Raw genomic sequence first — 72089 nt, forward strand, 5'->3', positions numbered from 1 at the left:
ACAGCGGTCTCACGCTGTTCTTCACATTGTTTGCCTTGGTGAGAAGTCTTGGAAACAATGGCTGGTCAGGGCAATGGAGACGTTGCGCCTAAATCTCACGACCACATAAGCCCTGTGGGGGCTTGTTGGATTTCATCCTTTGTACTCACACACTGGGGTCCGGGACACCCAAAGGTTGTTTTAAATTTCAAATAAAAAAATGATGGCGCTGCTGGGCCTGGGCATTTCTAATTTTCTCAAAGGTAGCACCAGCTATCCAAAATATTTTTTTTAAATGTCTAAAATTGTGGTGTTTTTTTGGGGGTATTGTGAAGCCCTGGTGTGTACTCGTGCATCAGCCAACTCCAGGCTGTGTCATTCAGGCAATATATGGGTTACTTATGCCGCTGTGGGGCCTGGGTCTGGGAATTTCACATTTTCTCATAGGTAGCACCCGCTATCCAAAATCTTTTTCAAAAATTTCTAAAATTACTTAGTTTTTTGGGGGGGATTGTGAAGCCCCGGTGTATACTCGTGCATCAGCCAACTCCAGGCTGTGTCATTCAGGCAATATATGGGTTACTGATGCAGCTGTGGGGCCTGGGTCTGGGAATTTCACATTTTCTCATAGGTAGCACCCGCTATCCAAAATATTTTTGAAAAATTTCAAAAGTTGCGGTGTTTTTTGGGGGGAATTGTGAAGCCCTGGTGTGTACTCGTGCATCAGCCAACTCCAGGCTGTGTCATTCAGGCAATATATGGGTTACTGATGCCGCTATGGGGCCTGGGTCTGGGAATTTCACATTTTCTCATAGGTAGCAGCCGCTATCCAAAATCTTTTTCAAAAATTTCTAAAATTGTGGTGTTTTTTGGGGGGGATTGTGAAGCCCTGGTGTGTACTCGTGCATCAGCCAACTCCAGGCTGTGTCATTCAGGCAATGTATGGGTTACTTATGCCGCTGTGGGGCCTGGGTCTGGGGATTTCAAATTTTCTCATAGATAGCACCCACTATCCAAAATCTTTTTCAAAAATTTCTAAAATTCCGGTGTTTTTTTGGGGGGGAATTGTGAAGCCCTGGTGTGTACTCATGCATCAGCCAACTCCAGGCTGTGTCATTCAGGCAATATATGGGTTACTGATGCCGCTATGGGGCCCGGGTCTGGGAATTTCAAATTTTCTCATAGGTAGCACCCGCTATCCAAAATCTTCGGTTTAAATTTCTTAATTCATCTTTTAATCTTAGGGATTGTGAAGGCCTAGTGCCTACTCATGCTGCTGGCAACTCCGGGCTGTGCCATTCATCCACTACATGGTCTCCTCATGCTGCCAACACCTCCATGCTGTGTCATTCAGCCACTATATGGTCTCCTCATGCTGACAACATGTTCATGCTGTGTCATTCAGCCACTATATGGTGTCCTCATGCTGCCAACACCTCCACGCTGTGTCATTCAGCCACTATATGGTGTCCTCATGCTGTCAACACCTCCACGCTGTGCCATTCAGCCACTATATGGTCTCCTCATGCTGCCAACACCTCTGCGCTGTGTCATTCAGCTACTATATGGTCTCCTCATGCTGCCAACACCTCCACGCTGTGCCATTCAGCCACTTTATGGTCTCCTCATGCTGCTAACACCTCCACGCTGTGTCATTCAGCCACTATATGGTGTCCTCATGCTTCCAACACCTCCACGCTGTGCCATTCAGCCACTATATGTTCTCCTCATGCTGCCAACACCTCCACGCTGTGTCATTCAGCCACTATATGGTCTCCTCATGCTGCCAACACCTCCACGCTGTGTCATTCAGCCACTATATGGTGTCCTCATGCTTCAGCCTCATCCAAGCTGTGTCATTCAGCCACTATATGGTGTCCTCATGCTGCCAACACCTCCACACTGTGCCATTCAGCCACAACATGGTGTCATCATGCTGCCAACACCTCCACGCTGTGCCATTCAGCCACTATATGGTCTCCTCATGCAGCCAACACCTCCACGTTGTGTCATTCAGCCACTATATGGTGTCCTCATGCTTCAGCCTCATCCAAGCTGTGTCATGCTGCCAACACCTCCATGCTGTGCCATTCAGCCACTATATGGTCTCCTCATGCTGCCAACACCTCCACGCTATGTCATTCAGTCACTATATGGTCTCCTGGCACTGATGCCACCACCAGGCTCTGTCATTGTGCTGCTGTTCGGCAGTGATTCTAAAAGCAATGCCGGTTTTCTGCATGTTATTCTGAACAACAGTATTATTTCACTACCCCAGCACACTCCATATGCATTTTAGAACACAGCAAAGTGTTCTATACCCCTATAGAGGCTGTATGTAGGCTAGAAATAGCCTTTTTTAATATAGATTCACCGTGGAAAAATTTGGATCGAAACAAACTTTATCGTAAAATTTGGCGAATCGGCCGAAACGAATTTTTGAAAAGTTCGCTCATCTCTAGTGAAGATGTCTCAGAGAAGGAGTCCATTACTAAACCAGGGCTTAGCAGTAGCCCCAAAGACAGCAAATGCCAATCCCCAATTATTACCTCAGTGCCCACCACCATAGGGGTACAGGGAAAAGCTGGAACAAACAGGCCTGGAGCATTAAAAATGGTTCTTCTTGGCCTAGGCAGCAACAGGCTGGTGTTATTTAGCTGGGGAGGGCCAATAACAATGGTCCTTGCCTATCCTGGTAATGTCAGGCGGTTGCTGCTGATAATGAAAATTAAAATGAGGGGAAAATTGTGTTGGATTTCTTGTATTATCAGCTAGATACCAAGCAAGCACCTACAGCCTGACGTTATAAGGGTGGGCAAGGACCATTGTTATTTGCCCTCCCCTGACTAAATAATGCCAGCCTGTTACCGCCTTCTGTGTACCTCTGTGGCTGTGGGTACTGGGGTAGTAATTGGGGGTTAGTGCTAGCTGTTCTTGGGGCTAATGCTGATGCTCGACTTAGTAATGGCCTTTGTCTAGAAGACGTGTTCCACTACTAAGCCTGTAAAAAAGTTTAAAATAAAACAACACATGTTAAAAAGTTACAAAGAAACACTCTCCCACAGCTCTCGTTAAATAGTTTATAAAAAAAAATAAAAATAGTTGGTCACCCCTGTAGTCCCCTGAATCTGAAGTATTACATACGCATACACATATCTGAAAGGAGATGAAGAGAAAAACACGAAAATCTGTTGCCTGAAAAGTGCATAAAGCAGTGTTTCCCAAACAGGGAACCTTCAGCTATTGCTAAACTTCAACCCCACAGCCAAAGACTGCCTAGGCATCCTCAATCAGGAAGCTGGAAGCTTCCTGATTGAGAAACACTGGCATAAAGGCATGCTAAAACCAAAAGGCATTCTAAAACTGCAAGATTCAACAGAGCCTGACTTACCACCCTTGTTTATGTTTGTCATTTTTCTGTGTAGCTCCACCTCTAGTGACGTCAATAGATGTCAGGGCTACACAGGACTAGAGGCAGGACTATACAGGATGAAGCCAAACCAGGAACAAGGTTGGTAAGTAAACGTCTGATGACTGTATACAGTACTGTAGATGGAGGTATACTGTATTCCTCCTAGAAGAGGAAATGCTTTGCTTGCTGGGCCTATGCATAGCGCTCATCTCAACTAGGGAATACAGTAAAAAAAAGTTCTATACAGATTGCTGCTTTACAGTATGTTGATAAAAGAGTAAAGTTGTGTTTAACTTAAAGATTTCCATGCTTGGCTGGCACATACCGTTTAGCCAAACAAGAGGTTACAGTAAACCAGTGATCTATACAGATCACTGTTTAATTGTAGGTTCTTGCTGGACAGTAAAAAATATAGGGGGAGATTTATCAAAACCTGTGCAAAGGAAAAGTTGCTGAGTTGCCCCTAGCAACCAATCAGATCACTTCTTTAATTTTTCGCAGGCCTCTTTAAAAATGAAAGATCTGCTTGGTTGCTATGGACAACTCAGCAACTTTTCCTCTGGACAGGTTTTGATAGATCTCCCCTATAATGTGTATAGCCTGCCCAGCCTGAGCTGCACCTGCGACTGTATAGGTGCAGGTGCATTTCAGTCCCTCAAGGAGCAGGGACTATACGGAAAGGAATCTGGACTTTGGAACACTATACAGTGTTAAATGGCTATCTTTTTTAGCTGTTATTTGAGCCATAACATGATGGTTGTAAGAACAGTGTAAACACATAGCCTAAAAGTATTTTTACATGCTGCTCTCTTTTTAACTGTGTTTTTAGTAACTACAACACAATAAAAAGGTATGTGATCCAAAACATAAGGGCAGAATAATGGACAATTAATGTCTAGTGTGCCATATCAATATGCAAAAATATCAATCCAGCATCCTATCAGGGATCCGCTGATAAGCAAATGTACAGATTTCCACAGCATTAAAATGGAGCAGTGACAAGACTCTCACACATACCCATGCAGCACGACGACACTCCCTGAGGAAGCCTTAGTAGTGAAACCGCGTTGGGGTCTGTCATACTACATGGGTATTTGTGAGGGTCTTGTCACTGCTCCATTGTAATGCTCTGGATATCTGTACATTTGCTTATCAGCGGATCCCTGATAGGATGCTGGATGTGCTTATAGCTCTGCATCCCCCTGGATCCATTTACTCTCCCCACGTATCAATTGGATCGAGTGAACTATTTTCAGTCCCATCATACTGTATGATCTCGATATAATAATGTATTGATATAAGGATTTAACCCCTTAACGACGCAGGACGTATATTTACGTCCTGCGCCGGCTCCCGCGATATGAAGCGGGATCGCGCCGCGATCCCGCATCATATCGCGTCGGTCCCGGCGCTAATCAACGGCCGGGACCCGCGGCTAATACCACACATCGCCGATCGCGGCGATGTGCGGTATTAACCCTTTAGAAGCGGCGGTCAAAGCTGACCGCCGCTTCCAAAGTGAAAGTGAAAGTGACCCGGCTGCTCAGTCGGGCTGTTCGGGACCGCCGCGGTGAAATCGCGGCGTCCCGAACAGCTGATCGGACACCGGGAGGGCTCTTACCTGCCTCCTCGGTGTCCGATCGACGAATGACTGCTCCGTGCCTGAGATCCAGGCAGGAGCAGTCAAGCGCCGATAATGCTGATCACAGGCATGTTAATGCACGCCAGTGATCAGCATTAGAGATCAGTGTGTGCAGTGTTATAGGTCCCTATGGGACCTATAACACTGCAAAAAAAAATGTAAAAAAAAAGTGTTAATAAAGGTCATTTAACCCCTTCCCTAATAAAAGTTTGAATCACCCCCCTTTTCCCATAAAAAAAATAAAACAGTGTAAAAAAAATAAAAAATAAACATATGTGGTATCGCCGCGTGCGTAAATGTCCGAACTATAAAAATATATCATTAATTAAGCCGTACGGTCAATGGCGTACGCGCAAAAAAATTCCAATGTCCAAAAAAGCGTATTTTGGTCACTTTTTATATCATTAAAAAATGAATAAAAAGTGATCAAAAAGTCCGATCAAAACAAAAATCATACCGATAAAAACTTCAGATCACGGCGCAAAAAATGAGTCCTCATACCACCCCATACGTGGAAAAATAAAAAAGTTATAGGGGTCAGAAGATGACATTTTTAAACGTATAAATTTTCCTGCATGTAGTTATGATTTTTTCCAGAAGTGCGACAAAATCAAACCTATATAAGTAGGGTATCATTTTAACCGTATGGACCTACAGAATAATGATAAGGTGTAATTTATACCGAAATATGCACTGCGTAGAAACGAAAGCCCCCAAAAGTTACAAAATGGCGTTTTTTTTTCGATTTTGTCGCACAATGATTTTTTTTTCCGTTTCGCTGTGCATTTTTGGGTAAAATGACTAATGTCACTGCAAAGTAGAATTGGCGACGCAAAAAATAAGCCATAATATGGATTTTTAGGTGGAAAATTGAAAGGGTTATGATTTTTAAAAGGTAAGGAGGAAAAAACGAAAGTGCAAAAACGGAAAAACCCTGAGTCCTTAAGGGGTTAATCACCCCGACATTGAAATGCTTATTTTGCATTTATCTACCTTTTGCTGCCTGATAGTAGCTTTATAGATTGCACTTGTCACTTTAATGTATTTATGTTTACCTGATCATATCATTGCCGATTGCAGTGGTCAGAATTTTTCTGATTGTTGTTGTCCCTTTTAAATACTTTCATCTGTGTTTCTCAATAAAGATTTTAGATTTTTTTTTCATGAAAACTACTGTATATTCTGGTGTTTTCTGGTCTGGTCTTATCAATGTATAATTGCACAGATTCACTTTTCTGTATTCTGAATCCCTGTTGTATCCTTGAGACTCTAGCGACCATTTGTTAAGCAGTTATCTTGTGCTTTTGTTGGTTTTTTTATGCAGTTTCCTCATAGGTTTCTATTTACAGTGTTATTTAAAAATGTTAGCCAAACGGGGGAGAAGTTGGCTGGGACCCCTTAGGCTAAGTTTTAACTTGGTTATTTTTGGGAAAACACAGAGAAAAATGCCAAATCTGCAGCATTGTGTTTTTTTGGCAAAAAAACGCTGTGGCCAGATGGTAGCTGTTTACATTCATGTAAAATCAAAAAATTTAGTAGGGTACCTTAAGAAAAAAGAAAAAAGGGGGGAAATAAAGAAACAACATAGGTTGCTATATATATGTGTGTGTATGTATATATATATATATATATATATATACAGTTCAAATAAATAAACATAGGTAAATCTAAAAATTAAAAAGGATATACCTTCTCAAAGTCCGGTGCCAAACGGAAAAAGTGCCTTCATAAGACATCTGCCATGTAGAGGATGAACCCAGTATCTGTGTCTCCTACGAGAAATAGCCTACAAAACAACCATTGCACATAAAAACAAGTCAGTTTAACATTTTTTAGCATTTCCCACCCAAAAAAAAAAAAAAAAAAAAAAATATATATATATATATATATATATATATATATATATATATAAATAAATAAAACACAAACCTGACTTATCAACTGGATCCTGCGTGGCAACAGCAAACAATTTGCAGCAATCTTTGGGGGCCAATATTCCTTGGGGAGCAGAGATTCTGAATAAACAATGCCTTCCAAACCACAAAAAAGCCAAAAATGCATTCACCGGGGCGGGTTTAAAGGGGTACTCCAGTGAAAAACTTTTTTTTTTTTTAAATCAACTGGTGCCAGAAAGTTAAACAGATTTGTAAATTACTTCTATTAAAAAATCTTAATCCTTCCTGTACTTATTAGCTGCTGAATACTACAGCGGGAATTCTTTTCTTTTTGAAACACAGAGCTGTCTACTGACATCATGAGCACAGTGCTCTCTGCTGACATCTCTGTCCATTTTAGGAAGTGTCCAGGGCAGCATATGTTTGCTATGGAGATTTTCTCCTACTACTGGACAGTACCTAAAATGGACAGAGATGTCAGCAAAGAGCACTGTGCTCATGATGTCAGCAGACAGCTCTGTGTTTCAAATGGAAAATAATTTCCATTGTAGTATTCAGCAGCTAATAAGTACATGAAGGATTAAGATTTTTTTTAATAGAAGTAATTTACAAATCTGTTTAACTTTCTGGCACCAGTTGATTTAAGAAAAAAAAAAAAAAACGGTTTTCACCGGAGTACGCCTTTAAGTAGAACTCTACAAAGGAAATTACATCAGAAGGGGGCAGATATTTCTGATTAATTTTAATCTCTTTTAATGTTGATAATGCGTTTTAATGTTGATGATGAATAATACAATTCATAAAGATCTCTACAGCACTCTACTATAAGTATATGACTTGGCAGATTCTAGATGTTAATTCCATAGAGATTTCTTCTGTTCCTAAACATGCAAATGTAACATAGCAACATAAGAAGGCAATACCTGAAACAACACTTACCTTTCATCCTCCTATTTCCATTCAAATAATGTATTTTCCTCCTTCTACCAAGAAGCCTACCTGTGTTAGTGAAATACAGAAATGTTTGCTGTATATCTGCATGCAAGTATTGGGCAATTCTGTATGTAATATACAATGAATCACATTAGTTCCATGATTTAAATGAAAGAAATCACAGTCACTGTATAAGAGATAAATAGATAAAAAATATAATTTTGTTCTCAATCACGTTCACTAAAAGAAAGGTATACCCACATGGCACGGAACAAGATACAATAAAGTAGAATAAACAAGATATAATAAAGTAGACTATGTAACAGTACATTTCATAACTGTGCAATATTATGCGTATTATGAATCTCATTGCAATTTTTTTGTCATATAATTTATTTATATTTTATTACTATAAGTAGTTTATATGATAAAGTTAATTATGTTATTTTGAGTTATTATTCCAGCCATTGCAAGACCGCCACTCCCATCATGCCGGGGCAGCCGAAGGCTGTAGTTTTGCAACAGGTCACAGGTTATTTAACATACTATATACTGTATAGCTAGACATAGATCATCTACAGGTTACAGAGTCACTGAAGTGTGGAGCAGGTGTTCATCACTGGTAATTATTTAGGTGCAGTGGAGGAGAGATGGCTCGGCTGAGGGAGGACCCTGTGATCATCTCATGCAGTCCTATGTGACATTACTAGAAAGCAGAGAGTCTTTTAGAAACCAGGGAAACTGAATTTTACAGGAGCGCAGGATTGCACTATTTAAGGTAAAATGCACAGAACATATATTCTTCATGATAATGTTTATTAAAACTATAACTGAAATGTGTAACATGGAAAGATTAATATTTACAGATAAAAATATGTATCTATCCTTAAGTAGGATGCTTTACTGTAAGCTAAGGAATATTAATATATATATATATATATATATATATATATATATATATATTTATATTTATAATGAAATGTATTTAATACCCTTCATGCAGTAACAATATGATGTACAACTAACATAATCTTCGAGAGATTCAGTGGGACCTAGATATAAGTGGAAACTGTTACCTTTTTGGCATCAATATTAAATTGTATAAAATGGTTTGTTATCTGTCAGTATTTGATTTAGCCCCTTAAGGACTCAGGGTTTTTCCATTTTTGCATTTTCATTTTTTCCTCATCAGTCCAGGTCTGGGAGGACATCCCTTAGGAGACCATCCACCACCTAATCAGTAGCATGCCCAGGCGTTGTAGGGAGGTCATACGGGCACGTGGAGGCCACACATACTACTGAGCCTCATTTTGACTTGTTTTAAGGACATTACATCAAAGTTGGATCAGCCTGTAGTGTGGTTTTCCATTATGATTTTGAGTTTGACTCCATATCCAAACCTCCATGGGTTGATAAATTTGATTTCCATTGATAATCTTTGTGTGATTTTGTTGTTAGCACATTCAACTATGTAAAGACGAAAATATTTCATACTATTATTTCATTCATTCAGATCTAGGATGTGTTATCTTAGTGTTCCCTTTCTTTTTTTGAGCAGCGTATGTGAGTAAAATGTCACAAAAATGTCTCAGCTGCGACGTTTTTGTTTTGCTTATGTGCTCCAAATTTATCAACCCCTAGTTATAGTATGATAAATATGCAGTACATAAGCAAAACTAAAGCAAAAAATAAAATAAAAATGCCTTCAAAACTTGCTTACCAAAGCAATCAATGATAAATGTCCCCCATTGTCCTTTTGTAAGGTAAACCCGACGCTCAGTCTAGAGGTCCAGAGCACTCTGGATCCCTTTGTCATTAAAAATATCTCATTAAAAATATATTTTTCTCCATTCAGTTTTCCCTCAACCCAGTCTCCCTGTGCCTGCCACTGAAAAACCCTCCCACAGCATGATGCTGCCACCACCATGTTTACTGTAGGGATGGTTTACTTCACACATAAGGCTTAGAATTGAGTTAAAAAATGTCAGACTTGGTTTCATCAGACCAGATCTTTGTTTTTCACAGTCTGATAGTGTTGAGGTTCTTTTTTTGCAAACTCCAAGCAGCCTCTATGTGTATTACACTGCTAAGAGCCTTCTTTCTGGCCACTTTGCCATAAAGCCTAGATTGGTGGAGTGCTACAGTGATGACTGACTTTCTGGAAGTTTCTCTAATCTGGACACAGAGGGGGAGATTTATCAAAACCTGTCCAGAGGAAAAGTTGCTCAGTTGCCCATAGTAACCAATCAGATCACTTCTTTCATTTTTAACAAGGCTTCTGCAAAATGAAGGAAGCAATCTGATTGGCTGCTATGGGCAACTAGGCAATTTTTCCTTTGCACAGGCTTTGATAAATTTCCCCCAGAATTTTTGGTGCTCAGCAAAAGTGACATTGGGATCTTGGTCACTTCTCTTTCCAAGGCCCTTCTACCATGAGTACTTAAAGGGGTATTCCACTGGCCACACTGCGTGCGGTGCGGCGGTCGGGCACACCCTCTCATGAGTCAACGCCTCCCCCCATCAATGCAAGTCTTTGGGAGGGGGCGTGACGGCTGCCACGTCAACTCCCATAGACTTACTTTGAGGGGGTGTGGCATGATGTCCCAAGGGGGTGTGGCCAACTCCTGAGGCACGCACACAGTGTTCAGAACTAAATGTTCTGAATGCTGGCCATTGGGGTACCCCTTTAATGTGGTGGGGTGGCCAGCTCTAGGAAGAGCCCTGCTTGTTCCCAGCTTATTTAAGAATTATGAAGACAACTGCTGTGCACTTGGGAACTTTTAGTGCAGCAGGAAATTTTTGTACCCTTCTCCAGATATGTGTTTTCACATGTCTGGGGTCTTCCGGCAGTTCTTTCCTTCACATGACTTAGTGTTTATATGCTTTTTCAACTGTGAGACCTTATATAGACAGGGCTTTGTCTTTCCAAATCATGTCCACTCAAATTGTAAAATTACTCCACTCAAATTGTAAAAACATCTCAGAGATGACCAGGAGAAATGGGAGACCCCAAGAGGTAAATAAGAAGTATGCAAAAAAGAAAGGTTGCAGCAGCACTCTTGGTCAAAAAATGGAGGCTCTTAGCGCACTTTTTGATCAAAACGTGTCCCCCATCCACCACGCGGAGGTGGCCTCATTTCGGATGGGACCCAAACACTCATTTCATTCACCTCTGCTGGGCATATGGCCTCATATGGCCTTGCGGCAAACCTCCAACTCGATGCTCACCAGAATGGGTACTCAAAATATATATACACATTCAAATTAAATAAAAATTACATTAACAAAAAACGATTTACTCTCTTAAATTTTGATGCCATATGGACTCCTAGCTGCCACATTCAGACGCTCTGCACCAGTGATTCTAATAGCAAAGCCTGTAATCTGCATGTCATACTGAATAACAGTATTATTTCACTAACATAGCACACTCACCAATGCATGTTAGAACAAAGCAAACTGTCCTACACCACTATTGAGGCTCTCTGTAGGCCAGAAATAGCCATTTTTAATACAGATTCACTGCAGACAAATTTGGACATTTTTTGGGAAAATTCGGCAAATTGGCCGAATAGTTTTTTTTCCAAAAGTTTTCTCATCTCTATTGCTGCCCATTTCAATAGCTGCTTTTGTTACATCGTTTTCAGAAGACAGCTTTCATAGTTATGGTATGGTTGGGCATGACATTGCCTATAGTTGTAAGGGTTCAGATGCATTGGTTTCAAGTGGACTTTCCAATTTAGAAATGTAAGCAGATCAGAAGAAAAACAGGGTACATGGCAGGATATGGCTATCCATCATGACTCAGGCATACCCTTTTTTATTTTAATAGTCCTCACCACTATTCAGATATAAGCCTCTCTGTTAATATGTAAATTAGGCTCAAGTGCCCAGAGGGATTTTCTCAGAAAGAGTCCAGGTAAGTCTGCTTCATGTCCTCTTTATCTAGTGACTGTCAGTTAAACAGGATAGGAGGATGCAAGCAGGCCAGTGGGCACTAATAAAGAGGACATAGGCTGGACTGACATGGGCTTTTGTTCTGCTGGGAAATGCCCCCTGGGCACATTAACAAAAATGCTTACATTTTAGCGCTGGAAAGGACTATAGAAATGAAAAGGGAATCCTGGAATCATAATGACTACCTCGTATCTAGCCATATGCTTATTAGTGTTACTCGCGAATATTCGCAATACGAATTTTATTCGCGAATATCGCATATTCGCGAATTCGCGAATATTCGCGAATATAGCACTATATATTCGTAATTACGAATATTCTTTTTTTTTTTTTTTTTTCACAGTACACATCACAGTGATCATCCCTCTCTGCTTCCAGCTTGTGTGGTGTAAAGAAGGCTCTAATACTACTGTGTGAGACTGGTGTGCTAATTTTCGCATATGCGAAAATTAGCATATGCTACTTTTCGCATATGCGAATTTGTGCTTGTACAGGTCTTTGCATATGTAAATTTTCGCATATGTTACTTTTCGCATACGCGAATATTTGCATATGCGAAAATAAAACGCGAATATTCGCGAATATATGACGAATATTTGGCCATATATTCGCGAATATTCGCGAATTCGAATATGGCCTATGCCGCTCAACACTAATGCTTATCAAAACCTATGTTTTCCATCTGTCAGGTCCACTTTAAATAAGGCAATTGCTGAACCCTAAGGCTAGGTTATAACTACAGAATTTCTGTCCGAAATTCCACTTAGGAATTTTTGCTGAAAACTGCAGTGAAGCAGAATCCCATTGCTGGCACACTAGGGAATTGTAGCAACAGATATTCCGGAATACTTACTGCAGACATTACCATCTATGAGGAAGGCAATGTCTGTGTAGTCCTGGTGCTGACTGATTCAGTCCATGCTGGGTGCTCTCGAAATCTCGGGACGGAAATTTTCTGTCCTGAGCTTTCTCAGTGTGAACCTAGACTTACTGACTCTGTACAACAAATCCCTTATAACAGAGAAGTTTCTGTTGGTTGAAGAATTCATCCACAAGAAGAGCAGTAGGAAAGAAACTAGTACCTACAAACTAGTTAACTTGACTTCTTTATTAGTAAAAAAAAAAAATGGAAACTCTTCTAAAAGATAACAAAAATCTTGTTGAAAAAAAAATCTTGTTTGTGCATCACCATATACTACAAGCTGTATTTGTTTTTTATTCGTTTTTGCAGGATACATTTTTAATGGTATTATTTTTACTTTATGTGACATTTTGATGACTTTTCATTTTGTTTTTACAAAGGTGAGGTTAACAAAACAGTAATTTTGTCAATTTTTTTAAATTAATTTGACATTGTTTGCCGAGTGGGGTAAATTATATGATTATTTTATAGCCCAGGTGTTTATAGACACATTAATCCCAAAAATGTAAATATTTTCAATCTAAAAAACATCATGCACTGTATATTGGGTGAAAAGGAAATTGTTTATTTTTATTTATTTTATATATTTTTGTACCTGTCATAAACTAATCTATCCCTAAATAACTTCTGCTCTTCCTAATTTATTCTGAGCTACATCCTGACTTTTTTTTTTTGCTAAACCCCCCCCCCCCCCCCCTCCATGTGCTATTTTGCAGGCCTGTATGCCTGCCAGGGCTCACTTCTGCCCTTCCTCATCTCATCTATGCTGCACATTAGTAATACTTTTATAACATACTCATAACGCTTAGATGAGATTCTTCCCCGGTGCGCTGGCTGCAATGCCTCCCCTCTCTATCCCGTGCGCGCTACACAGAGAATCACACACGCTGCGGGCTCAGTGTGTTGGTAGGCAGAGGCAGGGGGTGCACGGAGCTCGCTTTCTACCTGTTTCATATACACTAATGAACCAAAAGAAACTCATGGTGTCACTCAAATCTTAATAAAATAAATATTTATTGGTATGCATGAAAACAACCATATACTGACATCACCAGACACACTGCATTGATATGATGATATTATGTGGGTAACAGTTATGCTTACATAATATCTTGATAAACACAGCACATTAATACATAACAATGCTAATAAGTAAAGTGCTGTGTGCAAAAGATGGCAGTAATGTCCAAAAGGTGACAGTAAACAGTGCATTAGCAGCATATACTACCCACTAAATCACGATGAGAGAGATACAATGCAGGGACCGGGATGATGCCACTCCAACATGCTTTTCTGCATGCTGACCTTCGTCCTGGAGTGGTTACATCCCAGACGTTCTATCCTTATATATACATGGTGACCCAATGAGAAGAAAACAATAATCAATTACCTAATTAGTGCCAGAGTATAGGTACATGGCTTCTCCATGGCATATCATGGCACATGAACGCTGCTGACGTCAGTGACCCCAGACACCCGAAAGAGCTGTGTCACATGACTACCGCACATGACCATGTACGTGACCGGCATCACGATGAGATGCGACTGTTTCATATACAGGCAGAGAGCAAGCTATGGGAGAATATGTCCAGACTGCATTTCCTGAGTTTGGATTTCTGCCCGGTTCAAAGTTAGTGGGGAAAATGCAGCCTGGACCAGTAGGGAGACCCCTAAAGGCCAGCTTTTCAAAGTAAAAAAAAACACATAGAAACAAATATATTAGAAACATTTGAATTTCCCCCAAAATTTGTTTCTGTCCGAATCGCTTTTAAAAACGGCTATATCTTTCCAACTGAGAGCCTCAATAGGGGTGTAGAACACTTTGACTTGCTATAACAAGCATAGCGTGTGTGCTGGGTTAGTGAAATAATAACTGTTATTCAGTATGACATGCAGATCAGAGGGGTCACTATTAGAATCACTGTCGCAAAGCGGCACAATGACAGAGCCTGCATCAGTATGAGGAGACCATATAGCGGCTGAATGACACAGTGTGGAGGTTGCGGCAGCTTGAGGAGAACATATATGTTAGGATTCGGCAGGCTGGAGGTGGATCCTCTGTGTCAGCAAGGGATTGGCGTGGACCGTGTCGGTGGACCGGTTCTAGGGTTGCTACTGGTTTTCACCAAAGCCCGCCGCAAAGCGTGATGGTATTGCTGCGGCGGTAGCAACCAGGTCGTATCCACTGGCAACGGCTCAACCTCGCTGACTGCTGAGAAGGCGTGGGACGGTAGGACTAGGCAGAAGCAAGGTCAGACGTAGCAGAAGGTCGGGGCAGGTGGCAAGGTTCGTAGTCAATAGCAATGGCAAGAGGTCAGGAACACTGGAAATGGCAAACACAGTGATAGCTTTCTCAAGGCACAATGGCAACAAGATCCGGCAAGGAAGTGCAGGGGAAGTGAGGTTATGAGTGCGGGTCTGACCGGGGTGCTGCAAACAGGAGAACGCTGCGAGCGCTCCGGGGAGAAGCGGGAACCCGGAGCGCTCGGCGTAACAGTACCCCCCCCCCTTGGGTCTCCCCCTCTTTTTGGAACCTGAAAATTTTTGAATTAGGTCCTTGTCGAGAATGTTATCCTTGGATACCCATGACCTCTCCTCAGGACCACAATTCTCCCAATCTACAAGAAAAATTCTTTTATCTCTGAGCGTCTTAGACGCGAGAATTTCTTTAACCGAGAAGACATCTGAGTACCCGGAGACAGGAGTGGGAGCAACAACCTTGGGAGAGAAGCGGTTAAGGATAAGCGGTTTAAGGAGAGAGACATGAAAAGCATTGGGAATACGGAGAGAAGGGGGAAGAAGGAGTTTGTAGGAGACAGGATTGATTTGGCACTTGATTTTAAAGGGTCCAAGATAACGTGGTCCCACTTTATAACTGGGGACACAGAAGCGGATATACTTGGCGGAGAGCCACACTTTGTCTCCAGGAACAAAGACAGGAGGAGTTCTTCTTTTTTTGTCGGCATGCTTCTTCATCCGGGATGAGGCCTGTATGAGGGATTTTTGAGTCTCTTTCCAGATGGTGGAGAAGTCCCGGGAAACCTCATCAACAGCAGGCAAACCAGAAGGCGTGGGAGTGGGGAGGGGGGAAAGAGGGTGAAGCTTGGCACGGGGCAGAGTGTTACCAGGACAGGGGCTATGAGGAGGAGACACAGCATAGTCCTGATAGGCCTTTGGGGGACCAAGTAAAGGAGGAGACACTGAGGTTTGACTGACGGGACTGGGAGCAGACGTGAGGCATTTTTTGTGGCAAGAAGCACCCCAGCTCTTGATCTCCCCGGTGGTCCAGTCAAAGGGTAGGAGAGTGGCGTTGGAGCCATGGCAGAACGAGGAGGACTTCAGAGGTGCAGTTGGGCAAAACAAAAAGTTCAATTTTTTCGAGATGCAGTCCAATGCTCATGAGCAGGGGTTCTGTGCGGTAACGTAAAGTGCAGTCCAATATTACTCCGTTGATTGAGGAAATGTAGAGCGGCTTGGCGAGACGGGTCACAGGGATGTTGAACTTATTAACAAAAGAGGCCAAAATAAAATTTCCCACAGAACCAGAGTCCAAGAAGGCCACAGCTGAGAAGAAGGAGTTCGCAGAAGGAGAAATCCGTACGGGCACAGTGAGACGTGGAGAAGCAGACCTCAGATCAAGAGACGCCACTCCCACGTGAGCTGGGTGCGTGCGTTTCCCAGACGTGGAGGACGAATAGGGCAATCCACCAAGAAATGTTCGGTACTAGCGCAGTACAGACATAAATTTTTATCTCTGCGGCGAGTCCTCTCTTCATGGGTCAGGCGAGACCGATCCACTTGCATAGCCTCCTCGGCGGGAGGCACAGGGGTAGATTGCAAAGGATACTGTGAGAGAGGTGCCCAGAGCGGTGTGGTCCATGACAGGGCCTTCCCAGACAGGAGACCACGGCAGAGTCTAGAGTCCCCATCAAATTTGTCCGGCAGGGACAAGTGGAGGTTAGGAGCGGCCGATCGCTGCGGAGGAGGTGCAGGAGCCGGAGGGGGAAATGGTTGTTGCTGTAGCAGCTGCTGTAGCTGTGACTGAAGTTGCTGTAGCATGGTGGTCAAGTTCGACAGCTGGTGACCTTGTTGGGCGAACAGTCGGGATTGCTGGGCGACCACCGTGAATATATCAGCGAGACTTGGCAGCGGCATCTCAGCGGGATCCATGGCCAGATCTTCTGTTAGGATTCGGCAGGCCGGAGGTGGATCCTCTGTGTCAGCGAGGGATTGGCGTGGACCGTGTCGGTGGACCGGTTCTAGGGTTGCTACTGGTTTTCACCAAAGCCCGCCGCAAAGCGGGATGGTCTTGCTGCGGCCGTAGCAACCAGGTCGTATCCACCGGCAACGGCTCAACCTCGCTGACTGCTGAGAAGGCGTGGGACAGTAGGACTAGGCAGAAGCAAGGTCAGATGTAGCAGAAGGTCGGGGCAGACGGCAAGGTTCGTAGTCAATAGCAACGGCAAGAGGTCAGGAACACTGGAAATGGCAAACACAGTGATAGCTTTCTCAAGGCACAATGGCAACAAGATCCGGCTAGGAAATGCAGGGGAAGTGAGGTTATATGAGCATGGAACAGGTGCAAGCTAATCAGACTGATTGGGCCAGGCACCAATCATTGGTGCACTGGCCCTTTAAATCTTAAGGAGCCGGCGCGCGCGCCCTAGGGATCGGGGCTGCGCGCGCCGAGACAGCACAAACGGGGAACGAGTCTGGTAAGCGGGCCGGGATGCGAATCGCGAGCAGGCGCGTCGCGCATCGCATCACGGTTAGGGACATTATCGCAGCGCTCCCGGTCAGCGGGTCTGACCGGGGCGCTGCGAACAGAAGAACGCTGCGAGTGCTCTGGGGAGGTGCGGGAACCCGGAGCGCTCGGCGTAACAATATAGTGGCTGAATGACACAGCGTGGAGGTGGTGGCAGCATGAGGAGACCATATAGTGGCTGAATGGCACAGCCTGGAGTTGGCGGCACCATGAGGAGACCATATAGTGGCTGAATGACCCAATGTGGAGGTGGTGGTAGCATAAGGATCCATATAGTGCCTGAATGACCCAGCGTGGAGGTGGCAGCAGCATGAGGAGACCATTTAGTGGTTGAATGACACAGCAGGCAGGTGGCAGCAGCATGAGGAGACCCTATAGTGGCTGAATGACACAGTGTGGAGGTGGTGGCAGCATATAGTGGCTGAATGACACAGCCTGGAGTTGGTGCCAGAATGAGGAGAACATATAGTGGCTGAATTACACAGCCTGGAGTTAGCGGCAGCATGAGGAGACCATATAGTGGCTGAATAACACTGCCTGGAGGTGGCAGCAGCATGAGGAGAACATATGGTGGCAGTATGAGACAGCTTGAAGCTAGCACCAGCATGAGGAGAATATATGGTGGCAGAATGGGACAGCCTAGAGGTGTGGTGCAGTGGGTGGCAATACCAGTACCCGGTGACGAAGGTGGGTGGGTGCGAGAGGATGGGATTGTGCAGATAGGCATCAGCCAACTGACTACGTAGGATGTCTTTGTAGTAGGTCAGTTTTTCCTCCCTCTCAGTGGGTGTTAAAAAGGGCCCCATTTTGTGGCAGTAGTGAGGGTCCAATAAGGTGGAGAGCCAGAAGTCATCCCCCTGCCGAATGGTGACAATTTGGCGGTCACTACGCAAGCAAGGGGGCATGCATCGTTCCATTTGTGCAATTGACTCAGAGGAACTCCCAGACTCCATCACCACTGCATACTGCCACAGTGTGTCTGTATCCTCTGTCTCACCTTCCTCATAACCCTCTAGCTTCTCTGGCTGATCCTGCTTCTCATCTCCTGTCATATGACTAGAAAAACTGCCCATCTCCCGAAACATAAACTGTGCTCAACTGTGCCCCTCCCCCTCCTCCAGTTCAGCCCCCACAGAGCTCATGTGGCCGTGAGATGTAGGTGCCACATCTCCAGTGCCCTGACCAGCCATCATTTCCAACACATGTTGTAGTAAATGAAGCAGTGGAATGATGTTGTTCAACCCCTAATCCTGGCGACTGACTAATAAGGTGGCTTCCTCATAGGGCCTGAGCAAACGGCAGGTGTCACGTATGAGCTGCCACTGGTTGACATTGAAGTTACATAGGGGAGTCCCCCTATCTGCTTGAATAATCAAGAAATCGGTGATGGCTTTTCTATGTTCGTATAGTCGGTCCAACATATGGAGGGTGGAATTCCAATGTGTGGAAACGTCGCAAATCAGACTATGTTAGTGGATACCGTTCTGATGAAGCAGCTCAAGGAGGGTGGGCTTTGCAGTGTACGAATGGCTGAAGTGCATGCAAAGTTTCCTTCCCATTGTTAGGAACACTTCAGGAACCGCTTGACAACCAAATTAAACACGTGTGCCATGCAGGGCGCATGTCTTAGACTTCCTCGTAGCACAGACAAGATGTTTTTCCCATTGTTGGTCACCATGATTCCCATCTCAAGTTTTCGGAGAGTAAGCCATGATTCTATTTCTTGATTATTTCCATTCGCCAAGGCAAACCATGTAAAGAACAGCGTGACACCGCCGTGCCCTGCACACATGGTATGCTGGAGGGGCACTGAGCCTTGTCTGTGCAGTAGAGGCTGAGGATAAGGTGGAGGATGAGGAGAAGGAGTCGCACACTGTCACAGGACCAAGTGTGCGTGACCTGTCCAAATTGCTGTTGTGGCTGTGCAGGAACCCCATTCACCCAGTGGGCTGTAAAGGACATGTATTGTCCCTGACCGTAGTTACAGCTCCACACATCGGGGCTGCTGTGCACTTTGATACTCACCGACAAGCTCAAGGACTGGCACACCTTCTGTTCCACAAAATTGTGCAGGGCTGGTACTGCCTTCTTCGCAAAGAAATGACGGCTTGGGACTCTCCAGTCAGCTCGGCACAAGCCATCAGTTCTCTGAAAGGTGCAGAGTTCACCCCTTGAAAAGGGAGGGACTGCAGCACCAGCCACTTGGACAGGTGCACATTCAGCTTCTGTGCCGTTGGATGAGTGGACGCATTGTTGCGGTTAATAACTAATTTATGAATTGTGAATTATTAATTACGGGCAACAAAAATATGAAAAATATTATGACCGTTATGAATTGCCAAAAATATACAAACAATGAAATTCACTATATCTGGGCCCAACTATTTTCCCAGATATGAGTTCTTTGAAGTAGGGGTAGAAGTAACTTTTGCAATATTATAAAATAATAATGCAGTTATTATAAAAATGATATGTACATTTATTGGTTACAATTAATTAACATTAAAGGAGAGTAATAAACACAGAATATAATATACATGAAATTATATAAAGAATATCAATGACAAGATCAGATATAAATCAATGATGTATTAGTATGTTATTTAACCATATTAAACTTAGTCACAGAAGTAGGTTAGTTCAGATATCAATAGATTACTTTGCATAGAGATCACCACATCAAATGATATCAAATGGGCATTTCATATATACAAAATGGGAGTGAATCCTGCCCAGTTCTAACCACAACTATTGTTAGGAATCACGGCAGGTCCACAGCAGGTGGTGGAGCCAGGGAGCCGTGCCAGGGTGCGGGGTCTAATGTGCCACTGATTTTCACCAGACCCCGCCACAAAGCAGGATGGTCTTGCTGCAGCGGGTGGCACCCAGGTGGCTACCCCTGGCAGGACTCATCCACACAGATAGCTGGTGGGTGACATGACACTGACAGGGACTGAAAGAATGTAGCAGAGATGATGTGTTGGGCAGGACTTGGCGGGCAGGCCAGAAGGACAAGGCAGGAACACAGGTACAGGACAGGCCGGAACTAGGAACAGGTACATAGACTTGGGAACAGGACTTGACTCCGGAACAGGACTTGACTCAGGAACAGGACTTGACTTAGGCATAGGACAATCACAGACAAAGACAGACAATGAAGATCCGGCCCAGGTAGCAGGGAGGAGCAGATACTTAAAGACCAGGGGACCGGTGAAAACACAAACTAATAGGGTACTGGCCCTTGAAGAAACAGAGTTCCGGCGCACGTGCGCCAAAAGGGCCAGAGGCACACACTGGTGCTGCGGGGACATAAGGGAGCAAGGGCACAGGACGGTGAGCGACGGGCTGAGAGTCGCATGCGGGTGCGTCTCGCACTGGGAATCTCAGCCCCGACTACAGCGGGGACAGAAAACGCTGGCGATTCCGACTGGAGCACAACTGTAACAACTATGTCTGGTAAGATGCAGTACTAAATATATCATTTATAGTACGCTACTATAGTACGCAAAAATGTCTTCATGTCTATAGGAAGGGGCGTTGTGGCCATTACACCCCCTCCCATAGAAATGAATGGAAGGGGCGTGGTGTGACGTCATGTCCCAGTCTCGGAAGCCCGGAGGTTTCCGAAACTTCAGATGTAGCTGCGCATAGAATGCAGGATGCTGCAGGGAGATCGGCGGGCCCCCCACGATCAGACATCTTATCCCCTATCCTTTCGAAAGGGGATAAGATGTTTTTGCCCAGAATATCCCTTTAAATTAAGTTTCCTTGTTGGAATTATTATCTTACTTGGGGGAGCAGAGGAAAATCCCATTTAGACTATGCTAATATGCAATATGATCCCCATAAGACATGCCCCGCTCATCTGCAGTAGAAGGGTGTGTGGCTTATAAACTAATATTACCATCTCATAATTGAGGTTATATATAAGCCAGGTCTGCTCCTCCCCATAAAATAATTCTGTCCACATTAAAATGAGGTAACTTAATCAAATAAGAAACCTGTGTATTTTACCGAGAGTACTTCTGGATGAAATAAAGATAGCTACCCGGCGTCCACGGGAACGTCTTTAGTCATAACAGGTTATCAGAGAAGAAATTACTTATGGACTAAAGTCTGGAGCTTCATGGCTCCGCCCTTTCAGGTAGCCTCTAGGAACTTTAGTAATGAGGATGGGGTCCCTCTTTCTGTGTTCCCTGTAGTTCCTCTCTAGTTCCTCCATGTCCTCCTTACACCTGCTTTTAGCTTGTTTTCTGACTTAAAGATCCACCCAAACAATATCAGATCATCCAATGATGACTGGTGGGTGTGTGTATGGAGATCAGGGCTAGTCACATGTCTAGTCACATGACATCACAGCTAATCATTAATTATAACCTGTATATTCTATCTTTATCATGTATCATGGCTACTATATTAGTCATTATGATATATTAACTTATCAGACAACACAATTGTGCAGCATTTAGCTACATAGCTGTATAACTAATAGTAATAATCGTTATAAGGCCACTATCTATCAGTTTTACATATATATATATATATATATATATATATATATATATATATATATATGTATATACATAAATATTGTTATATGGGCTAGATAGCATATTCATGCTACAGAGATCATATTATAAGATCAATATAGGAATGTTTTATAAAAAGACATTAACCTGTATGTCACCTTTGGCTGGCTGAATCTGCTCATGTTGCCTGACTCCTCTCAGGGACATCTTTACATGGAGCCTCCTAAGAATTCCTATAACATGGTGGACACTTCATGTTATTATTCTATTAAACATAGTGATTCATTTTTGGGCCTACAATAAGTAAGACAGCATACTGTTGCCTCTTAGACATGGCTTCGCCGATAGATTTCTGGCTGAATGACTGACTCAAAGTAGGAGGAGCAGGAGCATCTGGAGCGACAGATGATGGGTATGACACACAGCTCCCTTCGGCTGAGGTGGTGGAGCCTTGGTTGGCTGAAACAACGAGTGATGTGCCACCGGGTGATGCAGGAGGCTGGACCACCACATCGGAGCCAGGGTTCTCCCAGGCCGCTTTATGGTGACGCTGCATATGTTGACGCAGGGCTGGGGTGCCAACATTAGGACTTTGGCCACGCTTCACCTTCTGCCAACACATCTTGCATGTGGCCAGGTTAACATCCTCCAGATGTTTGATGAAAAACTGTCACACCTCCGAGTAGCTGATTTTCCTAACAACAGTCCGCACTGATTGACTGCTACTGCCACCGACTCCAGGAACACCTGTTCCACTACCTTCCCGGAAGGTAGGCTGCCACAAAGAAGGTGTTCTACCCCCGGTACGTTTGGCTCCAGACTTTCCACTTCTGCCACCATGCTGACTGCCAACCATGCTACCACCTTGCTGGCTCAGCTGCTGCCTCACGGGCAACCTCCAACCCTCTTCTCCTGATGAAGAACCTTGTGCAGCCTGCTCCCTATTGCGATCAACTTCATCATTATCGAGTTGTGTCTGCAATTCACTGATGTCCTCCTCAGGTTCCTCATCAGTGTCTACTGAAGGAGCCTGAACGTTCGCAACACCACCTCCCACGCCACTCTCCTCATCACTACTTGCCCGCCTTGCGGAGGAAGCGGCGGATGTCTCCTCCACTTCTTGGCTGGGCAGTAGCTGCTGACTGTGCTCTAGTATATAATCCTCACTAAATAGTGGAGCTGAACCCACAGCATAAGATAGTTCTGTGGGGGAGGGAACAGCAGAGGACAGAGGCAATAGAAGGACAGGGACTGCTCCCGGGCTATGCCAACTGAGGGTATGTCTGAGGAACCCACCCCCTGTTTCTGAGGGGTGTCAGATGTCATTTTGATGAAGTGGATGACCATGTTAACCAATCGATGATGGCAGATGGTTTGCTGGTCGAGACACGACCGCTAGCTGATACCGAGAGCTCAGGCCTCTCGCTGCGACTCCTGCTGCCACTCGCCCCTATTCTGCTGCGACCTCTGCCTGATGAATTTAGGCCTCTGCCACTCCTCTGTGCACGTCCTGGCACTTCTCTGCCTTACATACTATGCGTGCGTATATGAGGGGGAGTACAATATGCTCCACCACGCTTAAAACAGTATTTGTCTACAACACCAGCAGGTGTGTACTTTTGTCTGGCCTTTCACAGTATCTAGGCCCATAAGACTTTAACAGGAACAAAATGGTACACCACTTAGAACTATGCACAGGTTTCATAACATAACTATGCACAGGTTATATAACGGATGAATAAAACGATTATAACGGATGAATAGATTTCTAACGTCCGTTAATTAAACGGATAAATGTTTATCCGTTATTATCCTTTAATACCTTATTATTAACATCCGTTATATTCACCTTTGTTTGACCTCTCCCTACCTGCACACCTTGCAACAGCTGAAGCTCCTCCTCCTACCTGAAGGGGAGGGTATAAAAGGATACCACAATGTCGCAGAGTGCCACCACATGGTCAAAAATGTTCATACATGCTCCCCTAGCAATAGCATGCATGCCCCCATACAAAAAGCATGCATAAACAACCATGGACTGCAAAAGCGCAAGCACATGGCAGCGAGAAAAATGTTGCAGAGTGCCACCACACGGTCAGAAATGTTCATGCACGCTCCCCTAGCAATAGCATGCATGCCCCCTATGAAAATTAGCTTTATTAAAAAGCACACATATACACAAGCACATGTTCACCAATATAGTGATAAAGTCACAAAAAATATACACAAAAACAGCCATCCATGTACCCACCTGCTATACAAAGTTTTTGGTTCGCAGATTGCGGTGGATAGTGGCGGATGGCGGCGGATGAATACGGATACCCAGAACAGACTCCTACTGCTGCCTCCTGCTGTCTCACCAGGAAGTAGAGGGGGTGTGAGCACTACTCAACTTTCCCATGTGACTTCAGGAGTGTGAAGTCTCTACTGAGCATGCTCAGTAGCACTAATGGACATTAAATTAACGGACAATAACGGGTGTATTTTGTAACGTCCGTTACACCATAGGCTTCATTGTTAATAATTAACGGATGTTCAATGATCCGTTAATTATAAACGGAAAAAAAATATTGCATGTCCGTTCGTTAGTTTAACGGAACAAAAAAGGTACAAATGGAAGATTAAAAAATCCCATAGACTTTAATGGGATTTATTAACGGAAATTTAAGGATCCGTTATAAAAGACTTTAAGATAAGCAGTGGTGAGATAGGATTATAATACTAACGTCAAATAACATATCCAAGCAAAAACGACACTATAGCATCAGAGGAATGACTGGAAAGACCCCAAGGGTCTTAATAGGAGGGGGGATGGGGACCAGCCCCAACAACACAAAACAACAAAGACAATGACAGCACAACATAAAAGAAAAACAATAAGGGGAGATACATAGGGGAGGAGAGAGCAGGGGAGGGGGGGTAGGGAGAGAAGCTAGGGGGGGTTGCCTATCTACAAAGCTGTCCAATGGCTCCCACACCGACTGAAAGAGGGGCAATGCATTATTAAGAGAGGCTGTGAGAAATTCGAGGGAGCAAATCTCCCGAATCCTCGCAACCAAATCCAACTAAGAAGGGGGGAGAGTCCGCTTCCAAAATTTAGCAATAAGGGTTTTAGCTGCTAAGACAATATGCATAAACAATTTAAACGGGCACTTGGTCAGAGCCCTAGAGGACAGGAACAGTAAATATACCAGTGGGTTTAAGGGGACCTGAACACCCAACACATCCAGCACCACCCCCCTGGACCAAGTTCCAAAAGGGGACTATCAGAGGACAGGTCAAAAATATGTGATAAACCGTACCAAGCCCCACCCCACAACGCCAACATTGCGGTGGAATGTCAGGATTCAAACGGTTTAGCAGGGCAGGGGTGTGATACCAACCCATCAGCATCTTATATTGTGTCTCTTTATAAACTGTACAGATTGAGGCTTTGGAAGCCCTCTCCCAAATGATCCTCCACTGGGGCAGGGTAATTGTGGCGTTCAAAGCTTCCTCCCAGCCACTCATGTAGCGATGGGAAGGCCCATTCCCCGCCAAAGGCACGTTGAGAATGGAGTAGATATTAGACAGGAGACCTTTTGTCTGAGGCCCCGAGTGCCGTGGGGAGGGAGACCGTAGAGGTACCCAACGCCGGCAACATGAAAAGCCGGAGCTGAAGATAGTGGAGGCGCTCGGAGGAGGGAAGGCCATATCGGGAGACTAAATTATCAAAGGATAGCAAGTCATGGGAGAGGGGATCCACTAGGTCCACCCAACAAAAGAGGTCCCGACCCCCCCCACTCCCTAACTACACCCGTCGTAAGACCCGGGGAAAAGGCAGGGTTGTAGAGAAAAGATTGAAGTGGAGAGACACGGGAGAAAAGCTGAAACTTCCAGGAGCAGTACCCCCAGACGTACCTAGAAAAGGACATAGGTCCTAGTAGGGGGCCCGGGGAAACACTAGGGGAGGAGGGGCGATATGAGGGGCGATATGAAGCTAACCCCAACTTCTCAATCTCCATCCAGCGATTATAAGCCCGATAAGTAGCCCAGGCCACCAGATGGCGCAAGTGTGCCGCCCAGTAGCATTTAGTAACGTCCGGCACAGACAAACCCCTATAGACCTGCCCGCCATCATTACCAACATCGGCAGGTGATGCCTCTTACCGTCCCACATAAAGCGAAAAATAGCGGACTGGAACGCCTTTAAGGCCGAAACGGGACACGGACAGGTAGCGTTTCAAAAAAATAAAGCAACTTCGGGAGGATGGTCATCTTTACCGCCACAATTCTCCCGAAAAAAGAAATATATTGGGATCGCTACTTGTCCATAAGCGCCCGAAGGTGCTGAAAGAGGGGAGTGTAATTAGTGGAGTATAGAGAAGAGTTGCTTGGGGTGAGGCATACCCCCAGATAGGAAAGAGCAGAGGGAGACCAACCGGAAGAGTAGGAAGCACGCAGCTGGGCAGCCAGCGAAGGAGGGTGATTTAAAGGAAGGACTTCAGTCTTAGAGAGATTAATTGTATAGCCAGAAACAGTGTCATACTCATGAAGTACCCTGTAAAGCTTAGGGAGAAAAGTCAGTGGTTTAGTAAGAGTAAGAAGAACATCATCAGCAAAAAGGCAAATTTAAAATCTTGGAAAACAGCTTTCGGTATTAAGCAGGGCAATGGGCCTGTAGCTAGAGCAATCATGTGGATCCTTGCCCGGTTTAGGGATAAGGGTAAGCAGGGAATGTAGAAAGGACTGCGGAACCCCCTCTCCTCCTAGAAAATAATTAAACAGAGGAGCCAGATGGGGAAGAAAAAGAGCAGAAAAAGTTTTATAGTACAAGTAGGTGAAGCCGTCCAGACCCGGGGAATGGCCCCATCGAGAGACTTGAGAACCTCTGAGATCTCCTCCAGCGTGATCGGGGCATTCAAGGAAGCCATTTCATCAGCAGTGAGGGATGGCAGATGACAATCAGACAAAAAGGAGTCCAATTGAGCGCCCCGTGCCCGAGGGTCGGAGGGAAGCTGTGAAGGAAGAGAATACAGTTTCAAGTAGTAGTCCCTAAAGAGGCGAGAGGCCTCATTGGGATGGTAGTGCAGAGTACCAGAAGGATCCCTCAGGGCCGAGGGAGCCTGGGCCACAGCACGATCTTTAAGGCGTTTGGCCAACATAGAATGCACCTTATTACCTTTCTTACCTTTTGCTTAGCATAGAGAAGCTGTCGCTCCACTTTCTGAAGCGCAAGCTCGCCCAACTGAGCACGTGCTGCAACCAGGCGCCTCAGCACCCGAAGGGAGGGGTGGAGGAGCGAGTCCCTCTCCAGGGTACGGACAAGCGTTCGCAACTCCTGGGTTCAAACCAGAGCATCACGTTTCAAGCGATAACCTAAGGCTATACAATGCCCTCGAACCACCAATTAGGGGCTTCCCAGAGTACAGCCTGAGAAGAGACAGAACCCGATACGGAGAAACGATCAATAGACGGGGACAAAATAAGGTTAAAGTCACCTCCAAAAAGCCGGGCTGATGGGGAATATCTATTCAGCCGAGCGAGGACCCGACACAAAAAAGGAATCTGAGATGAGTTAGGCGTGTAGACATTACATAGAAGAAGAGGCTTACCCCCCATGGAACCCTCCACTATCACATATCAGCCTAGGGGTTCAGCATAGGAAGAAGAAACCTGAAAATGGCAGGAGCGAGAGAGTAAGATCACCACCCCAGCCATCTTCCTACCCGAAGAAGCTGAGAAGGCAACAGGGTAAAGATGGTGTAAGAATTGAAAAGAGCCAGAATGGTCTCCTGAAGGAACACTTTATCGGCTCTCTGCGAGATCAACTCCCATTGCAAGAGACGCCTCTTAGGGGGGGAGTTAAGGCCCTTTACATTCAAGGAGACACAGTTAGCCAAATGAAGGAGGGATAATGCCAAAGAGAGGATACACTCACCCGAGAGCAGGAGACAGAATCCAACCCCAAGGGGTCCACTCGAAGCCAGCAGGCATCACAGAATGGCAGGGTTCCTCCCAGCGAGCTGTAGGAAAATGGTAGAGGGGGGAGAGGGATGGGAGGGAGGGGAGGACACATCAGGAGATCGGGAGGGGGAACAGAAAATGGGACACAAGACAGGGACCATAAACAAATAGGAACAAACATGAATTGACCAATCAAAAATTGAACCCGTGACCCCAAGGTCAAGGAAGAGGCCCAAAATACAGGCATAAGTAAGATACAATAATACAAACAAAGCAGTGCCGTATTTGGGAAGACCTCAGCGGGGGAATGAGAGACCATTACAGAAGTCAGACTGACAGGTCCAAAAGGAGCCTACACACGAGGCCACCGGAAACCAAAGGTACAGAAACACATCCACCAGGATTGGACGGAAGCTCACAGGCACCACAGTCCCGTCTCACGGAGGCACTGGAGGGACAAGGGTGGTAGGAGATGACCTTTTGTGCCCTCCGGACCGCCGATTGCGGACCGGCTGCCACACTGGTGGGAGGGGAGGAGGAGGAGGGGAGAGGCCCCAGTCCAGCATTTGAGGAGCAGGAATATCCAGGGTCGAGCAGAAGGACAGGATATCAGAATAGACCGGTATAACTGCGGGCCTGTAAGGCAAAAAGAAAATTCCAGCGGTAGGGGATTTGGTGTTGTCGGAGGACAGCCAGCAGGGGCTGAAGCAAGCGTCTCTTCCTCAGGGTGATCCAGGAGAGATCTTGGTACAAATGAATAGGTGCCCCATCAAAATCAAAGTTCCGCCAGGACCACGCCTTTGCCATGATAGCTTCCTTGAGTTGGAAATCATTAACGCAGCAGATGACATCCCGAGGGGGTCCATTGGATGGTTTAGGGCGGAGAGCCCGATGAGCTCTATCCAGTTTAATCTGAATGGGTGGAGACTCGCCAAGGAGCATGTTAAAGATAGCCTCCAGGGTCACTGGCAAGTCCTCATCCCTGGTAGCTTCAGGGAGGCCCCACACTCTGATGTTATTCCGTCTCTCCCTATTGTCTAAGTCCTCCAGCTGATTATGCATGTCACAAAGAAATTCCGACTGAGAAGCAACCGTGGACTGGAGTTGAGCAAAATACCCCCTGGTGGAGTCGTGAGAGTCCTCCAGAGTGTCCACACGGTCAGAGACATGTTGTACATCCTTGCGCATGGAGGCAATTTCTGCTCTACAGGCCTCTTTGACTTCAGAAATCATGGAGCAAAAGTACTCTCTAGAGGGGAAGTGCGATAGAAGCTGGGAGAGATCAAAAGGGGTTGGTGAAGGGGCAGGGGCCCCCGAGCATGCTAGCTCCATGACTGAGGGACTGTCCCTAGGGGATGAACCCCCCACACCCGAGGGGTGCCTTGGGGGAGCACCAATGCAGCAGAGTTCCCCCGGGGGAGGGAAGCAGCCCTCCAGGCACACTGAGGGCCATGGCCATTATCCTGGGGGGTTTTCAGGGGAAGGGCAAGAAAGGTTCCAGCAGGGGGGGGGGACCAGGGGCTCTCCAGGGGATAGATGCACAGCGGAGGGGGGAAAGGAAGTCCAGTCCAGGACAGTGGGGTCAGAGTCCATCCGAGGGGCCAAGGGGTCCTGGGCAGCATAAGGCAAAGGTTGGTCTGGTAGGGGGGAGGGGGAGGTCAGGAGCCCCCTCACAACCGTAGCCCAGGGAGACTGAGGGGAAGCCAGACACCCTGTATTCTCAAGACCCCGAACTGCAGGGGGTCGCCCAGGGTCAGCGGGCAGTGCAGAGGCCTCAGGGCAGGAGAACCATGCTGGCAGGGAGACACCACCGCCACTTGTGTGCGGCGTCAGAGCAGACTCCCCCGGTAGCCCGTGCTCACCTGCAGGAAGTCGTTCAGCCCGGGGATGCACCGGAGCTCCGGAGGCGCAGACAGCAGCCGGGATACATGGGAGAAGAGCAGGAGCAGTCCACAGCAGATTTCGGAGGCCGAGGCAGCACAGGAGCAGGTAATCGGAGGGCAGCCGGAGTCCCCGTGCGCGAACGCAGGCCGGAGGCAGGACCAACAATGTCGGGCGAGTCAGGAGGCCCATGGACAGGACAGGGGTGCAGGAACCGCTGGATCCCTCTGTGGACCGGGGCGGAAGACGGGTTCCGAGTGGCTGGGGATCTACTGGGGACCTTCTGGGAGGGTTTCCCCATGTAGGTGCAGGTGGTCAGGGCTTAAGAGCACAGGCAGGACCCTCGTGGCGCCGGAGCTCTAACAGTGAGCTGCCATCTTCAACGGCGCATCACCACGCCCCCCTGGCTGGCTACTATTAGCTTTTCAGTTGTTATACACACCAGTGCTGCAGCACACAGTCGCTGTGTACTACACCCAAAATTGCACTCTCTCTCTTAATCTCACTCCCTTCCCTATCAGTGCTTCCAGGCTGGATTTGGGCTTAAGGTGAATTGATGCTGTAAAAAAGATTTTCTGTGCAAAACACTGCACTCTGTCCCTCTCTGCAATAGAATGCTGAGGTCACTGGGAGATGAGTCGCTGCTGTAAAAATGCTTTTCTGTGCAACACACACTGCTCTCTGTCCTCCCTCTCTCTCTGCAATAGAACGCTGATGTGACTGGGAGGTGAATAGCTGCTGTAAAAATGCTTTTCTGGGCAACACACATTGCTGTCTGTCCCTCTCCTTCTCTGTACTTGATGTTACTGGCCGCAAGATGGCTGACAATTATATGAGGCTGTGACATCACAGGGTTGGCTGGCTGCTGATAGGCTGCATGCTGCATGTGATTCAGGGTCATCCTGCTGACCCTTGTTCCCACCTTCCCATGATTCTTTGCCCCATGTCCTCAAATGTGGGTCCACCATTTTAGATGCCCTGGAGCCTGGACAGGACTAAATGGAGTTTAATGAAGCGATTTGCGCGATCGAATTTCGGCGATATTCGCATTCGTTGCAAATCGAATTTTTCCTGAAATTCGTAACAAATTCGGATTTTTCAGATTCGATTCACTCATCCCTAGTATTTACACATAAGGAGTGCCATATTAAAAGTTCATTTTAATGACAGTACCCTTTAACTCCTTGGGGACGGAGCCCATTATAACCCTAAGGACGGGAGCATTTTTTGCAATTCTGACCACTGTGACTTCAAGCATTAATAACTCTGGGATGCTTTTACCTTTCATTCTGATTCCGAGAATGTTTTTTCGTGACATATTCTACTTTATGTTAGTGGTAAATTTTTGTCGATACTTGCATCATTTCTTGGTGAAAAATTCCAAAATTTGATGAAAAAATTGAAAATATTGCATTTTTCTAACTTTGAAGCTCTCTGCTTGTAAGGAAAATAAACATTCTAAATAAATAATATTTTGATTCACATATACAATATGTCTACTTTATGTTTGCATCATAAAGTTGACATGTTTTTACTTTTGGAAAACATCAGAGGGATAGCAGCAAAGTGAAGGAGAAAATTCAAAATCTTAATTTTTTACACTCGCATGTTCTTGTAGACCCAGTTTTTGAAATTTTACAAGGGGTAAAAGGAGAAAAAGCACCCCAAAATTTTTAACCCAATTTCTCTCGAGTAAGGAAATACCTCATATGTGTATGTCAAGTGTTCGCCGGGCGCAGTAGAGGGCTCAGAAGGGAAGGAGCGACAATGGGATTTTGGAGAGTGAGTTTTGCTGACATTTTTTGGGGGGGCATGTTGCATTTAGGAAGCCCCTATGGTGCCAGAACAGCAAAAAAAAACACATGGCATACTATTTTGGAAACTACACCCCTCAAGGCACATAACAAGGGGTCCTCTGAGCCTTAACACCCCACAGGTGTTTGACGACTTTTCGTTAAATTCGGATGTGTAAACGAAAAATCCCCCCAAAATTTGTAACGCAATTTCTCCCGAGTACGAAGATACCCCATATGTGGCCCTAAACTGTTGCCTTGAAATACGAAAGGGCTCTGAGTGCCATGCGCATTTGAGGCCTGAATAAGGAATTTGCAGTAGGGGTGGACCCGGTTACAAGGATGGGGCTTGTCTCCACCAAAACCCTACAGCAGTGTCTCCCACAGGGTGCCTCCAGCTGTTGCAAGACTCCCAGCCTGCCAGGACAGTCTATGGCTGTCCGGCAACACTGGGAGTTGTGGTTTTGCCACAGCTGGAGGCGCCGTTTAGAAAACACTGCCGTATGAGACGTTTTTCATTTTTATTGGGGGGGCGACGTGTAAGGGGGTGTATGTGTAGTGTTTTACTTTTTATTATTTGTTAGTGTAGTGTAGTGTTTTTAGGGTACATTCACACAGGCAGGGGTTCACAGTAAGTTTCCTTGAAGGAAACCCATTGTAAACCCGCCCGTGTGAATGTACCCTGTACATTCACATGGGGGGGGGGGGCACCCCAAACCTTCAGCTGTGGCAAAATGACAACTCCCAGAATGCACTGACAGACCGTACATGCTGGGAGTTGTAGTTTTACTACAGCTGTAGACACACTGGTGGGGAACCACTGAGTTAGAAAACAGACTCTAGCTCAGTGATTCCAACCCATGTGCCTCCAGCTGTTGCAAGACTACAACTCCCAGCATGTACGGTCTGTCAGTGCACTCTGGGAGTTGTAGTTTTGCAACAGCTGGAGGCACATGGGTTGGAATCACTGAGTTAGTAAACAGACTCTAGTTCACTGTTTCCCAACCAGTGTGCCTACAGCTGTTGCAAAACTACAATTCCCAGCATGCCTGTACAGTCAGGGATGCTGGGCGTGTAGTTCTGCAATGTCTGGCCCTTCAGATGTTGCCGAACTACAACTCCCAGCATGCCTGGACAGTCTGGGCATGCTAGGAGTTGTAGTTATGCAACAACTGGGGAAGAACAGTGGTCTCCAAACTGTAGCCCTCCAGATGTTGCAAAACTACAACTCCAAGCATGCGCAGACTGTCCAGGCATGCTGGGAGTTGTAGTTCTGCAACATCTGGAGGGCTACAGTTTGGAGACCACCATATAGTGGTCTCCAAACTGTGCCACTTCAGATGTTGCAAAACTACAACTCCCAGCATGCCCAGACAGTCAGTGCATGCTGGGAGTTGTAGTTTTGTAACATCTGGAGGACCATAGTTTAGAGACCACTACACAGTGGTCTCCAAACTGTGACCCTCCAGATGTTGCAAAACTACAACTCCCAGCATGCCCAGACAGCCTTTGGCTGTGTGGGCATGCTGGGAGTTGTAGTTTTGCTGCTTTTAGAAGGCCACAGTGAAGATCACTTATCGCGATCTTCACTGCAGCCTTCTCCGCCGCACTTTCCGGCCGTCGCTCTTCCGCCTGCCGCCGCTGCTCCGAGATGCCGCCGCCTCCGCCGCCGCAGGTCCGGGTAAGCCGGGCCATGTCCCCCCACTCGCCGCCCGTGTTCCCCCCGCTCTGTTCCGACTTCGATCGTTGCGCAGAGCGGGGGGAAATAAACTGTAACCCCCCGCCCCCCTCATGCCATTGGTGGTCAGTCGGACGGACCAATGGCAGGGGATAGGAGGGGGTGGCAACATTGCCACCTCGTTCCTATGCTTTAGGCTGGTCGGAGCTGTCTCTGACAGCTCCGAGCAGTCTTATTTCCCGGGAGATCGGGTAACCAGTGACCCGATTTGCCCGGATCGCGGCAAATCGCAGGTCTGAATTGACCTGCGATTTGCTGAGATCGCCGATATGAGGGGGTCTCAGGACCCCCCTAGGCATTGCCACGGGATGCCTGCTGATAGATATCAGCAGGCATCCCGGTCCGATCACCGCCCGGCGAGCGGCAGTGATCGGAAATATGGAGGGTGTATGGATACTCCCTCCATCCTTAAGTGACGGGACGCGAGGACGTATGCATACGCCCTTCGTCCCCAAGGAGTTAATGTCGCTTATTTTGTCCCACTAGACTAAGCGATTGCACTTATAATACATTGCAGTACAGATTATAACTCTAAGTGCTGTGTTTAAAAGGTTGTTTGATTGTGTAAGAAAGCAGAAAACCTACAATTGTCTTTGAATAAAAAAAAAAACAGTAACCTCCTCTTTGATCCCAGCTCAGATTCACAGGCGGTCTTCAATCACAATTTTTCTAGGCTACCAAAAAGATGTGGCATACCAGCACATGCACGTGCCATATTTACTAGTATCAGTACTTTTTTAAATGATAATACAAAGACATGAACATTCCATCTCTCAGTGCTTCTGTGCTTTGATTTTTTGATAAATGATACATATATCAAAGGTAATCCAATCAGAAAAGAGTTTAACAGCCATGTAACCACATGGAAAATGATCTATTGTACCATTTAATTATTACATGTTTTACTAGTCATTTCGTCCCATGTGTTGAAAAGCTTCATGCATTCCATACCACAGATGTTGGCCAGAAGAATAGATATTCCCATGCATTGCATATGCAGTATCTGAGGAATGTCTATAGCCTCAACAATGTAGACTGAATTATCATTTCACATTTACCACTCAACAACAGATGCAAATAGTTAAAGAGCAAGTATGATTGATCTGATAACAATTTTCTCTTCTGTACTAGGAATTCCACTGAAAGTATCACTATGGTGGCTTTTAAAGGTGTATGGACACAATCATTCTGGAAAGCTGTTTCTGGAGAACTTTTAGCAACTCTCATTTTTGTCTTCCTTGGCCTTGGTTCAGCTATCAACTGGGGAACAGTAGACAGTTCCCAACAAATGGATCTAGTACAGATTTCTTTGTGCTTTGGACTTGGCATTACTACAATGGTGCACTGTTTTGGACACATCAGTGGTGCTCATATAAATCCAGCTGTAACTATTGCCCTTCTGTGCACAAGGAATATAACACTAGCCAAGGCATTATTTTACATCATCGCACAATGTCTTGGAGCAGTCTTGGGAGCTGGACTGCTATATCTTATAACACCACCCAGTCTCATTGGAAATTTAGGTGTGACAATGGTAAATACACATTATGATGATAAATATTGTATGTATTGTTTTGTTTAGATACAGATCTATTGTATTTCACATAAGTACACCCCTCTCACATTTTTTGAAAATATTTGATTACATCTTTTCATGTGACAACACTGAAGAAATGACACTCTACTGTGTAACAATGTTAAATGTTGTGTCCCCTCAATATAACTCAATACATAGCTATAAATGTATAAACCTTAGCAACAAAATTGACTGCACCCCTAAGTGGAAATGTACAAATTGGTCCCAAAGTGTCAATATTTTGTGTGGCCTCTATTATTTTGCAGCACTGTCGACACAGGTTGCTACTGGAGTCCTCTTTCACACTCCATGACAGCATCACGGAGCTGGTAGATGTTAGAGACCTTGTGCTCCCCCACCTTCCATTTTAGGATGCCCCACAGATGCTCAGTAGGCATTAGGTCTGGAGACATGCTTGGCCAGGCCATCATCATTACCCTCAGCTTCTTTTGTAAGGCAGTGGTGGTCTTGAAGGTGTGTTTGGGTTTTTTATTAAGTTGGAATACTGCACTGCAGCCCAATTTTCAAAGGGAGGGGATCAGACCATGACACTCCCACCACCATGCTTAACTGTAGGCAAGACACATTTGTCTTTGACTTCATCCGAACCAAATAAGTTTATCTTGGTCTCATTGGACCACAGGACATGGTTACAGTAATCTATGTCCTTAGCTTGTCTTCTGCAAACTTTTTACAGGCTTTCTTGTGCATCATCTTTATAAGAGGCATCCTTCTGGGACGAGAGCCATGCAGACCAATTTGATATAGTGTGTGGCATTTGGTCTGAGTACTGAAAAACTGACCCGCCTCCCCTTCAATTTCTACAGCAATGCTGGTAGCCCTCATATGTCTATTTCCTAAAGACAACCTCTGGATATGACACTAAGCATGTGCACTCAACCTCTTTGATGGACCGTGGCAAGGCCTGTGCTGAGTGGAACCTGTCCTGTGAAACCACTGTATGGCCTTGCCCACTGTGCTGCAGCTCAGTTTCTTGTCAATCTCCATATAAGCTATGCCATCTTTTTCCAGATCCCTTGAGAGTTATTTGCCATGAGTTGCTAGTATTAGAGAGTGTGAAAGCAATAACACTGAATTTAAGAGACCTGCTCCTCTCTGTTCACACCTGAGACCTTGTTTAGACATTAATGGCTGTGTGTTGAGCTATTTTGAGAGAACGCAACATTATGCACTGTTATACAGCCTGTGCACTCAGTACTATACATTGGAGCATAGTGTCATTTCTTCAGTGTTGTATGATGAAAAGATATAATAAAATATTTAAAAAAAAGTGAGGAGTGGAGTCACTTATGTGAGATACTGTCTGGCATACATAGTGGGTGAAATAAGTATTGAACATGTCACCATTTTTCTCACTGAATATATTTTCAAAGGTGTTATTGACAATTCAAGTAATCCATACATAGAAAGAAACAAATACATTCAGAAAGTAACTTATGTGTAATAATGTGAAATGATACATGGAAAAAGAATTGAATATACTTACTGATATTTATTTAATACTTTGTACATAAGCCTTTGTTGGTAATGACCGCTTCAGTATGAAGAGACTAGTGGCATACATTGTGATTTTGGTCGATTCTTACACACAAGTAATTTTCAAATCTTAAAGGTTCGTGGGCCTTTTCCATTAATCAAGATCTTTAGTCATTTTTATAGATTTTCTTTTCAATAGAATTTTTATTGAAAAAAGTAACAGACATGTCAGTAAATATCTTGAGGTTATATCAATATATGCTGTACAGGTTATATTGGATAACAGATAGAAAAGGAAGAACATGTGTTCCCAAAATCTCGTTAATGCAATGCATTCACAGTTCAAGTATGGATATACTTCTAGTGTCACAAATCATAAGTAAGACAGAGTCAGTTCTATACAGTGTTGCCTCAGAGTCAGTTCTATACAGTGTTGCCTCAGCACAGTTAAAAATATATTCAGAGCATCTATCTGAGTGGAAAACAAGAGTCGACCCTGGAGTTATGAGACATTTGGAGTATATCAAACGAAACATGAAGTTTCCAGATTGAGTTGAGGTGTGTAAATGAGGATGAACCAAAATAAATTAACATAAGTAAACATTGCCACTACGTGATAAATAAAACTTTTTAAAGATTTTCAATGTGATATAAGTCAGGTGATTGGCTGGGCCATTCGAGTGGCTTTATTTTCTTTCTTTGAAACCATTTGAGTTTCTTTGGCTGTGTGTTTGGGATCATTGTCTTGTTGAAATATCCATTCTCATTTCATCTTCATCATCCTGGTAGATGGCAGCAGATTTTTGTCAAGAAGGTCTCGGTCAATTTACCCATTTATCATTCCTTCAATTGAATGTGAAATTTCATATGGGATCATACACCTCCTGTCACACAGTTATAATGTGGGAGATGGCAGCTCAGCCTCCCAGATTGCATACTTAGGAGAATATATAGATGATGAGTATAACCGTGTTATTCTGGCGGGTAAAGATGGTACTTGATCTAGACGCTCAAGTGATTCTGTGCTGATGCATTATGGGATTTATAGCAAAATGCAGTGGAAGAGAAAACAGGATAAAATCAAGTGTCAAGATGGTGGCTGACAGGACTGGGGCAAGGATTTTTGCAACCCTAGACAAAATCTTATTTTGCCACCCCCTTGACCATGCCCATTTGCTCCACCCTTTGACATGCTCCACCTTACTGCTGGGGTGACACACTGTAACAAACTTCCTCCTCATGTAATCACCTTACTAGTGGGGTGACACACTGTAATAAACCCCATTCCCATTAAATCCCCTTACTACTGGGAGGACATAATGTTAGAAACCCCCTCCTCATGTAATGCCCCTACTACTGAAGTGGCACAAAGTAACAAACCTCCTCCCTATGTAATCTCCTTATACGTCACACAGTAAGAAACCTCCTCCCCATGTAATCTTCTTACTATTGGGGTGACACTGAAGTGCAGATTTTTTTCATGACAGCAGTGGCTGTACAGGAATCATGAGACCTCCACCTCCTCCACAGCATCACGAAAGGTCCTTCAACTACAATCTCTCTAATCCTGCATGGCTGACATCATCAAAGGTCCTTCACCATCTTGTCGGCCGGTTTGGGGAATTGGCGGAGAGAGGGGTAAGCACAATTCTGGGTTATTCCTGCAGGACCCCTGGATAATCGTGCCGAGAAGAAGCGTGCAGCCGCAGTGCTGCTCTTCTCTATCTGGCCGTCAGGAGCGCAGCACTGTCACATCACATTACATATGCGGTAATAATTACTATGTATGGAATGTGTCACAAGGTAAAAAAGGCCGGTATTCGTCAGGTGCAATCCATGGGAATAAACTTGCACAAAGCAAGGTGTTTAAAATACACGATTAATTTATTTCCAATGCCAGAATAAAACAAATGCGTTTCGGAGCTTGAGCGGCCCCTTTCTCAATGTTAAAAATGGCTTTTGTACATGCAGTAGAAATAACAGGGTATTTATAAGACACTAGGTGAGCGCCCACATCATCAATTAAGGCTAGTCTGACGTCATCACCTCCCTCGGCTGGAAATGCATGTTGATGACGTGTGAAAGTGAACAGTGTCATACAGAGTCGGACTGTTCTGACAGCTGACATAATAATAAAAGAAAACACATCACTTGTATGATAAAATAGAATAAAACAATCATATTTTGTCTCTGTTTATATATAAATGGTCAAGTAAGCTTGAGTTTATCTATTTTAATGCCTGCACAGTATAGCCCGTGTTGTCAGTCTGCCTCACATTTCATGCCGGCTATGTGGACGGGACTGCACCGGTTCTGTCCGATGAGCTTGGGATTGTCTCAGTACATCCGTGTGCTAGGACAGATAGAAAGAGTTTCCCGAGTGGAGATTATATGGGGCCAGTGCGCCTGTAGTATTCTCGGGTGCAGGTTGCTTTGAACGAGGGAACTCAGGGGTTATTGGAGTTCGCACATGCACGAACCCGAAATAAAAAGATTTCCGTGGACATGACAGCTAGCAAGATGCTGCACTCTTGTTCTTGCATGCCTGTAATTGTCGTGCAATTATCGAGTGGATAATTTGCTTCAAGGTGGTAAGGTAGTGCAAATGGTTCATATTATTAGTTTTATTTAATGTTGCCATCGTTGTGTGTTTGTCTTACATAAGTTTGTTCTTATATATTTTCGATGCCTTCATTTAAACCATACTGCTGGAGCAAATTCATTTTATAGATCCAATAGGACTCTCTCTTCCTGAGACTTGAAAAACGATCTTGTACTGTTAGTGGGATTTGTTCAATTATTGTTATCGTGTAGGTTGAAAAGTCACTGTTATGTGCTTCAGTAGCGTGCCGTGAGATACTGTGCTTGGTGAAGTTATGAATCCCATTGTGCCAGTGGTTGTTCCTCCGTGTGCGGAGTTGTTGCATCGTTCTGCCTATGTATTGGAGTTTGCACTCACATTCCATAAGATATATCACATAGGTGGAAGAGCAGTCTAGTGTGGATTTGATTTGGAATGTTTCACCGGTGATATGGCTGGTATAAGATGTTGCTCTATAATTCACACCTGTAACATCCCGGTGTTTTGTTCTTTTTTTTGGTTTTGTTGCGTTTAACGTCGCTGTCTTCTTGGATGTTTTCTTTATGGTGGCTAGGGGCTACAATATTTTTGATGGTTCTAGCTCTCCTATAGGTAAACTTGGTTTTAGACGGAATAAGTTTGCTCAAAATGGGGTCCATATGTAGAATACCCCAATGTGATTCCACAATTTTTTTTATTTTTGAGTGTCCTGCTGAGAAATTAGAAATGAAGTTATATTTATGATCAAGGACCATCCTGTTTTCTTTAGTCTTGTCCTCCTCTGTATGTCCTGTTATTTCCTTCTTGTTTTTCTTTTTTTGCTCTTTTTGCTCAGTGTTTGTGGTGTGTTCCAGTGTTCTCCTATATGCTGCCTCCACTATTGTTTTTGGATAACCTTTATCAGTGAGCCTCTTTTTAATGCAGGGATGTGGAATTTCTATCGTCCGACGCCCGCGACAAGCAGTTTTGGGCGCCGGGCAGGTGAATTTGTCCGGTCCTTAGCCCGGCTTCGGGCAAGCAGGGCCGGACCTGACAAGTGCGGTGGCGCTCTGCAGTCTGTATGGAGCGGGCTGCCGACTCCTGCCCGCTCCATACTCTGCAGCCTGTGTCCTCCGAAGCAGAGCAGGGGAGATGAGAAGCTGTGTACAGTATTTGTCTTCTCTCCCTTGCTCTGCAGACGTGCGGGGGGAGATGAGGGGGCGTGGCTTCTTGCTCCCCGTGCAGACCTGCGTCCTCTGCCTTCACTCCCCCCAGCTGTAGCTTCGGAGAGCTGAGGGGAGGAGGCTCGTCTGCACGGGGAGATGCTTGCGGCGCTCACAGGGGAGTATGGAGTGGGCTCCGGACTCGTGCCCCCTCCATACTCTGCAGCCCCCGGCTGTTCTCAGTAGCTGGGGGCCGCCGCTAATAGCCAGCATGCGGCGATCGCCGCGGCTGGCTATTAACCCTTTAGATCGCCGCTGTCAAAGCTGACAGCGGCGTCTTAAGGGACATGTGAATGCTCCCTGGTGGGCTAGTGGGGGTGGATCGCCCCCCCGCAGCGCGATCGCAGGGGGGCGATCCACTATGGAGGTAGCCGGAGGACTTACCTCTGCTTCCTCCTGTCCAGCTCTGTCATTGATAGATCCTGGCTGGACCAGGCTCTATCAATGGATCACAGAGCACACAGATTAATAGAGTTCAATAGAATCTATTCATCTGTCTGAGGAATCTAATGATTCCTCCTATAAGTGTAATAAAGTGTAAAAAAAATAAAATAAAATAAAATAAAAAAGTTTTAATAAAAGTTTGAAAGACACATTAACCTAGTGGTCTTCAAACTGTGCCCCTCCAGATGTTACAAAACTACAATTCCCAGCATGCCAGGACAGCTGTTGGCTGTCCGGGCATGCTGGGAGTTGTAGTTTTGCAACATCTGGAGGGCCACAGTTTGAAGACCGCTGCATTAACCCCTTCCATGTTAAAAGTTCAAATCACCCCCTTTTGCTATATAAAAACATGCAAACATAATAAGAATTAAACATATTTGCTATCGCTTCGTGCGTAATTGTACAACCTATTAAAATATAACATTATGTATCCCGTACGGTAAATGTAAAAAAATACCAAACCACAGATTTGCAATTTTTATTATATCCCAGAAAAAAAAGTTTAAAAGTGATTAAAAAGTCAGATCAATACCAAAATGGTACCGATACAAAAAACAGATTATGGCGCAAAACATGAGCCCTCATACAGCCTGGTATGCGGAAAAAAAAATAAAGCTACAGGGGTTAAAAAATGGCAATTAAAAAAATTTTAAAAAGTCCAGAATTAGTAAAACATGACGTAAACGATACAAATCTGGTATCGCTGTAATCAGGCGCCTAAAGTATAAAACTAACATGTTATCTCAACCACAAGGTAAATGGCGCAGAAAAGAACACCACCAAATCTGCTAAATTATCTTTTACTATTTCAATTTCACTTCACCGATTATTTCATATATATATATATATATATATATATATATATATATTTTTTTTTTTTTTATTTTATATTTTTTTTTTTTGGTTCGGAGAATAAGTTATTGAAAAATTAAAAGGTGTCATTATAGTAGGTAGTTATGGCTATTATAGGGCGAGGAGGAAAAAAACAAGAGCGTAAAAGCGAAAATTGGCCCGGACAAGTGGATCGTCATGAGGGACAAGTAGATTTTGCTCCATTTAAGTCCCGTGGACAAGTAGTTTTTTTTATAAAATTTCCACACCCCTGTTAATGTTTTTACTTTGTTGGATGAAATCCGATGTTCTTGTACAATTCCTCCTTATCCGATGGAACTGGCCGTAGGGGATGTTATGTTTCCACTTCTTATAGTGGCAGCTCCCATAGTCTAAAAGACTATTACAGTCAACACTTTTGAAGTGTGTTTTTGTGATAATGTTGTGGTCATCATTGGACAATTCAAGGTCCAAGTACTCCATTTTATCCGCATCACATTTTCCTGAAAATGTCAAATTCCAATCATTCCTGTTCATATGTGTGGTGAAATCTATGAAGTCCTTTTCGGTCCCACTCCATATAAACAGAAGGTCATCTATATATTGCTTATAGAGTTTTATGTATTTTTTCCAGGGGTGTTCAGCGAGGATGTAAATCTCCTCATACCCCCCCCCCCCATATAAAGACTAGCAAACGACGGGGCGAATACCTGTGGTCTGGAGATATAGTTGTGCCCTTCGGCCAGTTCCATTGGATAAGGAGGAATTGTACGAGAACATCGGATTTCATCCGACAAAGTAAAAACATTAAAAAGAGGCTCACTGGTAAAGGTTATCCAAAAACAATAGTGGAGGTAGCATATAGGAGAGCACTGGAACAGACCACAAACACTGAGCAAAAAGAGAAAAAAAGAAAAACATACAGAGGAGGACAAGACTAAAGAAAACATGATGTTCCTTGATCATAAATATAACTTCATTTCTAATTTCTCAGCAGGACACTCAAAAATCAAAAAAATTGTGGAATCTACATTCTACATTTGAGCAAACTACATTCTACATGTGCAAACTCCAATACATAGGCAGAACGATGCAACAACTCCGCACACGGATGAACAACCACCGGCACAATGTGATTCATAACTTCACCAAGCACAGTATCTCACGGAACGCTACTAAAGCACATAACAGTGACTTTTCAACCTACACGATAACAATAATCGAACAAATCCCACTAACAGTACAAGATCGTTTTTCAAGTCTCAAGAAGCGAGAGTCCTATTGGATCTATAAAATGAATTTGCTCCAGCCGTATGGTTTAAATGAAGGCATCGAAAATATATGAGAACAAAAACCATATGTTTTAACCATAGTCCCTGACATTCATCTGGATTAGCCTCTGACATCCCACAAAGAATTGTATAAGCATTTTTCTGCCACTCACCAAAATTGAGAGAATGGGCAGCGTTTATCAGTCATATCCCCTGTTCACTCACACTAGGTGACTATTGATCTGGATGAATATATAGTATTTTTGGTTCTATTCTAACATCGTGGATTAGTTGATTTACTATACAAACAGAACATACCCCTTTGTGATGTACATAAATACAAACATCGATAACCTGTTCTCCATAACCATCGGGAATAACAATGAGACAAACACACAACGATGGCAACATTAAATAAAACTAATAATATGAACCATTTGCGCTACCTTACTACCTTGAAGCAAATTATCCACTCGATAATTGCACGACAATTACAGGCATGCAAGAACATGAGTGCCCCATCTTGCTGCCTGTCATGTCCATGGAAATCTTTTTATTCCGAGTTTGCGCAAGCGCGAACTCCAATGACCCCTGAGTTCGCTCGTTCAAAGCAACCTGCGCCCGAGAATACTAGAGGCGCACTGGCCCCATATAATCTCCACTCGGGAAACCCATTCTATCTGTCCTAGCACACGGATGTACTGGGACAATCCCAAGCTCATCGGAAAGAACCGGTGAAGTCCCGTCCACATAGCCGGCATGGTATATGAGGCGGACACAGACTGACAACACAGGCTTTACTGTGCAGGCATTAAAACAGATAAACTCACACTCACTTGACCATTTATATATATAAACAGAGACAAAATATGATTGTTTTATTCTATTTTATCATACAAGTGATGTGTTTTCTTTTATTATTATGTCAGCTGTCAGAACAGTCCGACTCTGTATGACACTGTTCACTTTCACACGTCATCAACATGCGTTTCCACCCGAGGGAGGTGATGATGTCAGACTAGCCTTAATTGATGATGTGGGCGCTCACCTAGTGTCTTAGAAATACCCTGTTATTTCTACTGCAAGTACAAAAGCCATTTTTAACATTGAGAAAGGGGCCGCTCAAGCTCCAAAACGCATTTGTTTTATTCTGGCATTGGAAATAAATGAATCTTTTATTTTAAACACCTTGCTTTGTGCAAGTTTATTCACACTGATTGCGCCGACGAATCCCGGCCTTTTTTACCTTGTGACACATCCTCGTTTGGCAGAAGATTTTCTACTGCTGGAAATCCGAGTGACTGCACCGTGATATCATCAAGGCTAAAATAGGTGGTTGTGTCTGACACACAACCCCATAAGGTGAGCAGTTCTGCTGTTATTTTAGAAGCATTTACTGTTCCCACCACGAGATATCGCCCCATGAGAAGCTCTGCTGGGTTTTTTCAGATTTATTTGCCTATGTATGGAATGTGACAGTGCTGCGTTCTTGACAGCTGAATAGAGGAGCCAGCACAACACCACAAGTAGGGACTACTATGAACTAAGTGCCGTATACAAAGAAGAGGTCCAGAATGTGACAAACAATGGGGGGAGGTAAAGTAATGGAAAAATTTGTCTACGTTGTACTGCTTCTTCAGTAAGAAAATGCTGAACTAATAATATGCTGTATAAAACTACATTCAAGTGACAGAGCTGCCTCATTATTAGCATATTCTTTGTTGAGTCTTTTTTATTATAACAAAATATTTTTGCTAAAAGTATTTGCAATGTTTTCATTTTGTTCTCTTTTGTCATTAGATAAATGAAAAGCTCTCCATTGGTCATGGACTCCTAATTGAAATTATACTTACATTCCAGTTAGTTTTCACTATATGTGCAAGCTGTGATCCAAAGAACAAGGACAAATCTTCAGCACTTGCAATTGGAATCTCTGTTGTAATTGGGCACTTATTTGCAGTAAGTATCAGTATATCTGAAATAGGATTACATGTATTTCATTGATCCACACAAGAGAACTGAATAAGTCAGAATATCATCTGTATTCCAATGATCATAACGTACACTAATGACCTGTTAGTTTAATAAATTTGCCTTAGATCAAGGTGCATGTTGTGGATGTTTGACCATATCTTTTTTCTCTATTTGAATTCACATTGTGTTATAATTATACTGCGATGTTTTTATGTCTGATCCCAAGAACAGGAGGTTTCAACCCCCATTCATGTATATAAAAGTTATTGATGGTTTAACATTGAAAATGTTTTATTACCGCCAGGGGTTAAGTCCTGGGGAAAAAAGTGTGGGAACTCCAAGATTTCCACTCAAGGGCTGGTCTTGCTAATGGGAACGGTGTTCCTGCTGTGGAAAAAGTGCAGGACTTGAGCCCTGATTCCCGCACAAAAAGTTTATGTTTGAAAAATTGTTCAAACATTGTCCATTTGGCAATGGTAGGCAAAAACAACATGTAAAATCAGCCTAGTCCAGACGCTTGTGCAAAGCACATATATGATGCACATTTTTATCTTTTTTATCTATTTGTGTGCCTTTTTAATGTTGTCTATTTTTTCAGATAAACTACACTGGAGCGAGCATGAACCCAGCAAGATCTCTTGGCCCCGCTGTTATTATATGGAAGTGGGACAACCATTGGGTAACTGTTTAAACCCCCACAACATAAATAGTCAGAATGTAAATTTGGTTATGATCTAGTATAGATTAAAAGAAAAAGTATAACAGGTGCATTGAAAGTAGAGGTTTTATAGGATGCACTTATAAACATTGGATCTGAATCTTCTAATATAATCAATTTGTTATATAAATCTATGTGAAAAGAAGGAAGAACATCTATTAAATCAGTACACTTTAATCTAATGTGGTGTCCCGGCACTGGATTTCATCCGTTGCCTTGTGGTGAGGTCCCCAAAGTCAGAGTCCCTATGTGTAGGTGGGGTCCTCATCCTTAGCTAGTCCCTTGTCACCCCTTTTGTAATTAAAATTATTAAAATTTAATGTGTATATATTTATATAGTAAGTGTACTTACCTAGTTAGGGTCGCAGGACCTGCGGGTCACTTGATACGTTCCAAAGACTCTATGGTTTGTAGTTCAAGGACCTTTGGAGGAAGTCAGGTGTTTACCCATCAGGCTATGTAACGGTGAGTGACAGCTGACTTGCACCAATCCAAAACAGCCCTGCCCCTGCCCATATAAGGGAACGGCAGCCATTACTCTCTCTCTCTTTCCTCGTGGGCTGTTGACAGGGAAGGATCTGCGCTGCTGTCATCAGTGAGTTAGGCCCGAGCCTTGCGGCGACGGCTGATCTTTACAAAATTGTGAGTGTAATCAATCTCTAAGCACTCTGCAAGATCGCCGGACCATATCTAACCCCTAAATCCGGACGGATCTTTGCACATTACCTAAATTCTGAGACTTATATCAAAAGTCAAGGTCCGCAACAACTGTCAGTCACTGAAGTGTATGGAGACTGTATTAATGAGACTGTTACTGTTCATTGGATGTACCGCAAGTCTTTAAGTAAAGTTTATCCAAGTTCAACTACCTTGTGGACCTTCAGTCATTTTATGCATGCACCTATCATTACTGGGAAGGGAGAATTACCTCAGCATACTAGCCCTCAGCCTGGCGTCACAAACAACAGGGTTAACCTTAACCCTTGATATACTGAAACAACACCCTGACTACACTACCACTACCCCTGAGGCCTACCACAAAGCCTTTTTGGCGTTGCACTAACAGGATTCGGGTGTGTGCCCACTACAGTTGCCCGGAAACCAACAAAGAGAGATAGTCCAAGGCGCAGAGTGCGACAGCGGGTTGGAAGTTGTAAGGAGCCGGAACAGTACGGGACTCTGAGACACCAGATTGAATTGAAGTCATATATAGAGTTACTTCAGCTAACGATCAACACACTCAAATTTCAACTAAAAGCGTTTCAAGTCGCCGCTCTCAAATTTGAAATCTATGCTCTCAAGTTCCAGATTAGAGAACAACTGCATATCTCCTCAGGACCTAAGAATTCAAGATTTATTTAAAGGGCCAGCATACCAAATACAAAGATGTCAGAACCTGCAGCGCCACAGTCCCCATCTGAACAGCAAGGGGGCGATGCTCCAGTGACCCCACCAATGGGGTCTCCACCCCGAGTCAGAAGGGTATTGCCACCTTCACCAACACTTTCTGCCTCACAAAGACGGGCTCTTCCTGTGATCCCAGCAAGACCTCCATCACAGGTGGAGCAGAATCCAGCAAGTCCACCTCCAGTCTCTCCCTACGTATTGGGAGCCCCTGTTGCTGCACCTGTCTTCTTGGGGAATCCTGTTCTTCCCACCTACAATGGTGACCCTTTTACATTGAGAGACTTTAAAGAAAAGTTACAGCTACAGCCTCTTTGGATTTTATGCATTACCCCCTCATCAACAGATACAGCTGCTTCTGGGACAGCTCCAGGGACCCGCCTTGGAGCTACTTCGCACCTGGCCGGCGGCTGATAAAGCCACAGTGGGACAGATTTTTGAAGGACTTTCTCAAGTGTTTGAATCTCATTCTCCTTCAGAGGTACGCCTCAGACTATATGAACATTGTCAGAAGCCAGGTGAGACTCTCAGAGCATATGCAGTAGCTTTACAGAGCGCATTAGAGGTGGTACAGAAGGTGGACGGCATCACGCACGATCAGGGTAACCGAGTACTGATGGACCGTTTTATAGAAGGGGCACTGAACAAATGGAACAAGGCCCAACTTAGGATGCTGGCCGTGCAAAATCCTGACATGGCTTTCCAAGCTTTTAAGAGACTAGCGGTTAAAGTGATCGAATCAGGACCCCAGACGGAGGAGGCTAGTGTTCCTGCTACAGAATCTCCGGGGCTCTCGCCCCAACCACCTTTCCCTTCTCAGCCTGCCCTGCCAACACCTTCTTCTAGCCCTTGGACAGCTGACTTACAAGACATTAAACAGGACATTGAGCAGTTAGCCAAGGCCTTTAAAGAAATGGCTGTACAGCCCAATCCATCTAGATCTGCAACACCACCACCTAAGAAACCTGACCCCTGCTCTGCTGATCCACCTAATACCCTTCCTGTGAGACCACCTGGGAGTCAGACACCTGTCTGTAGTTACTGTAACAAGAATGGACACTGGAAGAGTCAATGCTGGGCTTTAAACGGGCATCCCTTGGGGTCGAGGACCGCACCCCAGGAGTAGATGCCGAAGGTCCAGAACCAACCAGCGACAAGAAAGGACTGTCTATGTATGTAGCTTCTTGTCCTTATGTACAGGTGATAGTTGAAGGTATCCGGTTACAAGCTCTGATAGATACAGGGTCTCAGGTGTCCACTATTCCACAGGGGGTTTTCTATAAGTATTGGGGCCCAGAGAGGTTGTGTGAACCTAAGGGGTTTAGAGTAATTTCAGGGAACGGAAACCAGTACCCAGGCATGGCTACTGGGAGCCCACGGTGAAGGTGGGAAAGCATGTGTTAGAAAGGCAGGGTGTGATTGTCACCAATGTTAGGGATGAAGGGGCAGCTGACTTCATCTTAGGAATGAATATTATGAGACACTGTTTTGATGATATTGTCTGTGCGCTGCATGCATCTCTCCCTCACTTGTCAGCCCCAGGCCGGGGAGCTGCCCAACACCACCTCAAAATCCTCCAAGCAGAACAGAAGTGTGTGAATCATCAAGGAGAAATCTGTCGAGTAAGGATTCAAGATATACGAGCCGTTAGTCCACAGCCACAGACGGAGAGTTATTTGGTGTTGTGCCCTACCTGGTGTGAATAATCAAGATTATCAAGCGCTCTTTGAACCCATCCTACTGGAAGATTGTCCCTTGGTGCGAGCCGCTAGAAAACTGGTAACAGTACGTAATGGGAAAATTCCGGTGATACTTATTAATCTCTCTCAAGTTGCCGTCCGACTACCCAAGTATACCCCGGTGGCTACCCTGCACCATTTAGACGTCAGAGATGTGGTCTCGAAGTCACAAGTGGCTCAACGAGGACCTGACCAGAATCCTGCAGAACCTTGGTGGAGCCAAGTACAAATAGGAGGCGAAGATACCCCCAAGGAACAGGTGGAAAGAGTCATCCAGGTAGCTAAGAAATATCAAGAAGCTTTCAGCAAGTTCCCCACAGACTTTGGCAGGACCACCATGATCAAACATAGGATTCTCACTGGGTCACTGGGGACAGTCCACCTATTAAGGAGAGACATCGCCCTGTGGCTCCCGGGATGTATCAGACTATAAAGAAGATGCTCGTGGAGATGAAAGAGGCCGATGTCATCCTAGAAAGCCAGAGTCCTTGGGCTGCACCTTTGGTCCTGGTGAAGAAAAAAGATGGGACTATCCGCTTTTGCGTAGATTACCGGAAGTTGAACGGCATAACTCATAAAGATGCCTATCCTCTTCCCCTTATTGAAGAATCCTTGACTGCATTGGGGTCTGCCGCATACTTTTCCACACTGGATTTGACGAGCGGTTAGTGGCAGGTGCCAATGGCGAAAGAGGATAGAGAGAAGACCGCATTTGGGACCCCTATGGGACTCTTCGAGTTCAAAAGTATGCCCTTTGGACTGTGCAATGCACCGGCTACTTTCCAACGCTTAATGGAGTGATGCTTGGGGCATCTTAACTTCCAGAGTGTTCTGTTGTATTTAGATGACGTCATCGTCTATTCCCGGACATATCAGGAACACCTGGACCACCTGAAAGAAGTTTTCCAAGTCCTTATCCAACATGGACTCAAGGTTAAACCTTCCAAATGTCACTTGCTAAAGCCACAAGTACACTATCTGGGACATGTCGTCAGTGCTCAAGGAGTCCAGCCTGATCCGGACAAAGTGAGTGCTGTGAAAGAGTGGCCTACACCCAGGACGGTGCGAGATGTCTGAAGTTTCCTGGGATTTGCTGGTTATCATCCCCCATTTTGCTCAAATTGCTGTGCCCTTAACCAAGTTACTGAGAGGGACTGCCCGGGAGAATTATAATGGGAGGCTACCAATACAGTGGGCTGAAGAACAAGAAGATGCCTTTCGAGCCCTGAAGTACCTCCTCACGGAACCCCCCATTTTGGCGTATCCTGACTACAGCCTGCCGTTCCGTTTATATACAGACGCTAGCTTCGAAGGTCTGGGAGTAGTCTTATCTCAGGCGCAAGATGGCAAAGAGAGGGTGATTGCCTATGCCAGCCGACATCTCTGAGCTGCCGAAAAGAATGACGCCAACTATAGCTCCTTCAAACTGAAGCTCCTGGCCCTGGTCTGGGCCATTACTGAGAAGTTTAAGGACTATCTGGCTGCTACTCCCTTCAAGGTCTACACTGATAACAACCCCTTGGCCCATTTGAACACTGCTAAGTTGGGAGCTCTTGAACAGCGCTGGGCCTCTCGGTTGGCCAACTATGATTTCAACATTAAGTACCGCAGCGGAAAAACCAATGTTAATGCGGATGTACTTTCTCGCATGGCCCTGGGAGTTGCACCTCCTGCTGAAGATGTGTGGGAAGATGTGGAAATGCCTCCCTTCTACCGAAGGTTTGTGAGCCAGAGTGCTCTAACTGCCCAGGCGGGTGACGGACCTGAATCTCCCAAAGTCCCTGAGGATTTGTCTACATGGAAGACACTTCAGGATGAAAGCCGGGTTATCAGGGACCTCTTAGACTATTGCCTCCACAAGAAAGTGCCCACTCGGGTGCACAAGACACAAGGGGACTTTGAATTGAAGCGGCTATGGCAGCATAGGAATCGCCTGTTCCTGGTCTACCGAAATTCCCTGGACCCAGTCCAGCGGGGAGACATCGAGAAATGGTGTGCCGAGTGCTCCGTGTGCAATGGGATCAAGAATCCCCGAAGGGATGCAAAAGCCCCTTTACGTCCCATCTGTACGGAGAGGCCGAACCAGATTGTTGCTTTGGATCATGTGAAGCTGGCCCCCACTCGATCTGGCTACTGTCATGCTCTAACCGTGATGGATCATTATTCCAAGTGGGTAGTCGTGGTCCCTGTCAAGGATCTTACCGCCAAAACTGCTGCTCAGCTCTTCTTTCGTCAGTGGATCCAACCTCTGGGGTGTCCCGAATCGGTCCTCACGGATCGGGGAACCGCCTTTGAAGCCCAGTTGTTCCAAGAACTTTGCCGGTTGCATGACTGCAAGAAGCTCCGGACGGCGGCCTACCATCCCCAAGATAATGGTCTCTGCGAGAGGACCAATCAAGTGTTCATCCAAATGCTCAGAGCTGCCTCTGTCTCAAAGCACGAAGAGTGGCCTCAGCTGTTGCCGGAACTCCTAGAAATTTACAACAACACTGTCCACTGCTCTACAAGGTATACGCCTTTTTTCCTGATGATGGGCCAACACGGCCAATTGCCAAAGGATCGGACCTTCGGGCTGCAGGCACCTTTCAACAATTCCCCTCATGTTTCCCAAGGTTGGGTGTCAGAACATCAACGAAGAATTGAGGAAGCCAAAAACACTTTAGGGATTGTAGCCAATTGTAATGCAATTCCTGCCATTGTTAGGTACACTTCTTCTCTTTCTTTGCATGTGTGAGATGTTCTACCTGGCCAGTAGGTGCTCTTGCGAGCTAACAAATGAAACACGTAATTCTTAAAGTAACCTAGGTAGGTTATGTGAAGTGCTCTAGGGGTAGGTAGCGTGTAGCCAATAGACCCTAACAGCCAATCTTACTGTGACCTAGCTTCCGGCTAGCCAGTATACCTTATGGGGGGGATTCATCAAACTATATAGAGTCATTTTAGGTGTATTTTCTTGCACAAAATCTTGCGCAAGGATATTTCCTGCATTCTTTTTGTGCGTATTTTTTGGTGGAACTTTTTCTAAAGATGTCCCCCTTCAGGTGTACCGTAGAACCGTTATTCCTGTAGACATGTATTTATTATCTGCGTTTTTGCACAAAAAAAGGACGCAAGTGTCATTTTCTTGCGCAAATATACACCAGCTCCGAGCACACGTACAAGTCTACCTTATATTTTTTTCAAAAGCTGAGATGGGCGGATTCTATTACTGCACATGATTCACAGAGACCCGTGCGCAAGTTTAGTAAATTTTGCGCAGGTAAATGACAAATACACACAACAGAAAGGGGTAAAAAAAAGCTCTACCATACACTGATGTTGATGAATCCCCCCTATGTGTACTAACAGGAAACTCATTGTTGGCGAATAAAATGTGTGAGATAATCAAATTGTTTAGTCAGCTTGAAACTAAAGGTATAAAGAGCTGTGCTAATGTTTAGTTAGCCTCATAAAGATGTGTAGACAGCTAATAAAATGTCTCAGGAGCTAGAAACAAAATGTTAGATAGCTGCCTAATTGTTTAGTAAGCTTTAAAATGTATAGTAAGCTTAATAAAATGTCTTAGAAGCTAGAAACTAAAGGTCTAGATAGCTTCATAATTATTCAGATAGCTTCATAATTGCTTAGTTAACTTCATAAATGTCTTAGAAGCCTTCTTAGATGTCTAGTAAGATTACTAGTCTACAAAATGTTTAAAATGCCAAGCAAATGTATAGTAGGTTTAAAAATACTTAATGTGTATAAAAGTTTGTCAGTATATAGATTCTGTCTAGTTAGAGACCCTGCTTAAGTCTGTCTTAGTTCCTCTGCCTTAGGGGACAGACGGCGGGGTCAACTTATTTTAAGTAAGGGGCTTTGTGGTGTCCCGATACCGGATTGCATCCGTTGCCTTGTGATGAGGTCCCCAAAGTCAGATTCCCTAGGTGTAGGTGGGGTCCTCATCCTTAGCTAGCCCATTGTCACCCCTTTAGTAATTAAAATTATTCAAATTTAATGTGTATATATTTATACAGTAAGTGTACTTACCTAGTTAGCGTCGCAGGACCTGCGGGTCACGTGATGCGTTCCAAAGACACTATGGTTTGTAGTTCAAGGACCTTTGGAGGAAGTCAGGTGTTTACCCATCAGGCTATGTAACGGTGAGTGACAGCTGACTTGGACCAATCCAAAACGGCCCTGCCCCTGCCCATATAAGGGAGCGGCGGCCATTACTCTCTCTCTTTCCTCGTGGGCTGTTGACAGGGAAAGATCTGCGCTGCTGTCCTCAGTGAGTTAGGCCCAAGCCTTGCGGCGACGGCTGATCTTTACAAAACTGTGAGTGTAATCAATCCCTAAGCGCTCTGCAAGATCACCGGACCGTATCTAACCCCTAAATCTGGACGGATCTTTGCACGTTACCCTAAATTCTGAGACTTATATCAAAAGTCAAGGTCCGCAACAACTGTCAGCCACTGAAGTGTATGGAGACTGTATTAATTAGACTGTTACTGTTCATTGGATGTACCGCAAGTCTTAAAGTAAAGTTTATCCTAGTTCAAGTTCAACTACCTTGTGGACCTTCAGTCATTTTATGCATGCACCTATCGTTACTGGGAAGGGCGGCGATAGGCCGGAGAATTACCTCAGCATACTAGCCCTCAGCCTGGTGTCACGAACAACAGGGTTGACCTTAACCCTTGATATACTGAAACAACACCCTGACTACACTACCCATACCCCTGAGGCCTACCACACTAATAAATGAGGTTCATGTAAGCCTTGGGAGCACTTTTCTGTTGCCTAGACTCTTCAAAAATCTTTCTTCTGTGGATCAACTTCTGGAGTCTTATTTTGTGAGCCTTTGTAGCTTTATCATTTTTTAGGGTGGAAAAATCAGCATGCAATAGGATTTACATTGATGTTTGAGGCCTGTGTTGCCCTGTTATTGATGTTGTGTCGTACTGTAGGAATTCTATTGTAGATAATGTAAGTGAATGAGGTTGATTTGTGACTCATAAGTGGCCATTCCTGTGACCCAACAGTCTTAAAGAGGTACTCTGGCTCTAAGAGATCTTATCCCCTATCCAAAGGATAGGGGCTAAAATGTCTGATGACGGGAGTCCCGCCACTGGGGACCCCCCCAGAATCTCTCATGCAGCACCCACCTGTGTGTGCTACACGCAGCGATTGATGCTCCGTGTCTGAAGCCTCATGACCATGGGGCCGGAGTGTCATGATATCACAACTCCGCCCCGTATGACATGTTGTCCCACCCCCTCAATGCAAGTTTATGGGAGGGGGCTTGATGTGAGGCTTCAGACTCTGAGCCTCTAGCCCTGCATGCAGTTAACACAGGTGGGTGCTGCACGACGGGACCCCCGCTATCAGACATCTTATCCCCTATCCTTTGGATAGGGCATAAGATGTCTTAGGGCCGGAGTACCACTTTAAGGTATCAATGCAAGATGGATTTCCTGTGACTGTTCCATTGCGGTTAAGGCCACCTACAGATTACACAACATGACCCCGTTCACATACTTAGCTGCTATGAAGCATGATTCCTGCAGTGCGATGATGTTTGGTCAAGTAGCTACTGTTCATTTTGTACACTCAGAACAGAAAAATATTGGTACAGTTTGGTCCTCTTCAGTGCGTAAAGTGTCCCTTTATTCTCACTAACCGAAGAGAGTAACAATTGTCTGCTGTGTTAGGCATTGTTCACACATTTGTGGTGTATGGTATACATTGTAAAATACTCCTGGGGCATTTCTACTATGGAAGCCTCTAATGTACTATATTGGACACACTTCATGTATATGTCATGTCAATAAGGCCCTATAGATACCTTTAGTACCTACCTAAACCATAGGTTTACATACTGTTACTATAAGACCAAGTGTATAAATGTACTTTCTATGAATATTGAGGCCATGACCTATTGGAGCTCCTGGGGAGCTTTGTAAAATATTCTCGATAAATGCCTCAATGGTAAATACCAGTATTACTTTAGAGCCTGCAGAAATAGAGAATATACAGTTAATATGGTGTTATTAGAATGAATGAGGGTCTTTTTAGTAATTTCCTTTCCTTGTTATTTGTAGATTTACTGGATCGGACCTATTATTGGAGCAATCTGTGCCAGTGCTGCCTATAATTATATCTATTGTCCTGATATTGAACTCAAGCAACATTTGCAGGAAACTCTTCAGAAAGCTAAACAGAAGACAAAAGGAAACTACATTGAGGTGGATGATAATAGAAGCCATAATGACAATGAAGACTTGATCCTTAAGACGGGAAATATCCATGTTATTGACATTGACCAGCTAGAAAGCAGGAAGGGAAAAGACTCTGCTAGTGAAATACTATCTACTGTATGAAGTATGTAGCATCTTTGGGATTATTTTTTTACCGGAAGGCAAAAGGGAAATATCACATATGTACCTTAAATGAAGAGAAGAATCTCCACTCACAGTGGATACAGTGAAGTCAGGGAATGCATTCACCCATGTTTTAGCTTCTACATGGAGTTGTTTTCAGAATGGAGCAATGTTTAAAACAATGAAATACCCCATCCATCAATTCATTATTGAGTCATATAGTTCACATACAATATATATAAAGCTGTAAACACACCTATTATAAGAAATAAAGTGTCTAACACATAATCATTATTAATGTGTCAAAATGAATATGATAAAAGTTCCCAAATCCATGTCTTGTATATAACAATCTGCATAATAAATCAGGGGTAAGCACTCCCCATACACAGGAACCTAAGAACCGTATAGCTATCAGTAGTAATGCATACAATATATCCAATAAGGAGTACCTGTAATCATTTTTTTTATATGTTATAGATCCAGTGGCGTACCAAGGGGGGGGGGGGGTGTTTGCAGCCCACCCCGGGTGCCACACACAAGGAGGGTGCCATGACGGAGTCACTCCCCCCCCCCCCCAATCCAGTGCTGTAGCTGCTGGGGTGTGGAACATGCCGCGTAGTAACCGGGGTGTCCCCCTTGTCTTCAGCTTCGCTCCCGTCAGTTAGCACCCCATTACCTCGCTCCGCCGACCCCCATTTGAAGCTGTGCTGGCGACCGGCCCGGGTCTGATGAGGGACGACGCGAATGTGACGTCCCTCCGCAGACCCGCGCAGGAGGACGTCACTCGTGTGTGTGTGTCTATCTATGTGTGTGTGTGTGTGTGTGTGTGTGTCTGTCTGTGTGTGTGTGTCTGTCTATGTATGTGTGTCTGTCTATGTGTGTGTGTGTCTGTCTATGTGTGTGTGTCTGTCTATGTGTGTGTGTGTCTGTCTATGTGTGTGTGTCTGTCTATGTGTGTGTGTCTGTGTGTGTCTATGTGTGTGTCTGTCTGTGTGCGTCTGTCTATGTGTGTCTGTGTCTATGTGTGTGTGTCTGTCTATGTGTGTGTGTGTCTGTCTATGTGTGTGTGTGTCTGTCTGTCTATGTGTCTTTGTCTATGTGTGTGTCTATGTGTGTGTGTCTGTCTATGTGTATGTGTCTGTCTATGTGTGTGTGTCTGTCTATGTGTGTGTCTGTCTGTGTGTGTCTGTCTATGTGTGTGTGTCTGTCTGTGTGCGTCTGTCTATGTGTGTGTGTCTGTCCATGTGTGTGTGTCTGTCTATGTGTTTGTGTCTGTCTATATGTGTGTGTGTCTGTCTATGTGTGTTTGTCTATGTGTCTGTCTAAGTGTGTGTGTCTGTGTGTGTCTATGTGTATGTGTCTGTCTATGTGTGTGTGTCTGTCTATGTGTGTGTCTGTCTGTGTGTGTCTGTCTATGTGTGTGTGTGTGTATTTGTTGGGGGGGGGGACAACTATGCTACCTAATGTGGGGAAACTGCGCTTCCCTAATAATATGGGGAATCTATGCTACCAAAGGTGGGGAGACTGTGCTTCCTAATGAGGGGAGTCTATGCTACCTAATGTGGAAAACTATGCTACCTAATGTGGGGAATCTATGCTACCTAATGTGGGGAATCAATGCTTCCTAATGGGGGTAATCTATGCTACCTAATGTGGGGAATCTATGCTACCTAATGTGGGGAAACTGCACTTCCTAATGTGGGGAATCTATTCTACCTAATGTGGGGAATCTATGCTTCCTAATGTGGGGAATCTATGCTACCTAATGTGGGGAATCTACAGGGTGGGCCATTTATATGGATACACCTTAATAAAATGGGAATGGTTGGGGATTTTAACTTACTGTTTGTGGCACATTAGTGTATGTGAGGGGGGAAACTTTTCAAGATGGGTAGTGACCGTGGCGGTCATTTTGAAGTCGGCCATTTTGAATCCAACTTTTGTTTTTTCAATGGGAAGAGGGTCATGTGACACATGCAACTCATTGGGAATTTCATAAGAAAATCAATGATGTGCTTGGTTTTGATGTAACTTTATTCTTTCATGAGTTATTTACAAGTTTCTGACCACTTATAAAATGTGTTCAATGTGCTGCCCATTGTGTTGGATTGTCAATGCAACCCTCTTCTCCCACTCTTCACACACTGATAGCAACACCGCAGGAGAAATGCTAGCACACTCTTTCAGTATCCGTTGTTTCAGGTGCTGCACATCTCGTATCTTCACAGCATAGACAATTGCCTTCAGATGACCCCAAAAATAAAGGTCTAAGGGGGTCAGATCGGGAGACTATGGGCAGACCGTGCATGTTGGGAGCTGTAGTTAAGCAACAGCTGAAGGCACACAGGTTGGAAAATACTGAGTTAAGTAATAAACTCGTAGTGTTTTGCAACCAGTGTGCCTCCAGCTGTTGCAAAAATTACAACTCTCAGCATGCAGTGACAGCCGAAAGGCATGCTGGGAATTGTAGTTATATAACGGCTGGAGGCAGTCTGTGCATGCTGGGGGTTGACGTTATGCAACAGCTCTCACAAAAATTTAGGCCAAATATGGAAAACGTGTTCATCTTTATAAGAAAACATATGAAGATGTATACATTAAAATCAGAGATACAAATGAATAGATGGTCAGACAACACATACTGAAAAAAGAGGTGAGTATATCCCAGATTAATCTAAAGGGGCTATATTGGATGTCAATAGTTACAGATGGAGGGTACAATTCTATCATCCAGACCTTATGTATAAATACATATCACAAAATGCTTTCCAATACAATGCATAAGCCAATGAAGGCAGGACAAAATGCATTGTATTGGAAAGCATTTTGTGATATTTATTTTTACATAAGGTCTGGATGATAGAATTGTACCCTCCATCTGTAACCATTGACATCCAATATAGCCCCTTTAGATTCATCTGGGATATAATCACCTCTTTTTTCAGTATGTGTTGTCTGACCATCTATTCATTTGTATCTGTGATTATAACCTCTTAAGGACGCAGGGCATATGGATACGCCCTGCATTCCAAGTCCTTAAGGACGCAGGGCGTATCCATACGCCTGTGGGAATTCCGGTCCCCACCGCTAGACGGTTGGGGACGGGAGCCGGATGCCTGCTGAATGATTTATGCCCCCCCATGTCATTATGCCCCCCCATGTCGGCGATGGCCGCAGATCGCTGGACAATTCAGTCCAGCGATCTGCGGTGATTCCGGGTCAATCGGGTCTCCAGTGACCCGGTGACCCGGAATTACTGGCTGATCGGGGCCGTCTCTGACGGCCCCGAACAGCCAGAGCCTGCAGGGGTGAGGTGGCACTGGTGCCACCTCACGATCGCCCTGATTAGTCGGCCGGATTACCGGCTGACCAATCAGGGCGCCTGCTGCGGGTGTCACTCCCGCACCCGCTCCGCCCCTCTTCTGGAGGACGTGAGCGGGTGCGGGAAGAAGACCCCGGGTGCTGGGGACCCCGATCCCCGGCGTCCCTGTTGGGATCGGGGCCCCAGGAGCGACGGCGGTGGCGAGGGACTTTCCTGCGACGGAGCAGCAGCAGGAGGTGAGTGACAGCCTCCTGCTGTTGCTTAGCAACAGCTCCCAGCATGCAAAAAGGGCATGCTGGGAGCCGTAGTTATGCAACAGCAGGAGGCAGACCACCACAACTCCCAGCATTCCCTTATGGGCATGCTGGGACTTATGGTTTTGCAACAGCTGGAGGCACATTTTTTCTATGGAAAAGTGTACCTTCAGCTGTTGTATAACCACAACTCCCAGCATGCACAAACAGCTAAAGTACATGCTGGGAGTTGAAGTGGTGCATCTGCTGGTTGCATAACTACAACTCCCAGCATGCCCATTGGCTGTCGGTGACTGCTGAGGGTTGTAGTTTTGCAACAGCTGAAGGCACACTGGTTGTGAAACTCAGTTTTTTTTTTACCTAACTTAGTGTTTCACGACCGGTGTGCCTCCAGCTGTGGCAAACTACAACTCCCAGCAGTCACCTTACACCATGCACTGTACATGCTGGGAGTTGTAGTTTTGCAACAGCTGGAGGCACACTGGTTTTGAAACACTGAGTAAGGTCACAAACTCAGTGATACATAGCCAGTGTGCCTACAGCTGTTGCAAAACTAAAACTCTCAGCATGTACAGTCTGTCAGCGCATGCTGGATGTCCCCCCCCCCCCCAATGTGAATGTACAGGGTACACTCACATGGGCGGAGGTTTACAGTAAGTATCGGGCTGCAAGTTTGAGCTGTGGCAAATTTTCTGCAACAGCTCAAACTGCCAGCGAGAAACTACTGTGAACCCCCGCCTGTGTGACTGTACCCTAAAAACACTAAACTACACTAACAAAAAATAAAATAAAAAGTAAAAAACACTACATATACACTTACGCCTACACAGCCCCCCTCCCCAATAAAAATGAAAAACGTCTGGTACGCCACGGTTTCCAAAACGGAGCCTCCAGCTGTTGCAAAACAACTACTCCCAGTATTGCCAGATAGTCACTGACTGTCCAGGCATGCTGGGAGTTTTACAACAGCTGGAGGCACCCTGTTTGGGAATCACTGGCGTAGAATTCCCCTATGTCCACCCCTATGCAATCCCTAATTTAGGCCTCAAATGCGCATGGCGCTCTCACTTTGGAGCCCTGTCGTATTTCAAGGCAACAGTTTAGGATCACATATGGGGTATCGCCGTACTCGGGAGAAATTGTGTTACAAATTTTCTGCTTTTACCCTTTTTAAAAATGTAAAATTTTTGGGAAAAGAAGCATTTTAGGTAAAAATTTTTTTTTTTTTTACATATGCAATAGTCGTGAAACGCCTGTAGGGTATTAAGGTTCACCTAACCCCTTGTTACATTCCCCAAGGGCTCTAGTTTCCAAAATGGTATGCCATGTGTTTTTTTTTTGCTGTCCTGGCACCATAGGGGCTTCCTAAATGCGGCATGCCCCCAGAGCAAAATTTGCTTTCAAAAAGCCAAATGTGACTCCTTCTCTTCTGAGACCTGTAGTGCGCCAGCAGAGCACTTTTCACCCCCATTTGGGGTGTTTTCTGAATCGGGAGAAATTGGGCTTCAAATTTTGGGGGTATTTTCTGCTTTAACCCTTTGTAAAAATGTAAATTTTTTGGGAAACCAAGCATTTTAGGTAAAATTTTTTATTTTTTTTTACATATGCAAAAGTCGTGAAACACCTGTAGGGTATTAAGGTTCATTTTACCCCTTGTTACGTTCCCCGAGGGGTCTAGTTTCCAAAATGGTATGCCATGTGTTTTTTTTTTTTGCTGTCCTGGCACCATAGGGGCTTCCTAAATGCAGCATGCCCCCAGAGCAAAATTTCCTCCAAAAAAGCCAAATGTGACTACTCCTCTTCTGAGACCTGTAGTGCGCCAGCAGAGCACTTTTCACCCCCATATGGGGTGTTTTCTGAATCGGGAGAAATTGGGCTTCAAATTTTGGGGGGTATTTTCTGCTATTACCCTTTTTAAAAATGTAAAACTTTTGGGAAACCAAGCATTTTAGGTAAAAATATATATATTTTTTTTTACATATGCAAAAGTCGTGAATCACTTGTGGGGTATTAAGGTTCACTTTACCCCTTGTTATGTTCCCCGAGGGGTCTAGTTTCCAAAATGGTATGCCATGTGTTTTTTTTTGCTGTTCTGGCACCATAGGGGCTTCCTAAAGGTGACATGCCCCCCAAAAACCATTTGACGCTCCTTCCCTTCTGAGCCCTCTACTGCGCCCGCCGAACAATTAACATAGACATATGAGGTATGTGCTTACTCGAGAGAAATTGGGCTACAAATACAAGTAAAAATTTTCTCATTTTTACCCCTTGCAAAAAATTCAAAAATTGGGTCTTCAAGAACATGCGAGTGTAAAAAATGAAGATTGTGAATTTTCTCCTTCACTTTGCTGCTATTACTGTGAAACCCCTAAAGGGTTAAAACGCTTACTGAATGTCATTTTGAATACTTTGGGGGGTTTAGTTTTTATAATGGGGTAATTTATGGGGTATTTCTAATATGAAGACCCTTCAAATCCACTTCAAACCTGAACTGGTCCCTGAAAAAAAGCGAGTTTCAAAATTTTGTGAAAAATTTGAAAATTGCTGCGGAACTTTGAAGCCCTCTGGTGTCTTCGTAAAGTAAAAACTAATTAATTTTATGATGCAAATATAAAGTAGACATATTGTATATGTGAATAAAAAAAATTATTTGGAATATCCATTTTCCTTACAAGCAGAGAGCTTCAAAGTTAGAAAAATGCAAAATTTTCAAATTTTTCATCAAATTTGGGGATTTTTCACCAAGAAAGGATGCAAATTACCACAAAATTTTACCAATATGTTAAAGTAGAATATGTCACGAAAAAAAAATCTCGGAATCAGAATGATAACTAAAAGCATTCCAGAGTTATTAATGTTTAAAGTGACAGTGGTCAGATTTGCAAAAAATGACCGAGTCCTTAAGGTGAAAAAGGGCTCAGTCCTTAAGGGTTTAATGTATAAATTTTCATATGTTTTCTTATAAAGATTAACACATGTTTTCCATATTTTGCCTCAATTTTTGTGAGAGTCTCTGACAGCTCTCATCATCCCTATTATTCAGGCGATCGGTTCTCCAGGGACCCGATCAGCCCGGAATCGCTACAATTTGAATTTATGGAATTGATGCAGTCTCAGGACCCCCCCACGGGTTTGCACGGGGTGCTTGCTGGCCGATTTCAGCAGGTACCCCGGTCCTCGCCGCTCGCTTAGGTACCAGGGTGTCAGGGCATACCTGTACGCCCTGGGTCCTTAAGGGATTAAACTCTTTTACTGTATTTGCAGCTACCACTTCTGCAGGAAGGCTATTCCATGCATCCCCTACTCTCTCAGTAATATATCCTGATATTACTGCATAAGAGGCCATGTCTTTCTTTATAACATGTGGAACATCCAAAATAGTCAATTGGTCCTGACAGCACTTATTTTACATGTTGTAGCTTCAGCATTCATTTGTACAATTAATATATATAAATTCATATTGATGATGTGACTAGATTTCAACAATATTTAACAGAAAGGCCTTCCTCCATTTTTACTTGCATATTCATAGGTTTCTCTTATGGGTTAGATACTGTACAGAAGTACATCAGGTATATAATGCTGACATTCATGGCATGGTCTATTGATCCTTGTGCTATTATCAGAGCAGGCATCCCAATTTGTAATGGATTTTTTTTACATGCATCATACAGTCAACTGAACGCTATACAGATTTTGAACAGAATGTACTTAAAGAGTACCTGTCACTAAATAAACTTTTCTAAACTAAATCAGCTCGGTATCTTACCTCTCTTCTTGCTTACATAGTATGAGCTGAGGTTGTGGGCATGCCCCAGCAGGCGCTACGTCACTGGAGCCTGCTGGGGGGACTGCTTCTGCCCTCACTTTGCAGAGGAGAGTAGGGGGGGGTTGCGAGTGAGCCCGCATTTGCAGAGCCCTGCAGTGCACAGAGCGCCACTTGTCCTCACTGTACAGAGCGCAGCTTGTTCTCAGTGTACAGAGCCCCGCTTGTCCTCACTGCACAGAGCGCCGCTTGTCCTCAGTGTACAGAGCGTCGCTTGTCCTCAGTGTACAGAGCCCTGCTTGTCCTCAGTGTACAGAGTGCCGCTTGTCCTGAGTGTGCAAAGCCCCGCTTGTCCTCACTGCACAGAGCCCTGCTTGTCCTCAGTGTACAGAGCACCGCTTGTCCTAAGTGTAAAGAGCCTGCCTGTCCTCAGTGAACAGAGTGCCGCTTTTCCTCAGTGTATAGAGCCCTGCTTGTCCTCAGTGTACAGAGCCCTGCTTGTCCTCAGTGTATAGAGCCCTGCTTGTCCTCAGTGCATAGAGCCCTGCTTGTCCTCAGTGCACAGAGCTCTGCTTGTCCTCATTGCACAGAGCACCGCTTGTCCTCAGTGTACAGAGCGCCGCTTGTCCTCAATGTACAGAGCCCTGCTTGTTCTCAGTGTACAGAGTTCTGCTTGTCCTCAGTGTGCAGAGCCCTGCTTGTCCTCAGTGTACAGAGCCCTGCTTGTCCTCAGTGTACAGAGTGCCACTTGTCCTGAGTGTGCAAAGCCCCGCTTGTCCTCACTGCACAGAGCCCTGCTTGTCCTCAGTGTACAGAGCACCGCTTGTCCTAAGTGTAAAGAGCCTGCCTGTCCTCAGTGAACAGAGTGCCGCTTTTCCTCAGTGTATAGAGCCCTGCTTGTCCTCAGTGTACAGAGCCCTGCTTGTCCTCAGTGTATAGAGCCCTGCTTGTCCTCAGTGCATAGAGCCCTGCTTGTCCTCAGTGCACAGAGCTCTGCTTGTCCTCATTGCACAGAGCACCGCTTGTCCTCAGTGTACAGAGCGCCGCTTGTCCTCAATGTACAGAGCCCTGCTTGTTCTCAGTGTACAGAGTTCTGCTTGTCCTCAGTGTGCAGAGCCCTGCTTGTCCTCAGTGTACAGAGCCCTGCTTGTCCTCAATGTACAGAGCGCCGCTTTTCCTCAGTGTACAGAGCACCGTTTGTCCTCAGTGTACAGAGCCCTGCTTGTCCTCAGGGCACAGAGCCCTGCTTGTCCTCAGTGTACATAGCCCTGCGGGGTATGCGAGTGAGCACAGCGCTCCTGTCTGTCTGATTGACAGGCAGGGAGCTGCGCTGAGCTGGTCACATGCTCAGCCAGCGGTCTGCGATTTCAGATTCACTACCTAAAAATACTGAAAACAAAAAAAGAAATAAAAACATCCACATGTGACCCCCATTTTGGAAACTACACCCCTCACGGAACATAACAAGGGGTATAATGAGCCTTAATACCCCACAGGTGGTTGAAGAATTTTCGTTAAAGTTGGCCGTGAAAAAAATAAAAAGTGCATTTTTTCACTAAAATGCTGGTGTTATCCCAAATGTTTCATTTTCACAAATGGTAATAGGAAAAAAGTATATAAATACACCATATGTGGATGTAAAGTGCTCTGTGGGCAAACTACAGGGTGGGCCATTTATATGGATACACCTTAATAAAATGGGAATGGTTGGTCATATTAACTTCCTGTTTGTGGCACATTAGTATATGTGAGGGGGGGGGGACTTTTCAAGATGGGTGGTGACCATGGTGGCCATTTTGAAGTCGGCCATTTTGAATCCAACTTTTGTCTTTTCAATAGGAAGAGGGTCATGTGACACATCAAACTTATTGGGAATTTCACAAGAAAAACAATGATGTGCTTGTTTTTAATGTAACTTTATTCTTTCATGAGTTATTTACAAGTTTCTGACCACTTATAAAATGTGTTCAATGTGCTGCCCATTGTGTTGGATTGTCAATGCAACCCTCTTTTCCCACTCTTCCCACACTGATAGCAACATCACAGGAGAAATGCTAGCACAGGCTTCCAGTATCTGTAGTTTCAGGTGCTGCACATCTCATATCTTCACAGCATACACAATTGCCTTCAGATGACCCTAAAGATAAAAGTCTTAGGGGGTCAGATCTGTAGACCTTGGGGGCCATTCAACTGGCCCACGATGACCAATCCACTTGATGTGTTTCCCTCTTTATGCACTGAAGCTTGCACCTTCCCTAAATTTTTCCAGCAAGATGGTGCACCACCACATTATGGGTGTCAGGTCTGAGCATTCCTAGATGAACTGTTTCCTGGAAAGTGGTTTGGTCATCGTGGGCCAGTTGAATGGCCCCCAAGGTCTCCCTATCTGACCCCCTTAGACTTTTATCTTTGGGGTCATCTGAAGGCAATTGTCTATGCTGTGAAGATACGAGATGTGCAGCACCTGAAACTACGGATACTGGCAGCCTCTGCTAGCATTTCTCCTGTTGTGTTGCTATCAGTGTGTGAAGAGTGGGAGAAGAGGGTTGCATTGACAATCCAACACAATGGGCAGCACAATGAACACATTTTATAAGTGGTCAGAAACTTGTAAATAACTCATGAAAGAATAGAGTTACGTTAAAACCAAGCACATCATTGTTTTTCTTGTGAAATTCCCAATAAGTTTCATGTGTCACATGACCCTCTTCCTATTGAAAAAACTAAAGTTGGATTCAAAAAGGCCGACTTAAAAATGGCCGCCATGGTCACCACCCATCTTGAAAAGTTTCCCATTCACATATACTAATGTGCTACAAACAGGAAGTTAATATCACAAACCATTCCCATTTTGTTAAGGTGTATCCATATAAATGGCCCACCCTGTACAATGCTCAAAAGAGAAGGAGCGGCATTGGGCTTTTGGAGAGAGAATTTGTCTGGAATTGAAGGCCATTTGCATTTACAAAGCCCCCATGGTGCCAGAACAGTGCCCCCCCCCACATGTGACCCCATTTTTGAAACTACACCCCTAATAAGGGGTACAGTGAGATTTACACCCCACAGGTGTCTGACAGATTTTTGTTAACAGTGGTCCGTGAAAATGAAACATTTTTTTTTTCATTTGCACAGCCCACTGTTCCAAAGATCTGTTAAATGCCAGTGGGGTGTAAATGTTTACTGCACCCTGTATTACATTCTGTGAGAAGTGTAGTTTCCAAAATGGGGTCACATGTGTGTGTGTGTGTGGGGGGGGGGGCACTGTTGTGGCACCATGGGGGCTTTTTAAATGCACATGGTCCCCGACTTCCATTCCAAACAAATTCTCTCTCCAAAAGCTCAATGGCGCTCCTTCTCTTCTGAGCATTGCAGTTCACCCGCAGAGCACTTTACATCCACATGTGGGATATTTCCATACTGGGGTTAGACATTTTGGGAGGCTTTTTCTCTTATTACCCCTTGCGAAAATGAAAAATTTGGGGTAACACCAGCATTTTAGTGAAAAAAAATCTAATTTCTCATATTCACGTCCAAATTTTGCGGACATTTTTCGAACACCTGTGTGGTGTAAAGGCTCACTATACCCCTTGATACGTTCCTTGAGGAGTGTTCTTACCAAAATAGTGTGTCATGTGGGGCTTTTTTTTTTTTGCTGTTTTGGCACCACACGGGCTTCCTAAATGCAACATGAACCCCAAAAACCATTTCAGAAAAATGTGATTCCTTCTCTTCTGAGCATTGTAGTGCACCCGCAGTGCACTTGACATCCACTCATGGGGTATTTCCATACTCAGAAGAGATGGGGTTACACATTTGGGGGGAATTTTTACCTATTACCCCTTGTAGAAATAAAAAATTTGGGGGAAAACCAGCATTTTAGTGAAAAAAGAAATAAATTTATACATTCGACTGTGTGGTGTTAAGGCTCACTGTACCCCTCTTTATATTCCTTGAGGGGTGCAGTCTCCAAAATAGTATGCCACATTTTTTTTTTTTTGTTCTGGCATCATAGGGGCTTCCTAAATGTGACATGCCCCTCAAAAACCATTTTAGAAAAACGCACTCTCCAAAATCCCATTGTCGCTCCTTCCCTTCTGAGCCCTCTAGTGCACCCACAGAGCACTTAATATTCGCATATTAGGTATTTTCTTACTCGAGAGGAATTGGGTTACAAATTTTAGAGTGATTTATCTCCTTTAACCCCTTGTAAAAATTCAAACACTGGGTCTACAAGAACATGTGAGTGTAAAAACTGAAGATTTAGAATTTTCTCCTTCACTTTGCTATTATTCCTGTGAAACACATAAAGGGTTAACACACTTTATGAATGTCATTTTCAATACCTTTAGGGGTGCAGTTTCTATAATGGGGTCATTTATGGGGTAATTTTAATATGAAGGCCCTTCAAATCCACATAAAAACTGAACTGGTCCCTGAAAAATTCCTATTTTGAAAATTTTGGGAAAAATTGGAAAATTGCTGCTGAACTTTGAAGCCATATGATGTCTTCTAAAAGTAAAAAGATGTCAACTTTATGATGCAAACATAAAGTAGACATATTGTATATGTGAATCAATATATAATTTATTTGGGATGTCCATTTTCCTTATAAGCAGAGAGTTTTAAAGTAAAAAAAAAATGCAACATTTTTCAAATGATGCAAGTATTGACAAAAATTTACCACTATCATAAAGTAGAATATGTCCCGAAAAAACAATCTCGAAATCAGAATGAAAAGTAAAAGCATCCCAGAGTTATTTATGCTTAAAGTGACAGTGGTCAGATGTGCAAAAAATGCTCGGGTCCTTAAGGGGTTAAAGGAGTAGTGCAGTGAAACATAACTTATTCCCTATCCATAAGTTATAGACTGTGGGGGGGGGGGGTCCAACCACTGGGACCCCCTGCAATCTCCTAAAAGGTGCCCCGGAAGTCTGCCGGAAGTGGATGTTCCGACTCTCACAGGAAGCCACGGCCGACATGCCCCCTCCATGTATCTCTACGGGATACAAAGAGGGGGCGTGCCGGCCACCGCTCCATGTTGGGGTCGGCATGCCCCTTCCAGCAGGGGATAAGTTATGTTTCATTACAGAACTCCTTTAAGCATGTATATGATAAACATAAGGCTATCCTTCATATAGGATAGCACCAGGGACTATTTATAAATTCAGAATGTTTATATATTCAGAATGTTGGGCAGACTTGATGGGCCAAATTTTATTTTATTCCAACACATTCTATGTTTCTATTAGGGGTGTAACTGTAGGTGGTGAACAGGCAGCAGGGGCCCCAAGGCTCATCTGCCCCATAAGAGACCAGTATTATAATTGGCACATGGGGCCCTGTTGCAGATTTTGCATTGGGGCCCAGAATCTACAAGTTACACCTCTGGTTTCAATGTAATAGCTCCTGTGCTCCTGTTCAAGATAGAAAAGATTACATGTCTACAGACTATTTCTATGGGTATGTAAACATGACATTTTTGAAATATTTAAAATGATATACAACACAATAAATACCCTGTGCTAAAAAGAGCCTCACGGATTAAATAAAGTAAAAGCAGTTCAAAGGCAGTATCTAAACAATTAGGCTACACAATGTGTTTACTGCCAGGAAGGGAAACATTTGTTGAAACAATTTATGATGTGAGCCTGGAGGAATAAAATACAATAACGTAAGTCATGTAAAAGGATGATCACTTAGATGTAACAGTCAAAGCCAAATAAATTTCCATTGGAAAAATAATAATAATGATGCTTCTGTACATTTTCAATCACGACTTTCTCTGTAACTGGTTATAAAGTTCTAAGAAGTATTAAGAAACAAAAACCTATTTATCAGACAAGGAATTTTAAATATGTAATTTACTCTGACAAAGGCATGAATAAAGCCCTCCGAAATACTGAAGGAGACGGACAATTACAGTTAATATACTTTATACAGTAAATTTCTTTAATTTCTTTTTTTCTTTTTGTAATATTTATATAAATATCTATCTATATCTAGATACAGTTTATATATATATATATATATATATATATATATATATATATATATATTAACATTACCACTACAGTATGGTTTATACACAATTTTTGCTTTACAAAGGAGTATTCCGCCCCTAAACATCTTATCACCTATCCAAAGGATAGAGGATAAAATGTCTGATCGTGCTGATCTGGACACTAGGAACAACCCCTCCCGCTACCCGGCAAGATTTCCATGGGGGCACCCAGTATTCTGAACAAACATAATGTTAAGAATGCTGGGGTACCCACATGGAGATAATGGGGGTCCCATCGGCCAGACCGCAATCAGACATCGTATCCCCTATCCTTTGTAAAATGTCCTAAAAGTATATTTGTTTTGATAAAAAACAGGAACTTTATTTATTTCATAGGCTGGGATCAAGACTACTTCCTAGCAATAAGATTCTTGTCAGTAAAAAGAGACATGTCTCCCAATTTACAGATCTGGAAACAGAAAAAGTTGCCAGGAAACAGAAAAAGTTATTTTTTGCCCCCTATCCCCCTCCCCCTCCTTACTTTTTGCCTAACTTTGTGAGGCAAGAAAGGGAGTACCAGGGAGCAGAATAGGTAGGACCTCTTTCTGCTCCACAGACAAGCGCTTCAATAATGTAACAAGATCTGACGTAAATGTGTTGTTTGGATAAAAGAATAGTTTGCTCCCACAGAATAACATACTATTCACCCTTCCTGTGCTCTCCTGTAGCTGCAGGGGTGGGTGCAGGGGTGTCTCACCTCTGATTTGCTAAGCAACAACCAATATATTGTGATTTAATTCTATGTCCATGTATGTTGTTTGGATCAGAAAAAGGATCTCTGATTTTATTTAAACACAAGACACTCATATTATGCTTATAATTCCTCTTTTACTATCTCAGCAGCAAAGGTAAAAGGTAATGACAATACAGAAAAAACGTTGAAGTCAGGTATGGTATATCGTAGGGTGCTGTCATCTGCAGAAGCCAATCAGGATGAAGGAACAGGTATAACATTGGCAGTTATTAGTAAATCTTCCTCTTCTTTTGCTGCTCAGCAGTGTGTGAAGATAAGTACCTGTGCTCTTTAATATTTTGCTCATTAACTGTTTACCTACTAATTATTAATTAATTATTATTCACTTGATTTTATATATATATATATATATATATATATATATATCCTTTTTGATATTATTTTAGTTTCTCCAATTTATCTGATATACTTTATATTATTTATTTTAATTTCCCCCTTTTCCCTTCCCCCTCCTCCCTTCCCCTTTTTTCCATTACTGTTCATTTCTTATTCTTTTTATTATTCTTTCATTTTCCATCACCTTTCTTGTAAATTTTGTCCCTTATATTTACAATACGTATATATATATCAACATTCTTTCTTCTGCTTCACATCTATTCTTTACATAATATACTCCGATCACCAATCTATAACTTCATACTATACCTGTATTCGCGATCCTCCACTCATTTAACCAGCGCTGCAGTCCCGTCTTTCTCCTTTGCGTCCGGGATTTTCTTACTGCGTCACGGCGGCCATCTTCTGTCTTCTCATTGGCCATTGTGTCCGTGACTCTTGCGAGATTTGCAGAGTGGTCGTCACCTGCTTAAATCTCCGGCGCGAGTCCTGTCAGCTTCATTCGGCTGTCGGGATCCCATCACTGAACGTCTACGTCGCTTTCCTTGTTACCTCACGGCAAATTAATTTATTTAAAATCTAGATTAACAAGCTAATTATATAGGAAATATTTCTCAGCCCCATCACTTGCTTATTATTACATTGATTCCACTATATATTATTTTCCCTGTTTTATTGAACTGGGCTTATTGACATTATTTTAATTAATTAATTAATTAATTAATTAATTTGATCCTATTATTTACTAATTTCATGATGGATGCTTCTGATAAGTTATCCACTATTGATAATATCCCTCATGATCAAATAAAATCCTATGTTGATGATTCTGTCACTAAGGCTATTCAGTCTGCTGTATCTTTATTGCAGGACAGCATTAATAAAACTTTGTCTCTGGCGCTTTCTCACCCTGGCCCTTCTAATACTGCCTCTGGACCTACCACTCCTTCTGAGATTTATTGGTCCCCAGAGACATCTGTTGCAAATTTAGCCAAAGGATTTAAAGTTCCCAAACAGGCCACGGCTAAACGTCATCACGTTATAGACGACTCTGTTTCTCTCAAAAAATCCAAGAAGAGAACACGTCATGATAAACATCATAAAAGACCTTCCAGTGGTCACCATTCTGGTGTTCAACCAAAACACCCCATACCCTCTAACCTTGAGGAAGTTAAACCCAAAAAGGTTCAGAAATCCGCTAAGCGGACTAAACCAGATTCCTTTATTGAATTACACTCTGAAGAATCTGATGTAGCCATTGACGATAATGGCGTTATAATTGAATCAGATTATTCCTCTGATGAGAGTGGCGAAATAGCCGATGACCCTGTTGAACAGGAAGAGCATATTGTACAGGATCAATCATATTTCGATCCATCACTAATACGCCACCCTAGATCGGGAGAATGGCTGCCCACTCCACAGGCTCAATTTATCTCTTCTAGGATATTTAAAGGCCTTGACAAAGCCACTAGAAATAAATTGAAGGCGGAATGTCCCAGATCTTCCTTACCTAATAATTTGGCTCTTACACCTGAATTGGACTCTGCCCTTACAAAATTTCTTACTAAATCTGGTGTTAACCCCAAAAAAGGTCTGGACAGAAGCTTCCGTGCATGTCAGGATAAGCTTATGGATCTCATAAGTCCTCTAGCAAAGATTCTAGACCTGGCCGAGGATTCCTCCGCCACTGGAAAACCCGTGAATACGGAAGTGCTTTTGGGATGGGCACAACATGCCATTTGTCTATTCGGGAACGCCAATGCTTCGCTTTCCACTGAACGAAAGAGGTCTATATTATTAAAAATAGATCCTCAACTTACTAATTTTGCTTCAAAAGAACCAGAGAAGCCGCCGGATGGCTCTCTCTTTGGATCCAAGAAATGGGAAAATACGTTGGTTTATTTTCCTCTATCAACAAGGCACAAACATCCATTAGGAAAGTTTTTCCTAAGCGTGTTCTTGATAGGGCCTAAAAAGGCAGGAGCCGCTTCCCCGGCCGATGCATCCATAATAGGCAAAATTTCAGAGGCTCCTATCAAACATCCCAGCCCTATCCTACGATCCCAACAAGTCAGACTCCATTCTTTCCATACCGCTCTAGAACCTGGAAACCTAGAGGTCAAAGAGGAGTACCTCGAGCAAGAACTTCTTCAGGTGAGTCCTCTTCCTTCTTTCCCAGATTTCCCATTTGGCGGAAGAATCATACATTTTTTGAAAAATTGGACTATGATTACTTCCGACTCATGGATCCTGAGTACTGTATCAGGTTTTCTAATAGAGTTTGTCTCTCAACAATACAACATTTTCTTCCTCATCCAATTCAATTTTCAAAGGAAGATCAGATTTTAATAGACCTAGAAGTGGAAGAACTCTTTTTGAAAAGGGCCATTATTCCAGTCCCATCCTCAGCAATCTATTCCTAGTAAAAAAGAAAGATGGAGGTCACAGACCTGTCATCAATCTAAAACTACTCAACAACTTTGTTGTTTACAGACACTTCAAGATGGAAGGTATTCATCTTTTGAGAGACATACTTCTGAGGAACGACTGGTTAATCAAAATAGATTTAAAAGATGAGTACTTAACTGTCCCGATTCATCCC

The 72089-nt window shown here is 44.1% G+C and overlaps 1 protein-coding gene across 1 annotated transcript; it reads left to right on the forward strand.

The window, feature by feature from the left end:
• Positions 1-8329: 8329 nt before the first annotated feature.
• Positions 8330-55251, forward strand: LOC130272693 (aquaporin-4-like). Its single transcript, XM_056518552.1, has 6 exons — positions 8330-8393; positions 8496-8639; positions 34524-34926; positions 44595-44753; positions 45367-45447; positions 54710-55251. The coding sequence occupies exons 3-6, from the start codon at positions 34546-34548 to the stop codon at positions 54986-54988; spliced, it is 900 nt and encodes a 299-aa protein (XP_056374527.1). The 5' UTR covers positions 8330-8393; positions 8496-8639; positions 34524-34545; the 3' UTR covers positions 54989-55251.
• The last annotated feature ends 16838 nt before the right edge of the window (positions 55252-72089 follow it).

Source organism: Hyla sarda, chromosome 5 (genome assembly GCF_029499605.1).
Source record: "Hyla sarda isolate aHylSar1 chromosome 5, aHylSar1.hap1, whole genome shotgun sequence".
Lineage (NCBI taxonomy): Eukaryota > Metazoa > Chordata > Amphibia > Anura > Hylidae > Hyla > Hyla sarda.

Coding starts and splice junctions, on each gene's coding strand:
- LOC130272693 (XM_056518552.1), top strand. CDS start 34,546: ATGGTGGCTTTTAAAGGTGTATGGACACAATCATTCTGGAAAGCTGTT. Junction 44,754..45,366: donor TAATTGGGCACTTATTTGCA/GTAAGTATCAGT, acceptor CTATTTTTTCAG/ATAAACTACACTGGAGCGAG. Junction 45,448..54,709: donor GGAAGTGGGACAACCATTGG/GTAACTGTTTAA, acceptor TGTTATTTGTAG/ATTTACTGGATCGGACCTAT.